This window comes from Esox lucius, chromosome 1 (assembly GCF_011004845.1).
Source record: "Esox lucius isolate fEsoLuc1 chromosome 1, fEsoLuc1.pri, whole genome shotgun sequence".
In the NCBI taxonomy this organism is placed as follows: domain Eukaryota; kingdom Metazoa; phylum Chordata; class Actinopteri; order Esociformes; family Esocidae; genus Esox; species Esox lucius.
Window position 1 is genome coordinate 38,221,589 of NC_047569.1, and position 71,108 is coordinate 38,292,696.

General features: G+C 42.4%; 6 protein-coding genes across 8 annotated transcripts in view; 3 read left to right on the forward strand and 3 right to left on the reverse strand.

Moving 5' to 3' along the window:
* Window positions 1-2,952, forward strand: part of si:ch1073-145m9.1 — a 2,981-nt gene extending 29 nt beyond the window's left edge. The window contains exons 1-6 of one of the 2 annotated variants that reach the window (XM_013135507.4): window positions 1-615; window positions 738-833; window positions 1,443-1,555; window positions 2,030-2,153; window positions 2,476-2,648; window positions 2,766-2,952. The exon at window positions 1-615 is cut by the window's left edge and continues 25 nt beyond it. In XM_013135507.4, coding sequence (XP_012990961.3) covers window positions 576-615; window positions 738-833; window positions 1,443-1,555; window positions 2,030-2,153; window positions 2,476-2,648; window positions 2,766-2,822 — 603 coding nt within the window. In that variant the 5' untranslated portion in view covers window positions 1-575 and the 3' untranslated portion in view covers window positions 2,823-2,952. The remainder of the gene's footprint in view (window positions 616-737; window positions 834-1,442; window positions 1,556-2,029; window positions 2,154-2,475; window positions 2,649-2,765) is intronic. The other variant, XM_034291802.1, reaches the window with a different exon arrangement.
* A 4,014-nt stretch (window positions 2,953-6,966) lies between these two features.
* LOC105012937 (amyloid protein-binding protein 2) lies at window positions 6,967-21,273 on the reverse strand. Of its 2 annotated transcripts, XM_010874117.5 has the most exons (14): window positions 21,173-21,273; window positions 20,837-21,030; window positions 18,804-18,892; window positions 17,886-18,037; window positions 16,110-16,233; window positions 15,778-15,946; window positions 15,513-15,602; window positions 14,732-14,799; window positions 12,492-12,597; window positions 11,058-11,182; window positions 9,529-9,614; window positions 9,184-9,374; window positions 8,828-8,993; window positions 6,967-8,737 (listed from the first exon to the last, which is right to left on the reverse strand). In XM_010874117.5, exons 2-14 carry the CDS (start codon window positions 20,972-20,974, stop codon window positions 8,475-8,477), a joined length of 1,767 nt encoding a protein of 588 aa, XP_010872419.1. In that variant the 5' UTR covers window positions 20,975-21,030; window positions 21,173-21,273; the 3' UTR covers window positions 6,967-8,474. The 2 variants fall into 2 exon arrangements, with proteins under 2 accessions (XP_010872419.1, XP_010872409.1); XM_010874107.5 differs by having other exon boundaries at window positions 20,837-21,268.
* A 5,213-nt stretch (window positions 21,274-26,486) lies between these two features.
* On the reverse strand, window positions 26,487-38,115 carry ppm1db (protein phosphatase, Mg2+/Mn2+ dependent, 1Db). Its single transcript, XM_010874079.3, has 6 exons — window positions 37,351-38,115; window positions 33,797-34,025; window positions 29,462-29,586; window positions 27,684-27,865; window positions 27,272-27,496; window positions 26,487-27,153 (listed from the first exon to the last, which is right to left on the reverse strand). The coding sequence occupies exons 1-6, from the start codon at window positions 37,901-37,903 to the stop codon at window positions 26,731-26,733; spliced, it is 1,737 nt and encodes a 578-aa protein (XP_010872381.1). The 5' UTR covers window positions 37,904-38,115; the 3' UTR covers window positions 26,487-26,730.
* A 2,539-nt stretch (window positions 38,116-40,654) lies between these two features.
* On the forward strand, window positions 40,655-49,338 carry LOC105012911 (amine sulfotransferase-like). The gene is made up of 6 exons (XM_029122561.2): window positions 40,655-40,928; window positions 46,179-46,381; window positions 46,918-47,044; window positions 48,031-48,125; window positions 48,277-48,451; window positions 48,850-49,338. The coding sequence occupies exons 1-6, from the start codon at window positions 40,787-40,789 to the stop codon at window positions 48,975-48,977; spliced, it is 870 nt and encodes a 289-aa protein (XP_028978394.1). The 5' UTR covers window positions 40,655-40,786; the 3' UTR covers window positions 48,978-49,338.
* Window positions 49,339-59,822: 10,484 nt separating this feature from the next.
* LOC105012906 (amine sulfotransferase-like) lies at window positions 59,823-70,065 on the forward strand. Its single transcript, XM_034287285.1, has 10 exons — window positions 59,823-60,053; window positions 60,395-60,597; window positions 60,936-61,062; window positions 61,740-61,834; window positions 61,986-62,160; window positions 67,352-67,554; window positions 68,339-68,465; window positions 68,702-68,796; window positions 69,174-69,348; window positions 69,666-70,065. The coding sequence occupies exons 1-10, from the start codon at window positions 59,912-59,914 to the stop codon at window positions 69,791-69,793; spliced, it is 1,470 nt and encodes a 489-aa protein (XP_034143176.1). The 5' UTR covers window positions 59,823-59,911; the 3' UTR covers window positions 69,794-70,065.
* A 779-nt stretch (window positions 70,066-70,844) lies between these two features.
* The window catches only part of LOC117594795 (claudin-19-like), a 5,200-nt gene continuing 4,936 nt past the window's right edge, over window positions 70,845-71,108 (reverse strand). The window contains exon 3 of the mRNA XM_034293760.1: window positions 70,845-71,108. This exon is cut by the window's right edge and continues 850 nt beyond it. The gene's annotated coding sequence lies outside the window, so the exon portion shown is untranslated.

Genomic DNA, 71,108 nt, shown 5'->3' on the forward strand with positions numbered 1-71,108 from the left:
CTGCTTCTAGGTTAGACGAATTGTGCATTCAGAGATCGATCATTTGAGCACTGAGTCTATGATCTGAAGAGGATCCGTCTGTTGACAGGCCAAGCCTCCTACATTGAGACGGAAGTGCATGATTATTTCTGGAGTTCAGCTGTTTCTGAGATCCTGGAAGTACGACGTTTGGCACCACGGTCAAGGTCACGACCAATCGCCCGTGTAACCGTAATGTTTGGTCAAATAACTAAACCTTTTGACCATGTCTGCACGATTTATAAATAGAGTTGGGGCGACATCGTTGTTTGGCTGTAACCGTGATACCGCAATAATGTGTGTTGCTACGTCAGCTCCCTATCGAGAAAAGAGGAAGAGCCATACGTGTTCATGTATAGAAGACCTGTGAATGAGAGTTGCAACTCTCCGGTGGGGATAGTCAAAATAAGTGATTCATTTGCAAGATTTCGATATGTTTTGTCGCTAAAAGGATGCGTCTTTGTTCGGGACGGTGCTGTGCTTCTGTTTGATGTGGAGACATTATCATATTTAAGATTAGGCTACTTTGGTAACCGACTAACAACAAGCGACTCAATATGGGGCATGAGGTTTTTGTTTATTGGCCCAATATCCTTGGTGAGAAAATTTGTTTCGTTGGTCTCGTTTTCTACTTTGGCTAATGTTGTTCCCAAACACTGTGCCATTCTTTACTCGTGCTAATCTGTTAATTACGTTACTTTCTTCATTCTGTTTTATAGGATATATCCGTCTTGTACTTATCTTTACTGCTTGGAATGCCTTCAACAATCCAGCTGTGTTCTTCACCTCCTATTCGATCTCAGTCATTCTAGATGGTAATAACGTGCATTGGCTACTCTTTCACCGCATTTCAAAACAATGTATAAACCGGGTGCTTCAAGTCCTGAATGCTGATTGGCAGACCGCTGTGGCATGTGAGGCCATGACACCACATCACGTTTTATTGGCCTAATTGTGTTGATAACGTTTTATAATAGCAATAAGGCTTCTCTGGGTTTATATACCAGACCTCTTCATATCTTATTGAATATATATTGTGCTTAAACACCTTTATTGATACGTGCCAAAAAGAAAAGCTGCACAAAGTTGTATTTCTATAGATGTTGTTCATCTGTCTCTCAGTTTGTCCAGGTCTTAAATTAAAATAGTCTTTTATAATTTCACCTGTCTATCATTCTGTTCCTTGAATAGTAGCCGATATTCTCTAGGTGTTTTTGTACAATACACAGAAGCAGAGAGTGGGGGCCAGTGAGAACATGTGAACAGAGTCAGAGAGGTTGCCTGGCTTTCAAAACCAATCCTGCCAAACCTCTGCCATGCCTGAGAACATTAGTTATATAATGCAGCAGGTATCAGTTTGAACTGTCAGGGAACAGAGCAGGGACTCACATTAACAAGCTGTACGTCGTCCCTGTGTGGTCCAGGGCTGGATGGCTGGACGGCTCGCCGGTTCAGTCAGACTTCCAGGTTCGGGGCCTGGCTGGACGTGGTGGTGGACAACCTTGGGAGGAGTATGGTGTGGGGCCAGCTCTATGAGGTACGTAGATTTGGTACCTACAACAAACAGACCGTACATGTCCCCTGGACATATGGTGTGGGGCCAGCTCTATGAGGTACGTAGATTTGGTACCTACAACAAACAGACCGTACATGTCCCCTGGACATATGGTGTGGGGCCAGCTCTATGAGGTACGTAGGTTTGGTACCTACAACAAACAGACCGTACATGTCCCCTGGACGTATGGTGTGGGGCCAGCTCTATGAGGTACGTAGGTTTGGTACCTACAACAAACAGGGACCGCACATGTCCCCTGGACGTCTGGTGTGGGGCCAGCTCTATGAGGTACACAGGCAGTCTCTAAGGGCCCCTCCCCTCTTTATTCAAGATTCTAACATTTGAGGGCCCCACTACACGTTAGGTCCCTATATACTGTACTGTGTACAGTAGACAGTTTCAATATGACTTGATTGGGATGCCACCACGCAGTGTGATGTTTTTGTCCTTTTCCAGTGGGGCTGGCTGGTGTCTTCAGTGGAGTGGTGTGTGTTTGTGTGTAACCATAAAGCCCATGGCGCCCAATGGAAGAACAGCTTCACAAACAGTCCTCAGTGGGTAAAGACCATCATGGCTAAAGGTGGGTAATTTACAGACAGCCCTCTGTGGGTACAGACCTTCATGGCTAAAGGTGGGTATACAGTTCTTACCCTATGAGATCCGGAGCCTGCTGGTTTTCCTATAAAACCTCCTCATTAATGTCACCCACCGGGTATCAGGTCTATATCAGTCCCTGATTAAAGGTTTCCGATGAAGAAACAGTGGAATTGGCTTCAAGACAAAGAACTGGGTTTGCGGAATACAGTCTATCTATGACATGTTTTCATATATAAAGTGTGGTATGATTGAAATGTTTTGCTTGGGTTTCAGACAGGTTTTGGAAAATTGTGTCATGTTGCTAGGGTTTCAGACACCTTTGGGGACGTGGGTGATTTGTGGTTTACACGGCCTACCACTTTGGCTGTATGGGTACCAGCAGGGGGTGCTCACCCAGGCTCTCTGTGCCCCCCTCTGGCTGCAGACATTGGGCACTCTGGTCCTGGCTGCAGGAAGGCTTCTGGGCCTCTCAGTAGAGGTAAGACACATCTGTCTGACACACGTTTGTTTTTTTATCCTTGTGGATGGACTTTCCTTGTTTTATTAACTGGGATTTTGCACACATATACACAATATGTTAACACTCTCTCTCCAGATATGGTGCATATGGGCTCACATCAAACACCTGACCAATGAAGAGTTGAAGAGCTAGTGAAAACAAACTACTGAATGACGGCAGGGACTGCACGGCAGTATCTACTCAGTGGTTATTTCCCCAGTGGTCATATTAACTGACATACTTGTCTTTTGTTCTGTGTACAAACACGCCAACAACAACCGCTCTCCACTGTTATGCATTTACTTTTCACACACAGTTCGTGAGCTCTGGGAATATTATGAATATATTCACAGCTTATACATTGCAATGGCGGGTTTCACAAAGGTTTTGGAGCACTTTGATACCTGTTTCCTCAGCACCCATCACTATTTGGTGCTATGTGGAAATGTGTTAAGAAAGGGGTGTGGCTAAAGTTCAAAACTATTAAGAGATAATCAAACCGCAGAAAAACAGAAAAGGTTAAATCACTGAGCCGTGAGACAGGCATGAAGTTAGGGCAAACCCGAATATGTAGATCTATATTTTTTGGAACATCCAAATTACACCATCTTGGAACACCTGTTTAGTTTTCCCCTTTAGAATGAGACCATCCCCAAAGTTGTGTGAGCGATGGTTGATATTTGAAAGTGGATATTACTTTGACCAGTGCAAATGTATGCCAGTTAGCCTATAGAAAAACTGAGAGGGGAAAGTGAATAGGCTACCAAAACGTCTTGGCGGGTCTCTCACAGGGATCTGATGGGGATAACATGTTGATTTCAATGCCAGTGCATAGGTTCAAACTGAGAGGAGTTTGGGGGAAATTATGAATCTGGTCCTATGCTCTGAAATGAAACAATTTCAATGCAAAGACTCCTGGGACAGACCCGCAAAGACACGCCTATCAAGGCTACTCTGACCGCAGCCTCAGGCCAGAGAATAAATAAATTATTGACCTTAAATGTATTGTACAGTTAGTTTTGGAACCAAAATCTATGCTGGGAACAAAACATGAAATAGACTTGAATATTTCTTTTTGCATGTTTACATATAAAACAGTAATTTCAGCGTCTCAGAAAGCTGTTGGGAAAGTGTAGCTGAGAGTGTGCTGATGTTTTTGGCCATAAAGCACTTGATGATACCCATTACAGAAGTCTCTGTACAAGCCAAAATATAAAAATAGTGAAAACACCCCCCAAAAAAACATAGTGTTCAAAGGGTTAACACGTTTAATAACACGGAAGTGAAGGCGCTGAATCCCAGGAGAGATGAGCAGAGTGGGAAAACTGCATGTTGATCAATATTTTTTAATTGCCCAGATATACGTTAACTAGCATCAGACCTACTGTACTTTTCATGCATTTGTTAATAATTACATACAATACATGGATGTGTGTGTGGGTTCCAAGTTAATCTGCAGCCCCCTGATGACCAGTACATACATTCTGTGGCCCCCACCACCATCCACGTTGCCCATCCCTGGTTTATATAGACAAAAACAATTGATAACAAGTGATTAACACAGTTTAATTTATTTGTATTGGAGGCACCGGAGTTCAGTTATCATATGCTGTCCCAATCTTGGTTCATTATCCTATTTACTCCATGTTTATTTGGCTCAGAATTCTGACCTGGAACGACACTCACTGCTATATTCACCGTGCCTGACTGACAGAGCAATGCTAGCCTTAGGCTGACTGACAGAGCAATGCTAGCCTTAGGCTGACTGACAGAGCAATGCTAGCCTTAGGCTGACTGACAGAGCAATGCTAGCCTTAGGCTGACTGACAGAGCAATGCTAGCCTTAGGCTGACTGACAGAGCAATGCTAGCCTTAGGCTGACTGACAGAGCAATGCTAGCCTTAGGCTGACTGACAGAGCAATGCTAGCCTTAGGCTGACTGACAGAGCAATGCTAGCCTTAGGCTGACTGACAGAGCAATGCTAGCCTTAGGCTGACTGACAGAGCAATGCTAGCCTTAGCCTGACTGACAGAGCAATGCTAGCCTTAGCCTGACTGACAGAGCAATGCTAGCCTTAGGCTGACTGACAGAGCAATGCTAGCCTTAGGCTGACTGACAGAGCAATGCTAGCCTTAGGCTGACTGACAGAGCAATGCTAGCCTTAGGCTGACTGACAGAGCAATGCTAGCCTTAGGCTGACTGACAGAGCAATGCTAGCCTTAGCCTGACTGACAGAGCAATGCTAGCCTTAGCCTGACTGACAGAGCAATGCTAGCCTTAGGCTGACTGACAGAGCAATGCTAGCCCGAGTGAAAGCTCTGTTTTTGGCCATCACCTCAAATCCTTGGCAGTACGAAGAGTGGCATGGTGTCAGAATCAGTAACCGGGCTAGCAATACACATTGGGTTCAACTCTATCAAATCCAAATTGCAGTGTTCACGCAGTAGGTTTTTCCAGTGGTCATAAACTCAGGCTGTTATAAAGTATTATATGAAAACCTACACTACCATTGAGATCCCTGCCATAGTTATGCTGCCGCTTTTCAAAATAAAAGGATGTGGGCATGGGATGAATATTGTGAATGGACACACAGCGTGAACATTGCTGTGATGCATTAGAATGAATCCCGGCCTATGTCTTTAAAACATCCCAATTCAACGTAGCATGTTCCTTAGGTTTGAGACAAATGTAAATGTTGAAACATACATTTTTAATGTGTAACAACAAGGTTGTGGCCTAACCAAATCAAAAATTTCCAAGCACATGAATGTCACCAGAGGCATAACGTGAGAAAGCATCAGAGTTGCATTTAGATTTTTTTGTGAACGGGTGAGACATTCACTAACTCACCGTTCCGTGGGAAAAATGCAAATGTAAAAACTGACCAAATTATAAAATGATTTCCACTACTTCAAATATATTCCTAATTCATGAGATTTTTTTTGTCACATTATCATATACAATGTATATATTTTTATATATTCCATATATATCCTATAGTGCATTAAAAAAATATATTGTAAATGTATACATTTTTCTGGTATGTGTCAGTCTAGTGTGTTGAATAATAAGTTATTTACTAGGGCACATCCTTCTATAGGGGTCACTTCCCCTTGCTACATTCTGAAAGTTACATTGTGACGATGACATTCCAAAGGATGTCCGCAGGAGACTGCCTGGGTGCGTTCCATTCCTTTCACCACACAGTTCTAGAACAGAGCCTTGGGAGCAGGTAGGGCTATGCCAACACCAAAGGGCTTAAGGTGATAAAGTGTGTGACGCTTGCCAACAGACTGACAATTAGTGTTTGTAATGTTTAGAGGTCGGCTCTGGGGGAGAAGTTGCCAATAGGGACGTAGCAGTTGGTCATAAAGGGCTAAGGCTTAGACTTCAGCTGGGGAAGTAACAGCACTGTGGCTCTGCAGAGACGCCCAACGCTACTGGCGCGAAACAGGCATCCGACAGCTTGCCGCTTGCGGTGCTTTTAGCACTGAGGCGAGAGCAAAGCCAGAAAAAGAACAACAATATTGATTTCACAGTCGAAGACAAGTGTGACTTCGATATGGCATCTCGCGAATGTGAAAAAACTCTGTGGCATTCATTTGAATTTGGCATTTTGCCGCTTTTCTAGACCGCAGCAGAAGTTCGACGAGGCAGGCAGGGCGAGGACCGAACAAGACAATAATGAACAATAAGGTAGAACTCCCAGTGCCTGTGTCGGGTGTCTAGAGTACACCTACATCCACTTTTTCAAACGCACCGAGTGCAAACTGCTCTCTGACAATGGTCCAATAGCTGACAAAAAAAAAGATTTAAAAGTCCAGTAAGTCCTTTAAAAGGATCACTAATACTTTCCGACAGTGTTACATGTTTATCTTATGAACGTGTTGCACTTGGGCTAACAGTGGGGTTTCCATTTGCCCTCTCTGGTCACATCCATTAGACACGTTGGTTGAAACAGCTGACCTCTGGTCACATCCGTTAGACACGTTGGTTGAAACAGTTGACCTCTGGTCACATCCGGCGGACACGTTGGTTGAAACAGTTGACTTCTGGTCACATCCGTTAGACACGTTGGTTGAAACAGTTGACCTCTGGTCACATCCGGCAGACACGTTGGTTGAAACAGTTGACCTCTGGTCACATCCATTAGACACGTTGGTTGAAACAGTTGACCTCTGGTCACATCCGTTAGACACGTTGGTTGAAACAGTCGACCTCTGGTCACATCAGGCAGACACGTTGGTTGAAACAGTTGACTTCTGGTCACATCCGGTAGACACGTTGGTTGAAACATTTCACAATATAAGTCAAAAACAACCCCTTTATTACATACATAGACACATTATTTTAGGGCTTTTTTTTTTTACTTCATTTTTTGAGGAGAAACAAGGTGGAAACATTAAATCACAAAGGGCAGAGTGGAGGGAGGGACCAAAACCTGACGTATGTGGTTGCATACATTCACTTAGACCATTATGCCCAATCTATATCACCTCTTCAGACCAAGGCCCATAGGAGGTATACCATCTACAGGTGACAGCAAATACATGACACCCTTACATGTCTCCTAAATTATTAATTGCATGTTGTCTTGCACATATTCAAGGCCCACAGTACCAGAGGCAGTGAGACAACCCCACAACATTATCAAACCTCTCCCATAATTGATTGTAGGCAGTGTTTTTTTTATTCAACACTTCATTTGGTTGTTGATATAGGAAACCCTTATTACTTTATTTCAAACACTTAAGTAAAAGCTCTCAGGGCTCTAGAATTGTGTCCATGTCATTAATCTTTATTTAAAAAAAAAAAAAAGTGAGAAATTATGCAAAGTTTAAAAGGCAACAACATGGTGAGTTGACCAATTATCTAAAATGAAAAAGTTAAAAAAGATAAGAAAAAGATGCAAGGGTATCCAAATATTTGGCCACATCTGTATAAAGTGAATAATTGTTCCCGACAGGGACACGCCCCAGCCCGACAGGGACACGCCCCAGCCCGACAGGGACACGCCCCAGCCCGACAGGGACACGCCCCAGCCCGACAGGGACACGCCCCAGCAAGCGATGGAGAAAAACAAACGGTCAGAAAGAAAATAAGAACCACAGGGATCTAAGGGATTTTCAAAAGGGCTCAAAATTATTTCCCCTCCTTTTGCAAATTCCAAATCTCTTCTAAAAGTCAAATAAATATTCAGTCCCTTAGATTGATGTGAAGAGGTTGGAGGAGGAAATCATGCTGTGTCATTAACGTTGTCTACTGCATGTGGGAAGGACTTGCTGGTAGAGGTGACTCGACAGCCGTTATTAGATTTTGTCCCATACATAACTTCTATTTGAAATAAAATGTGTATGAAGTTCCTTGGGAGGGGTTATTTGTGGGTTTGTTGGTCAATCTGAAAATAGGTTGTTCCATGAAAACAGTGCTTTTGATATTGGATGTAGAAATTGTGCAATAATATTGCAATTTAAAAGCCCAGTATATGAAATTAACTGCCTTTTAGTACAGACTACGTGGAGAAATTCCACATTTGATTTATACTTTCGGTTATGTCGGGAATTACAGCTAAACAGCCAACCTTGTGTATTCAACCACTCAACTTCAGATGCGAAAAATCTTTCTCATGAAGTCGAACATGTTTAAATTATCGTAGGACAAAAATCAAAGCAAACATTTGACCAAGATGTCAAGACTTCTCAAAAAGAAAGCACCAACTCGGTGGAACGACCCCAGATCCATCCACCGGTCAGTGTGTCAGTCCTCTGGTTCATCCATCCACCCCCACCCCTCCCCCCCATCAGTCAGCCCAGAAGAGATCGCGGGGGCCCGTGGCTCTGGGCCAGCAGGAAGGCCTGCACCACCTCCCGGGTCTGTTGGGGACTCGTGTTGACATCCTCCAGGGCATCAGCCACGGCAAACTGTCGGTCCCTCAGCCGGTTCCAGTTTGACAGCACGTTGTGGTACTCAAACACCTTCTCATAGTTCCCCACAGAGTTGTAGAGCTTGATCAGACCCCGGTAGTCATACTCAAGACCGCTGTAGCCTTCACCGAAAAGTTTCTTGCCTAAGGTGGGGGGGGTAAACAGGAAGTAAGAACACCGCCGTTCAAGGAAAAGCATGTGTACTAACTAGGCCTTCGAACACAGACACTCACCAATGGCGATGGATCTGAGGTAGAGTCTCTCTGCGTCATCATACTGGTTCATGTCGTAGTTGTATAGGGAGGCCAGGTGGCCGACCGACAGAGCCACTTCGTAGTCCTCCTGGCCCAGGAGCTGCTCCTTGATCTGGATGGCCTTGATGTGCATCTCTTCCGCCTCCTGCAAAACAGTCATTTTAAAACACAGATTCTTTGTTGACGGTCAGCTTTTTGTTGACCGTGGTGGGACACATTAAGGAGACTGTGGGATAATCTATGTTGATGGCAGAACAGGTGTATGTGGTCCATGTGAATGTGGTCCATGGGCGAAGCACTTCTAATGTGTGTGTGTAGGTTTCCCACTCTCGAACCTTGAACTTCCGCATGGACTGGTAGAGACGTCCAAGGTTCCCATAGTGTTTGGCCGTCTGGACGTTGAACTCTCCGAAAGCTTTTTTGGCCAGCTGAAGGGAGGACAGGTGGAGATCATGGGCCTCCTGCAGTAGACGCTCCTCCGTCTCCTTGTTGTGGCAGTCAATGGCGATCTCCTCCAAAATCAGAGCTGAGATAAAACAGAGTGTTGACACACGATTTCCCCTTTAAAAGGAAGTTCTCATCATGGTGTGATGTTGACTAGGGGTCCAAGACCCTAAATCCGCGGCCTGGCTACGACTGTGCCCAGGGGAGTGACTCCGTATAAACAAGGAGGGATATACCTTTGACCCTCTTGGAGGAGGCCAGCAACAGATGGTCCTCCGGGAGAATGTGAGTTATGATGTCAATGGCACGTTCCGCGTGGAATCTGGAGGAGTAAACCAGATGACATTTGAACGCATTCCTCAGGAAGATAAAGACTGAAACAAACATGTCCAAAGTTTAGGTCCTGGGGTTAAGAGATGGAGCTGCTGTGTAACAAGCACAAATGAAGACTAAGGGATAGTACTAACCCTAGAACTCCATAACCTTTTCTGTAACCTAGCAGTACCCTCCTTATGTTACCCATAACCTCAGAGTGGACCAGGCAGTCTGGCCACCAATCTGTAGTGTTTTAGCAGATGCTATGAAGAACCGAGAGTGGAATGTTTGCTTCCAAAACCGATACCCAGACTAGTTTCTATTTAACATTACTTGCAATAAATGCCACTACATTTTTACATTTCATATTCAGAGTATTACACCTAGAGGATATTTGAATAACGTCAATTCCATTAAAAAGTCTGCTGGTTTTAGCTTTGTATCCTAAATGCCTTTCAATAGATGTGTGGGGGTGGCACTGTTATGGAAATTTTGAACTAAGGTGCATTTGAGAAATGTCTGTCTTTCTATTGACTGGTATGTAAATCTGTACTTTGATTGTGACACACGTCTGTATAATATCAGAGGATTATTAGGTATTTCTGCCTAGAAGAAGGATGTATTCTTTGTCGTCCTATACATGTATGAATGAGTTACTAGTTAAAGATGCCGAGAGGGGTCTGGTGTTTGAATAGGAGACATCCTTGACCGGCACAGGTGGATTAGAGGGGTACTCGTAAATCTGTATTACCCTTTAGTGTCTCAGTTGACTATTCAGACATTGTCTCCTCAGGAGTTGAGAAGGATAAGTTGGGGGGACAGCCCGCCCTTTGGGGTAAACCGATGGCAGCATCTTAACACACCCCTTTTCTATGTAATAAATACGGATTGTTCATGTATGGAGTTAGAGACTCCTCAGACGATTATGTGTTTGTAAGCGGTTGACGCGTCTCTCATATGTGCATAATAGTTAATAAAACGGTTAGAATGTACAAAGAGAACTTTGTCTCTGTGTCCCTTACTCAGAGTGTCGATACATGGAATTTCAATGACAGCACCTTCTCGTCACACGAGGTACACCAGGACAGAATGGTGGTTAGCAAGACCCATGAATAGCTGGGAACCCTCAACCCTGAGCTCTGACTCGATGCAAAACACATTACTACACATCAAATCTAGGTCATTATTTGCCTCCATATCTGGCATTTTCCACCTGTATATGGGTTTGATTGTCAGGAGTGCAAAAAAATTACCGTAACCACAGCAGCACTGTTCACGAACGGCACCTAAAAACGCACTCCAGGGCCCACGGTACAATGTGAGAACAGGGTCCCCCTGGGATACAGTCTCAGTCCGATCTGGCGTGTCTAAACGGGAGCGTAACGCTATTACCCAGAGTCACAGGGCCGAGGGCGGGGACAGCTTAGACGGGGGGGGCGTGGCTACTCACAGAGCATTGTCAAACTTCCCCGAGCTGTACTGGTGGACGTAGGAGGAGTAGGCCAGGTCTTCGTGGGCCGTGGCCACGTGGATGTTCTTCCCGCCGAACACAGACTGTCGGATGTCCAGCGCCGTCTGCACATCACAGGGAAACCCGCGTTAGTCTGAGTCCCAAATCACACCGCCCTCCCCGCGCAGCACGTGTTCTTTACGCCCTTAATGGAACCCTAAGGAGGACGCTAACGGGGCCACTGAGGTTGTGGTAACGACACCCCAAATTCAGATTAGATTCAACTTGTCATTGAACAGTACAAGTACAGTACAATGACATGCAGTTAGCATCTAAACCAGAAGTGCAAATAGCAAAAAATGTGTTTACAAGTATAGCAAGTAGATGTATATTATACGTGGAAAACGTGGAATGAAGGCAAATGCAGTACAAATGGCAAATAGAGGAGGGCAGAAAGTATCAGGTTACAAGTGGGATAATAGTTGTTCGTGCAAACGAGGCAAATAAAGGAGTAATGCAGTAGGGTAGCATGAGCAACTGGGATGCAGAGAAGCACGAAGGTCCCCGAGGTAGACCTGTGTGGTCCTCGGAGATGTGGACACCCAGGAATTTGAAACTGGACACACTCCACCTCAGTACCATCAATGATAACTGGGACGTGGCTGCAGCTTTTAGACTTCCTGAAATCCACAATGGATTACTTGGTTTTCTTTGCTTTGAGGGCCAGGTTGTTGTCAGCACACCATGCCACCAGGCGTATGACCTCTCCCCTTTAGGCTGACTCGTCATTGTCACTGATCAGGCCTACTACTGTGGTTTTCATCTGCAAACTTGATAATGGTGTTGGAACTGTGTACAGGAATGCTGTCGTGGGTAAAAAGGGAGTACAGGAGAGCACTCAGCACACAGCCTTGTGGAACACCAGTGTTCAGTATCAGGGTGGAGGAGGTGAAGTTGTCTAACCTGACAGACTGGGGTCTGTTGGTTAGGAAGTCCAGAGTCCAGTTGCAGAGACAGAGGCTGATCCCCAGGTCATAGAGTTTGTTGACCAGCCTAGAGGGGATGACCGTGTTGAATGCTGAGCTGAAGTCTATGAATAGCATTCTCACATAAGTGTTGGTTTTGTCCAGGTGGGTCAAGGCAGTGTTAAGCGGTGGAGATGGCGTCCTCTGTAGACCCATTTGACCAGTAGGCAAACTGGTAGGGACCCAGTGTTAGGTTGAGGCAGGACTTAAGGTGGGCCAGAACTAGTCTTTCAAAAGCAGTCTTTCCCTGGTTTTCCAGAAACACCAAATCGAAATTCCCAGCTTATTGGCTCGCTATTCCAAAATTCTGGTATTTTGGGAGAACAATTACATTAGGGGAAACACTGGGAAATGTTGTTTCAACCCAGGATAAAGGTAGGTTTTGTTAAAGATAGTGTGACCAACTAACCTGGTAGATGGCCACTGACTGGCAGATGTTATCTACGTTGAGTAAGTAGAATCCATAATCCAGCAGAGTGTCTGAGTATTTTGGATGCTTATGTCCAAAATGCTCCCTGAAATAGAGAGATCCAGGCAGGTGAATAATGAAAGAAATGGTCAGAATTTGTGACAGCACCCATTTATTATAGCATTATGAACTACACAATACACTCCATAACTATTTATTACCCTTTTGTAAACTATACTTTAACTGTTGATTATACTGCCATGTATGACAGTATTCTGTTTATTGCACTTTTATAAACTACAATCTACAGTCTGTAACCAGTTTAATACACCGCCCCCAGCCACGAAAATTGATTGCTCCTACAAAGCTAATCACATTGACAGGCAGACAGCCAGTAAAGCCGCATTTCCACCAAAAATAGCCGGAACTTTTAGTCCCAGGAGCCCACTTTAAGGGACTAAAGGGTTCCTTCAGCCCATGTTGTGTGTGTTTCTACCACGGTCTAAAGACCTGGGAAGATTAGGCAAATTAGTCCTCTGACATACGCTCTCACTCTGACATACGCTCTCACTCTGACATACGCTCTCACTCTGACATACGCTCTCACTCTGACATACGCTCTCACTCTGACATACGCTCTCACTCTGACATACGCTCTCACTCTGACATACGCTCTCACTCTGACATACGCTCTCACTCTGACATACGCTCTCACTCTGACATACGCATGTACCCCATTCGGCACGTTAGGTTTCTGTCTGAATAAAAGACAGTGTCACTGCTACACATGAGAAACAAGTGTAATAAGCTGCCCGGGCACCTAAATTATCCACCCAGCTTTTGTATCACACCCCTAAATACAAAGAAAACAATACGGTTTGGAGACCAATCACGTGCTGAAATTAGGAGCCCCAAAGAAATGTTGAAGGAGCATTTAACTACGTGCACCAAGTTTAGAAATGCTTCAGAAGGCAACATTTGGGTAATCACAGTTGGGAGAGTTGGTAACTTTTTCAATTTCACCTTAGCGTAAAACAAAATTACTTTACACAAATAATGAATTGTTGGAAACAGGAGTAGAAGGCACATACTGAATATCCTGTGTGTGATTGAGATTGGCTGCTGGAATAGTTTAAATGTATACATTTAAACTATTCTAAGGAAAAAGCTTATGGAAAAAGCCTAAGGATTTTTACGATTAACAACAAAAACACACTTGAAACAATATCCTAACAACATTAGTTGGATGATTGACATGCAACAGATTACGCGCCCCAGAATATATACGTAAATATAAAGCTAGGACATAAATTCCCGACCAAAGTAGCAACTTCTATAGTTACCACGAAATAATGCCTATATTAAATGTCTCCTGATATTTATTATAAAACTGTATCAAAATGCTTGGGCTGCGTCTCCTCGTCTGCCTTCGCTCCAGTTCCATCTGTCTTTCTATTTCTTCTCCATTATATGTTCTTCCGTTTTCGTAAGCAAAATAACCTCCTTTAATAACTACTTTAACCTTAGCTTGCTGAGGACATTTAAAAATGGCAGTTGAAAACTGTGAGTAGCCTCTACACTACTACTTGACCAATCAGAAATGTTCAGCACTGCAAGCCCACCCCAAAAGTTTTGGTACTCAGGGAAAGTCCTACCCCCCAAGCAGGGACTGTTTTGGGGGTAAAATGTAGTTCCTGGTTCCTGCATAGAAACGCAGTGAGTTCCTCAGAAGGTTCCTAGTTCCTGGTTAAAGTTCCTGCTGTGGAAACACGGATTTTGTGATCCATTGGCTGGTAAAGAACACCACAGCCAACACCCAAACCAGTCAAAAGGTGTTGCCAGCCAAGCATCCCTCAGAACCCATGAGCCGTCTTTGGAAATGTTACAAAAGGTAAACTTAGAAAACCGCCAAAGACATTAATCACTTAAAACGTATATGATGTGTACCGCAATCGATTGGGCTTTGCCAATTTTGTGACTTCGCTGTGACAGAACTTTTTAAAGTAGATAATCTTTATTTTACGAAGTACGATCAAATCATACTTTGTGGGGGACTGACGCTGCACTCACGCTAGCTCGACCCCGCTCTCATCGCGTGAGGGAGTTGTGTCCACAGAGAAACAGTTCCAGAATTACTTCAAGCGATTAAAAGGAACTCACACATCTTAGATATTCATCTTCACTCCCCTTTAATAAGTGTTACGGTAAAAAAAAAAAATATGAAAATGAGAGCCTCTCACCGGGCCAGAAAGACAGCATGTTTAATCAGCTGTTCAGCTTTCCTGAACTCTCTCTTCACCACGCAGGCCTGTTGAACACACAGAGCCAAACATCATGAGTCACCATTCACACCCACCAAATCCCAACCCATTCCCAAAATATGCCCTATATATTATAGTGCACTACTTTTGATCAGGGCCTAGTGTGCCATTTGAGTCACAGACACACTTACTTCCTGTGTTCTACATATAAATAACCGAAAGGTCACAATTGAAAAATTGTGCCGTTGAGCAAGGTGGATATTTTCCCTATACTGCCATCATTTATTATACATGTTATCTGTATAAGAAAGTCTGCTAAATGATGAGAATCACATGAATAATCTTAATAATAAATAATGTAAAAAATACACCAAAAAACAGTGGGGGGGGGGGTCACATGGGCGTTTGCTGGACATGTAATCGACGGCGCAGAATCTGTGGCATAAGTGAACGGTCAGCTGAAAGTTGCTGGTCAGAGTGAGTTAAGCCAAGCGACTTGCCATCACCAAACAACGACGCTGAACAGCACCTTGAAATAACTCTGTGGGCCGTGTCACCAATGTGCTAGTGGACGGGGCTCAGCGCCGACCGGCTAAAAAACACGAAAGGACACCACTGGGGGGGGGGACCAACAACCCGGTCCGATGAATCCTGGTTCGGCAGGATTTGGCATAAGTGGAACGGGAAGGCTGGCACTGTGTCCACAAGCAGACTCCCAGAGGGAACAGTGTGCCACTGAGGACCCCAACAGGGCCGTTACCTTGGAGGCTTGACGGAGGACGTCCACCACCACCCTGACTGGCAGGCCCTCTGTGATCTCCTTCATGGCTTCTATGCACCACCTGTAGGCCTGACACACACACACACACACACGACCAAACTAGTCAAACGGTTCGGCAAGCCATTAATCCCTCAGCTCGCGGTTTCATCAACGATATGAATGGTCTGTTTATTTTACAGATACCGTGTAACGGACAGACTGATTCGCGGCCGACTGAAATTATGTGAATGACAGGAAGGCCCACCTCATCGTAGTGACTCTTGGCGAAGAGCAAGGCACACAGCTCTCCGTAGAGGGCCGCTTTGTTGGCCCGGTGGCCATGTTTGGCTAGTTTGTCCATGTAGGCCTGGGCCAGCTTGAAGGTCTCCTCTCCCAGGTGGTATTTACAGTTCCCATTACGGACGTGGAGCAGCCTGGGGAACCAGAAATCACGTGGAACAGGTTAAAAAAAAAAATAGAACAGTGAGAGGGAGGTCGGCAGCGGTTAGCCCAATTCTGACGTTATTGCCATCTGTTAGTCTTTTGAGTTGAACAGTGTGAAAGGCAGTCGTCCAGACAGACGGGACAAGAACCGACCTGACGCAGCACTCCACAGCACGGTACCACTGCAGCACCTCGTCGTGGAGCGTGCACAGCTGCAGGCAGGACAGGAACACCTTCTCTGCATCGCTGTACCAGCCCGCATCAGACAGGAAGCCACCTGGTGGACAGAACACACTATAACAACAAATCACTATAACAACAAATCATCTTTTTGGTGGGGGTTTTCCCTCCCCTTGTCTGCTGGGTGTAGATCCACATAACCGTTGGGAGAAAAAAACATCCCTACAACATTTACTGCATTATTTCTAATCCCTCCCCTTTTTGTCTTTTTGCTATATCATCTCGAAAGATTGGTAAGAACTACTTTGCATGACTGTATCCCCCCCCCCGGCACAAACGGCACAGAAAGGTTATATTTTAAGTTGTATTATATTGTAGAAAAAAATGGAGTACACCCATATTGTAGAAAAAATGGAGTACACCCATATTGTAGAAAAAATGGAGTACACCCATAGCTATAATATCTGGTGTTGCCCCCATGGCTGATCACCACTAAATGACTACATGAGGTTGTGTCTTGTGATTGTCTAGGAGTCTCTTACATCGACTGGGAGGAATGTTTGTAAACATCTTTACAGTACAGCTTCAATTCAAGTCAAGTTTTATGGATTTCTTTACGGAACAACTTGCATCAAGTCCCCCACAGCGTTTCGATACGAATGAGATCTGGGCTTTGACTCGTCCATTCCATGAACCTCCATTTCTAATGTTTAAGCCATTCTATTGTGGCTTTGCTTGTGTGTTTTGGATCATTGTCCTGTTGTACGATCCTTTTCTGTTTCAGCTTCAGCTTTTTGACAAATTACCTCACATTCTGCTCACAAATCCTTATAATATCGAATTCATGGTTGGCTCAGTGAAGGCAAGTTGGCCAGAGTCAGAAAAGCAGCCCCAAACCATATTGCCTCTGCCTCCAAGCTTTACGGTTGGGATGAGGTTTTTCTGATCAAAAGAAGTGTTTTGCTTTCACCTAACTTGGCATCTGGTATGCAGACAAACAACTCCACCTTTGACTCATCTGTTCAGTGTGGTCCCTTTTCAAAAGCTGACTTAACACACTTTGAAATTGATTGCGTGGCCTGTAGATCCCTTGATGTCACCAAGGGGTTCTTAGAGACTTCTATAAGCACATTCCAGTCAGCTCTTGGGCTGAATTTGGTGGGACTGCGTCCTATATAGATTGCCAATGGTGTGGAATTTTCACATTTCTTGATCGGTCAGGCAGTGAAATAATGTTCTACCAAATGCTTGGAAACAGCTTTGTAGCCCCTCAGACTTCTATGAATCTTCGCAGAGTCTCAGGTATTTTGCACCCACACACCCATAGGGTTAAGACCAAAACAGACCATGTTTCTAATATTTTTGGAAGGCTGGACACTCTCTAATTACTATCCAATGTTTTTCTAAAATTTCACCGCTGTTTGGGTTGACCTAATTCAAATTTTAGCCATTCCTTGCGACGATAAAACGGAGGGGTCTACTCACTTTCGCATGAATGGTTACAGTAATTTGATTTGTTGAATTGGGTTACCTGTCCGAATGAATGTGGTGGGAATTTAGCTCAAACATCCAGGTGTCCAAATACGTATAAAAAAAGACAACTTTCCAAAGGGTGCACCAACATATTTACAAAAATATTGCCATAGTGTCCTCATGCAGGGCCTCAAGGGCTCCGGACAAAGGTCTAGGGCACCATTATGGGGATTAGGGAGCCATTTGGGACACAAGCCATAAGACCTTCAAACACACCTAAAACAAAGCCAAACTGGACGGCCTTCTCTTTGACGTGGGCACTGGACTCCGCGATGTAGGAGCAGCGCCGGCCGAAGGAGTTGGCCAACACCGAGGACACCTTCACGCCATGGTCCATCAACGCCTGGAAACAATGGTGCAGCAGATGTCTGCAGGCAGACAGGGGTTGGAGGGTAAGACAGGGGTTGGAGGGTAAGACAGGGGTTGGAGGGACACAAACAATGTCCTCCATTGTTGCAAAGCACATGAACTTCATTTTGTATTTATTTTTTTAAACAGTCAATTTCCTCAAGATAGGGCCCGGGTACAAGGAACAAAAGGGACCAGGTCTTCATTGTAAATGGGTATTTGTTTGTACTCGACTCGTCTGTTAAATTAAAAAGGGACGAATGAAAAATGCCACTTCAGTGGTTAAACCATGGCACATTTTGAAAGGAGGACTGCCAATTGTCTGAAAGGCCAGGGGACACTGTGGCAAAACAACAAATGGTTGGCAGGCTCCCATTGTGAACTATGAAGGCATACCCACGGCCATGTGACCTAGCAGTCTCAGGGGGTGAGCGAGTGACATACACAGTCTCAATTGAACACTGACTATCTGGCCAAACCGTGAACCCCTCACTCCCAGCCAACACATGTCTCTGGTCAACTTTACTCCATATCATGATGTCATCCTGGCTGTAACCAAGTCAGCCTACTTCATCAATAAGAGGGTGTCATCTATTTCCTAGCACAGTATTATTCGATTTCTCTTTTTTTCACTGGAGTAATATTTACTGGGAATAGGATAATAACTGGGCTGAAGAACTTTCTTGAGGCCTTCCATGAAGCACCTGGCAGACAGCACATGGGCGATGAAACGTTGCGGCTGTGGTTCACAGTTTCCAACCCACGCCACAGCCCAACGTGACCTACCGTTTGTCAGAGGCTCGCAGGACCTTGGCAAAGACCTCCAGTTCACAGAACTCCCCTCCCAGCTGGCAGAGTCGCCCCTGTTGGTAGAGCTGATTGAGGGGGAGACAGAGAGAGACAGACAGAGACAGAGAGACAGACAGAGAGAGAGAGAGAAACGCGGGGGGGGGGGCAATGTGAGAGAGGACTCGCAGAAGAACACAATGAAGAATGTTGTTGTTTCCATGGTAATACAATGGTGTCAGACAGGGGGGCATGAGCAGTCTTGTCCCTCCCACAGAGTGCAGCTTGGGACTAAGGTGGGCCCGCTGGTACCATGACTTTCTGCACCGTTTATTCAACCGGACCTATAGGCTCTTGTTCAGTTAAAGAACTTCCGAGGTAATCATTAGCGTGGGCAGAAGGAGTTGCATTTAGGCTACACTGTCAAAGAACTCTCTCAGTCAGGTACAACAATGTTCGTGTGACACTGAATTTCTTGGTTACCTGCCTGTCACCCTGAGGCATTAAACTACCAGGACTGACCCTCTCCTCTTCCTGGCTAGCGCCCAAAATGGCACTTAATTCTGCAATAGAGCACCACTTTGAGCCCCACAGTACCCAGTCAAAAGTAGTTCAAGTAAAAGGTAAGCAGAAGCCATTTGGGACACAGGTCTGGGTTGACGAACCATTTGAGGTGTTCCCCCGGTACTGGTTTCCCCAACAGTCACCCATTGTCCCAGCCTCAGACAAAAATATCACTGTTTTTAAATTCACTGCCAAAGTTTAAATTCCAGAGAAATTGTGACACCAGCCTTTCTGCTGTGTTAGTATATACTCTTTGTTTTTTTTATCATTGTTGTGTGTCAAAGTTACTCAACTCCAAGTGGTGGTTCGCCTGACACAAAGTGGGCTAAGGCTGATCATGAACTAAAAAGCAAAGCGTTGTATCGAATCACTATTGAAACCTGGTGCAAAGTCAAAAAAACACCTACAAAGTGAATGGCGAAACAGGTTGTCACTGCACAACTACTAAGTCTCAAGTCTGCCGTCGTGTGATGACAGACCTTCCTCTCATCACGATGATTGCTTAGATCAGCACACAATGACCCACTTGTCCCTTGAATGCACGCTCGCTGTGACTACTAGGCTCAGACCAGGTCACACCAAATGGCACCTTTTTCCTTTTGCAGTGCGCTATATTCTGGTCAAACCGCACTGCTTTGTCAACAGTGTAGAGTTGTTTACAACGGAGCTACGGCCAGTCGCGGCAAACAAATCAATAATTATTCACCAGTTGCATGCGTTACGCAACCATCGCTTAGCTCAAGCCGGCGGGTGGGGGGGGCGCAACATGCAGAGCAACATGCTTGAAAGGCCACGTCCCCTGGTGGGAAGTGCACTCGATTAAGAATACTCTAATTTAGGACAGGGGCAGCAGCTTCAACAGGCTCCCCGAGCCACAGTCACACAGAGGTACAAACAAAGCGAATCGCTGATGTCTGGCATGTCATCAAAAATATGCTTAGCTGAAAGCTGGTACCCTCAGTGCCTCCAAACATTACCACACACGCGCGTACGCATGCACCCGCACCACTACTGTCACTCTCCGTAGGCAGCCTCACTGGTAAAACTTAGTCACAAAAGTCCATCTTGTAGATGCTTTACACAGACTACAAGTAACATTTCACCCGCTACTCTCCCTAATCCTGAATCTAACCTTGTCTTTACATTAATAGAATTTGAAATACTTCCCCAGTAAAACTGGACCTATAGGGCTCCCCTTTTAGGCTCATTACTGGCACAGGGTAAATGTGCAAAAACTACAAACCCTATATAAATCTCAATCTTCCAACGCTATTTATTTGGACAAATTGGACAGCTTGAAATTAGTCTGTTATTGGCAAGCAAACCACTATAGCTGAAGAACCAACTAGCTGAGCAAAGTAGCACGTACAGCACTGTAAGTACTGTACTAGCAACCTAGCTAACTATGGCTAACTAAACAAGTTACCAATTGTCTGGTTAAAGTTTAGCCAAACAATGACAGTCCTTACCTTGTAGTATACATCAAACTGTATATTTTCAGGAAGGGAACGTATGTCCCCTCGCGATCGGCTGTAGTTGTCAACAACCGCAGATATAGCGGTGTTGTACAGGGTTTCAGGGATCCATTCTAGCTCCACCGCCGCCATATTGTTTGGATTCTTCAGCAGCAGACCCCCTCCAACTCACTTCCTACTGCCCTTCTCTACAGCAAACAGGGGTAAAAACACTTTCTCTGCTATTCCTCATATACCCCTTTTCTTCCAGCTCGCAATATATATGCATATATATATTTATAAAGATTTAGCGGAATTATACAAATAAACACGGACTGTCATAATAATTACCATGGTTGGTCCCTCAACCCCAATCTGTAGGACAGCTCGACTATTATACAGCTCAATACTCACTGAGCGCTAGTACTGAGCTCCGCATCCTTTTTCCTACACCCCCCCCCCTTCTTTTAAATCGGAGTTGACGCAATTACGCCCGCACGTTTTTGGAACGTGTTCGTGGCGCCAACGTTTGGCTGGTACAAGTAGTTACACAAGAAAAATAAACGTTTTTGAATTCTCCTTTGTTTTAATGAAATCCCACTTGTGGTTTGGAAAACATGTCAAGATAGATACAGAACTTTTATTAGACTGTTGCCCACTATTGGATAAAAAATGCAACAATAAATGTAATCAGAATCGTCATTTCCAAGAACAGAATTTATCCTAGAGAAATTATTTGGAATGCAAATAGTCCATAAATAGTCTGGAATAAGGATTTGTTACTTACATAAAGATTTTGTATTTCAAATAAAGTAAAAGAAACCTATTTCAAAATATTACAAAAATGTACCCTTGTAACGTTTTTGTCCAAATTTATGAATTTAGAATATACCAGAAATATACACTCACCTAAGGGATTATTAGGAACACCATACTAATACTGTGTTTGACCCCCTTTCGCCTTCAGAACTGCCTTAATTCTACATGGCATTGATTCAACAAGGTGCTGAAAGCATTCTTTAGAAATGTTGGCCCATATTGATAGGATAGCATCTTGCAGTTGATGGAGATTTGTGGGATGCACATCCAGGGCACGAAGCTCCCGTTCCACCACATCCCAAAGATGATCTATTGGGTTGAGATCTGGTGACTGTGGGGGCCATTTCAGTACAGTGAACTCATTGTCATGTTCAAGAAACCAATTTGAAATGATTCGAGCTTTGTGACATGGTGCATTATCCTGCTGGAAGTAGCCATCAGAGGATGGGTACATGGTGTTCATAAAGGGATAGACATGGTCAGAAACAATGCTCAGGTAGGCCGTGGCATTTAAACGATGCCCAATTGGCACTAAGGGGCCTAAAGTGTGCCAAGAAAACATCCCCCACACCATTACATCACCACCACCAGCCTGCACAGTGGTAACAAGGCAAGCCATGTTCTCATTCTGTTTATGCCAAATTCTGACTCTTCCATCTGAATGTCTCAACAGAAATCAAGACTCATCAGACCAGGCAACATTCTTCCAGTCTTCAGCTGTCTAATTTTGGTGAGCTTGTGCAAATTGTAGCCTCTTTTTCTTATTTGTAGTGGAGATGAGTGGTACCCGGTGGGGTCTTCTGCTGTTGTAGCCCATCCGCCTCAAGGTTGTGCGTGTTGTGGCTTCACAAATGCTTTGCTGCATACCTCGGTTGTAACGAGTGGTTATTTCAGTCAAAGTTGCTCTTCTATCAGCTTGAATCAGTTGGCCCATTCTCCTCTGACCTCTAGCATCAACAAGGCATTTTCGCCCACAGGACTGCCGCATACTGGATGTTTTTCCCTTTTCACACCATTCTTTGTAAACCCTAGAAATGGTTGTGCGTGAAAATCCCAGTAACTAAGAAGATTGTGAAATACTCAGACCGGCCCGTCTGGCACCAACAACCATGCCACGCTCAAAATTGCTTAAATCACCTTTCTTTCCCATTCTGACATTCAGTTTGGAGTTCAGGAGATTGTCTTGACCAGTACCACACCCCTAAATGCATTGAAGCAACTGCCATGTGATTGGTTGATTAGATAATTGCATTAATGAGATATTGAACAGGTGTTCCTAATAATCCTTTAGGTGAGTGTATAAGGAAGGAGAAAATATTAGACATATCTGACTTTGTAAAGTTGTTTTGGAATTAACTAAGTACCCACATTTTATCTCATTTAAAAAGCCTGCTGTATTTACATTTAAAGATGTTACGTGAGCAGATAACACAATAAAAGCATTATTATTCATATGGAAACAAAGCTGTTGATTCCATCATTATGTTTTTTTATACTATCAGGGAAATATTTGAAATCTGTATGCAAATGGAATGTTTTTCAATTGAACATCTATTACTGAATATCTATTAGAATGGATCCTTTTGGAATAAACTTTATTTAAAAGACATGTTATTTACAAGTTCAAGTTGTTCAAGAAAGGCAGTGAATATGGGGCCATTTGCACGGCTGCCAACGTTATATGTACATCCTACATTTACCCACTGGTCCTGGGTAAAATAGTGCTTTGACCGGTATTGTCTTGCATGCTATGCTTATAAAAGTGTTTAGGTGATATTAGTGTTGATATGTAATACAAGTTGGAGGCCATTTTATGATCACAAAAATCAGCTAGATTATGTGCTTACTTGAACCCTGCCAAAAAAAAATGAAGACACCACTGAGAAAACAGTTTTATTTCATATATTTTCCATTCAAAACAAGTGGTGTTTTTTCTCTCACATTTACACTGTACACATGCACTAGTTGCTGTCAGTAAAACTATGTCAGTGCCAAGCAAGACAGGATGCCATAACACAACAGAATGAACATATAAAATGAATCTCTTAACCTTGGAAAACAGATGTGCACCCTATTCAAATAGGCTGCCATTTGGGACACCACAATAAAAAAACTAAAAATATTACACACAAAACAATCCCTACCAAAGTAACAGAAAATCCATTCGCGTAGAATTTACCCCACACCATTATCACTTCACCTCAAAAAGTTCATTTTTTAAACCAAAGAAAACAGAGTAAAAAAAAAAAAAAAAAGACAAATATAGGCCTGCTAGAAATTAAAAACAAACAAAAAACTACAAATTGTCCAGTTAAAATTGCACTTTGGTCTAGAAAAATAAAAACGGCATACAGATTTACTGAAGATAATTAATAATTTAACAATAACTTTTAAAATAAAAATGTGGCAGTTGGCAGACCTATCTTATCTATAAACACGAGTACTGTCAAGTCAGATGCTCTGTCATTCACAGCAGCAGCAAGTGAGGAAACAGGAAAAATCATGCTTTGTCTGTTCATACACACATGAAGAAAGCAAGATCTGTCTTACTCAAAGAGAACTGTCATGAAATTCGAATCGTTCAGAGCCTCTCTAGACTTTTTAACCCAAGTGTTCATCTTTGATTCAAACCCCTTTATAAAAATATATATATAAAAAAACAACAACAAATTAATATTGACAACTGACTAGTTGACTACGACCATTTTCTCAGACCACTGCATCAAAGAGCCTTTTTGCTCACCTGGAGGTTTACAAAATAACACAAGACAGGGTGTGCACAAACTCAGGCTTGACGACTGACAGATGCACTACTTAGCAGGTTCAGTGGGTTAAGCCAGCTAGCACAGACAAAAAAAAAATCTGACAAGAAGAAAAACAACAAAGTTGACAGACAGCTTGTCCTGGGCCTTATCTAATCTGTTCAACGATCCAAAACAAATGTCAAAGTATAGCATCCTTAATGAAAAGATAATCGATAATATACGTAGTATACTCCTCTGACACACAATGCACGTGAAGAGGCATAGGACAAAGGGGGTGGAGAGGCCTCTGGTCCAAATGCAAAACACTAATACAGAGTCTAGAGGAAAATGTCAGTGCCGAGGACCAGAGCCAATGAGGAGCCTGTATGGCTCGGTCTCTGGCTCAGCTGGTTGATAAAGCCTTGACCTGAGTGAACAACCTATTCCAGATGATCTATCCTGCCCAGTCTTCTACTCAAACCTCCACCTGTGTACCTACCTGACTGTCGTTCAGTTCAAACTGCACGCCTGGTCAGAAGTCGTTTTCTGTGATAGAGGTGCAATTGGGGTCAGGGACAAAGTGGTGGCGCTAATCAACACAACCACTTCCTGTTCTCTAACATGGGAGTAGGAGGAGTCTTTGAATTATTTCATTGGATAGTCTTCCTGATCAGTTGATTATGGACACAACCATTGTTTGGTTGCGTTGTTGGGACTAGATCAAAAACAATGGGAAAGCCACAGGCTAAAACAATGTTTCCATGTTATGCAAAGCACTGCAACTACAGGTGATGGCCACAAGGTGTCATCTGGTCTCACCCAACTAGCAGAATAAGTACAAATCCTCCCTGACCCACTACACAAGGTTTATCTTCAATCAACAAGTACTTAGTTAATTTCAACTGATGTGAGATGAAAGAAAAAAAATGATAGTACATAATATTAAACACAAACCATTTCAACACAGTTTAAACCCAGGATCCAATTGGTATAGTAAGCAATAGTGATACATTGATTAATTTGAGTTAATATCAAGTTTAGGAGAATGGTTAGTAAATATAAAGATTTTTTTGGACAAAATGTGAATTTAGGAGTTGGCTCAAAATGGATATTATCCAAAGTCTAAAATACCTTTTATGGTGTTGATAATAGTAAACAAATGAAACAATGTAAAACATTCCTTTACTTAAAGTCCTAAAATAATCTACAGAACCCACATGAAGAGTTGCACAATAATTATAATTTGTGGATTTTCTGTCCAAGAAACACTGAGCTCTGCAAAATGATATCCTTCCTTCACCATAGCATAGTGAGATATCTTACAATTTACAACAAGACCAGGAAAATGTGTTTCATCAGCTGCTGTATTCAATTTCAAAGTACAGCGACTGCCACGCTCAAGCGTCTTGGTTACTTAGGGAAAATAACTTTTCATCGAAGATATAAAAACAGGGGTTAAAAAAATACAATGGAATAACAGGACACAAACTCAAGGAAAAGAGGGAGGAAAAAATGCAAACAAAGAAAAATGCTGACGTGACGAGTACGCTCTCTGTTGGAAATTCATTGTGCAAGGAAATCATATGCCCACGCGCGAATCGACTGGCATGGATATTTGGCATGACGGCTTGATTTCAGTGATGACCTCGCCTACAAAATTTAGTAGTTGTGCCAAAGACTGAGCCATGGCACCGGATAACCACTGTCCAGGTATGTGTGGGACCTGTCCAAAGGTGACCAAAAACTAACAACCCCCCCACCCACTGACCACACACACACACGTTTGTATGGCTATCCTCATGGGGACCATAAAATAGAAATTGCATGCTCCCTTGCCCTAATCTTAAGCCTAAACCTAATCCTTACCCTTAACCTAACCCTAATCTAACCCTAACCTTAACCTCAATAAAGTAACATTTATGCCTAAACTTTACCTAGCTGTAATGCCTAACCTTAACCAACAACACCTGTAAATTAAAGAAACCCCAATTCTAACTCTAAAATCAATTGTAAATTTGACCCAAAACCTAAACCCTGAGCCGGAAATTGACTTTTGCCTCATGGGGACCGGCAAAAGGTCCCCATGAGTCAGATTTCTTCTGGTTTTACTATAATCATTGGGACATTTGGTCCCCACGGGTATAGTTAGACCTAAAACACACACAAACACACACTCGGTGGGATCCTGAAAGTGATTGGTCTTTAGTCTCTAGTCTGTACAAAGCCTGCGGAACAAGAGGCAGAACGTCCTTCGGTGTCTCATTTAGTCTTAAGTCCCCATTTGTATGAATGACATGGAGGTTCTGTGTGTCTGCGGAGTGTCGTGTGTGTGTGTGTCCGTTTGTCTCAACACACACATACAGTGGTCTTCCCATGTTGCTGTTGGAGGAGTGCAGGGGACACATTGGTCGGCGGCGCCGCCGGGTTTTGGTCCTTCCCCTGAGCGTTAGCCACCCCCGCCGTTGGCATTCTCTCGCCATTCTTTCGCCGGTTCCTCTTTGCCGGCAGGATGGGGTTCGGCGACTTTTCGTTCAGCGTCCGTTTGCTGCCGGACGTCCTGGTGGCGACATCGCTAATGTCCTGCCCTGGGGCGGGGTCGCTGTCCGCCGGGGAAAACCCAGTGCGGGAGTCGTCGTCGGACTCGGAGAGGGGCGCGCCGAAGGGATCCGATAGGGCCAGGGCGTACAGGCTGCTCCCCAAGAGGCCGTTCCGCCGCTCCAGCGTCGGGAGGAGCTCACACACAGCAGACGTCACAACCATGTCCGGAGCCTGCCAAGAGGCAGAGGGGGTGGGGGGGGGAGGGAGGGAAGAAAGAGCAGGTTGAGCCTATCCATCCCAACCTGATGGTTTATTTAACACTCAACACCCCCCCCCCAAGCCTCTCTACCTTGATGAGGGGCGTATTGGAGCGAGAGCTGGAAGCCGGGCCGCAGCGCTGCCCCTCGGCCAGGTTGAGCAGCACCTCCTCGTGGTGCAGGGGCTCCTGCGGGACTCCCGGATCCTGCAGGGCAATCACGATGGCCGAGGTGTTGTCCGCGCGGAGCATTCGCTGGCGCCACCTCAGGAGGGCATGGCTCACCAGCTGGCGGGCGCTGGACACGCCGCACGGAGCCTGAAGGGGACAGACCGGGCGCGTCGCTGTCACAATAGTCTCAAGTGAGATTTGAACGGTGCTACCTCAAAGGGAACAGGGTGAATATGGGCCCTGGAACAAAGCAGGGTAACGCGTAGGGAAAAAGGGCGCATGAAGCTTGCCACGTAGGGAAAAACACGGTGCCGTTTGGCCCACAGCAACTCACCATGGCCTCGTCGTTGTCCTGGCACATGGAGACGGCGTCTTGCGGGGGCACCATGTTCCATAGGCCGTCACTGCCGAGAATGACGTAGCGGTGTTTGCGCGGGTCGAGGGTCAGAACGCAGGTGTCCGGCTCCGGGGACACCACAAACTCCCCGCTGTAGAAGTCGTAGCTCCACAGGTCCCCTGTGCGGACGGAGGAAAGCAGCGGCGGTTGGTGCACCACCACCGTATTTGCAGTAGCTGGACCATATGTGTGGGTTATTTACGTTTGGCAAAATCAAAACAGTAAGAGGTGAGCATCCCTTATGGAAAGAATCACACCAGCGAAACGTATTCTAAAAAAAACATGGGAATTCACAGTAGGTCAATGTCAGACTCTGTTGTCAGACTTTATTTATAACTCCAGTTCTACATCCACACATGAAGGTGCTGCCCCCGCGGTTGGCAAACATTTAGAGACGGGAAACAATTAAACAACAACAGAAGCACTCGTGCAACTACATATAAGGGGCAGTGAGCATATGAGATAATATACAACTGGTGAAAATGCGAGACACATTGACTTAGAGTACATATGTACAGTATGAGTATATCTAGAGGAGTTTGAGTGCAGTATGATGTATCTGTTTAGTTGACAGTTTGAGGTGTGTTGATGTGGTTAGCATATTCATGGCTAGGGGTGTGCAGTGCTCCACTTAAAACCTCCCAGGGCAACCAGTAAATTCTACTTGCGTGGCTTGAGGCACAGCCGTGGGTTGAACTTCAAATCGAAATGTTGTGTTTGAGTGTAATATATCCAAACAAAAAACTAAAATACTAAAAATATACCCTTCTGAGACACCTAGACCAAAGTCCAAATGTAGACCGGTTGGAAAGCTTTGCTTCCTTAATGGGAGTCATAGGTTGGCGGACAGATGAAATGACCCGCTCCTATCCAGAAGATGTGCATCAATTTTCAGACAAGAAGTTCCGATTGGTTTCTTTTAACAGACTGACTGGTGTTAGCCAATTACTACGCTGCACAGGCGCAACTGACCTCTGACTAAAATTCATCTTTTCCCAGTTTGCTCACCATTCCAAATGGGCCAGTGACACCCCGGACTCAAGCAGCCCGAGACAACCAGGAGTAAATTTAACCATGTTGCAACAGCCAAGGAAAACACTTCAGCAGGCCAAGACAGAGAAAAACATGTTTCCCAATCCAAGCAGCACAAATAGCAGATTCATCCTATTCATTCAGATCCCGGGTAAACGGGTGGGTTTGTTTCTATGCTAATGCAGCTCCTTTGTCTGTTGAGATTAGCTACATGTTTCAGGCTGGAGATGAATCCAACTGCGGATTATATAGGCATTGTGGGTTTTTAAGGCAAATTCCCATGTTTTCAAAGATCCTGCCAGAAACTGCCATTAGAAGGACCAATGCTTACAGCTCGCAATCCGACATGGAAATTTAAGTGCTGCGTTGTCTTATAATGTCAGCCCACTATAGTTTCTGTCTTTCCTTTCCAAAACACAAAAACCATGCAGACTCTGCTAACTCTTCTCTTACCTCTCTCAGAATGACCTTCTCTGACCTAACCAGTCAGGCTTCGAAGTCGGGTCACTCGACTCAGTCACATGCTCACGTAAGTATCTCCTGAATGTTTATGCGGATTACCCTCAACTAATTGGGTCCACTAAATGGCTAGCAAAAAAAATTGTTACACAGAGCTTTGGCCATCAGGCAGGCGGGGAACAGGGCCCCCCATTGTCAGGTATTGGACAGTGCCGTGTATTTACCTAGAGCCCGTGCCACTGCCAAGAAAGGGATCTGGTCTATGACAGTGCTTCTCCGGACTGGGCCGTTGTGGGTCAGCCTGGGTCGCTTCCATACGACCCGGTTCACACCAGACTTCTTTATCACACTGGAGGTATGAGGGAATGACAGAAAGGAGTTATTGCAAAAGGTGGATTGGACAGGCTGTATGAAGTGTTAGTCGCAGGGATGGTTTGGCCTGTATCAAAGGGGTTAATCAACTAGTAGAAGCTACGATTTAGCTTGTATCCTAAGTGTTAATAAACTGGTAGTAGCCATGATTCAGCCTGTATCATAAGAGTTAAAAAAAAACTAGCTGTAGGAATGATTTCCTAGTGTTAATTATCACAATGTAAAATTGCAAAGTTTGGGGGATCTCATCACCTACGGTACATAAAATCAATAAAAGATTCTGAGAATCTGGAGTAATCTCTGTACGCAAGGGACATAGAGGAAAACCAATATCAATGGCTATGTTCTTAGACAGCAATGCATTAAAAACAGACATGATTCTGTAGTTGACATCACTGCAGGGGCTCGGAAACACTTTCCGAAAAACGATTGCCTGTGAAAAGTTCAAACTTTACCATGCAAAGAGGAAACCATACATAAAAAACATCCCGAAAAGCCAGCCCCTTCTCTGGGCCCAAGCTCATCTTAGATGGACTAAGGTGAAGTGGAAAACTGTCCTGTGGTCTGAGTAGTCAACATTTTAGCTTCTTTTCAGGAATCATGGACACTGTGTAAACTGCTGCAATGATAATGACTAATCTGACAATAGTCAAAAGTTACAACAGTCAAAAGTTATTGAAAATAGGTGCCAAAGCCCAGTTGATCTGTGTGAACAGTGGTGACTTCTCAAATTGCACCCCAATTCCTATGTAATGCACAGCTTTTCACAGAAGAAAAAACAAATTTGGTGGTGGGGGTGGGGGGTTCCTTCTGAGTAGTTATGTAGAAATAGGATGAACAGAACAGTCTTGGAATCATATGTAAACTTCAGATAGATAAACAGGTCAACAAAATGCAAACAGTGGGGGACAGAAGGACTTTGTCATTGGCACACAGTCAAAAACTGAATGATGTATGCACTGTAACAGGCCCACACTGGTTACTGGTAAGTTTGATATGGATATATTTGGCGGTTTTCAATTTCATTAGTCATTAGAAATGGTCCTTTTCAGATTTAGAACTAAAAGTGCTAAAAAAAGTGACCTCACATTAATTCAAGCTTGTAGCAAACAGAAATCTTGGAGGCATTCAAAATCTATTCCAACAGTAATTCAGTGGATTGGTGTATAAAAGTATTTGGACAATTACACATCTGTTGATTTTTTTTTTGGCCTCTGTATTCCAGCACAGAATGTGAATTGACACAGTAAAAAAAATTGGCTCCAAGTGCAAGTCTGTCAGCTTTAATTTCAGGGTATTGTCATCCATGTTGAAATGAGCCATTTAGAAATTACAGCACACTGCATACACAGTCCCCCAACCGTGCCAAAAGTATTTGGACCAATTATCATTACACACAATAAAGTCGTCATGGTTCGTGCTTGGTCTTACATTCATCACATTGAACGTTTGCCTGAAGTCTACGATCCATCCAAATGCATCACAAGACGCTGGTTATCTTCCCTGGTGATTCCCTGCCAGGCCTGCACTGCAGCCATACTCTGATCATGCTGGTTTTGGGGCCTTTAGTCTAGTCTTCAACAGGTCTACACCAATCTTGGATTCAGGTTGGCTGGCTGGCTTGGCCAATTGTGCTGCATGAAGAGCTCTCCAATGAGTTTTGAGCAGTTTGGTTGTATCGGAGTAGATAAGATGTTTCTGTACGAGGTCAGAATTTCTCCTGCTTCTGCCACCCAGAGTTGTGTCATCAATGAAGACAAGTGAGCCAGTTCCAGCAGCAGCCACACATGTTCAAGCTATAGCACCATTGACCACTCCTCTTGTGCACTAAGAGGCAGGTGCTTGGTGTAAACAAGCACCTGCCTAATAGCAAACAGCTCTAAAGCCAACTATGTACATACAAAATTTGCTGTAATTCCAAATGGTCTGACATGGATGAAAATACCCTCAAAATGAAAACTGTCTGCATTTTAATACTGTAGTGCTTGAGTACAGAGCAAAAAAATATATATCACTGTTGAAATATTTTTGGAGTTCACTGTACAAAAATGGTCTATAAACAGGCAAATGTTGCTACGGGGCAATGGGGAGATACACAATCTTTCCCCCACACATTTCCGAGACATTTCCAATGTTTTGGTTGAATTCCCCTGACCTCTTTACTTCATCGTTGCTTGTTCTGTTCTGTGCTTGTTTATACAGAAAGTGTCCGCCCTGCTGGTTTAGTAATCAAGTCAGTTGTGGGGTGTTTCTGTTGTTTCCAAACCAAACATACAGCTAGGCATGGATGCACAATTCCTTATCTGTGAGCTTGAGAGTGAATCAATTGTATTTACGAAGCACACTGCTGACAATCAGGAGCAAGTCAAGGCACTTTACACATACAAATAAACATCACACAAAAAAATACATTCTGCATAACTTTCAAAATCCAGATATAACATGAATAGAATAAAAGACAAAAATGAATTGATATTGTAAAACAGTGGCGTTTAAGAGGCCTAATGCAGAGTTGACAATACGGTTATCACCCAAAGCGGATAAGAGTTTGACTCTTCATTGGGTAGAAGAGAGAGGGAGACATGTCCTTTGGTTTGAGCCCACGTGTCTTGCCATAGGGGCTGTGGTTTTGGAAGCAGAGTGAAATGGGGGTATTTGGTTTTGGTCGGGGGCCCTAGTATACAATAGGGCTGCATGATATATCGTTTCAGCAGTGACATTGTGATGTGCGAATCCACAATAGTCACATCGCAGAACGTGCGATTTAGTAAAGTAAACATATATCAGTCTACAATAGCCTATATATTTTTTGCCAAATGGAAAACCAGCATTATATCTGTCTGATATAAGGTAATTTACTTTGATAAATGGGTTATTGGATACGCAGTTTATTATTATTATTTTAAACACGGTTCGTTGCTGCACTTAGTTGACATGCAGGCTCTGCTTGTACGTGACGAAATGATGAGCGAGGAACAGGCAAAAAAGACCGAAATGGAGAATTTAGTTGCAAAAAGAAATGCATCGACAGTTACATGGAAATATTTTGGCTACAGACAGAATGATGTTGATCAAAAACAGGTACTTTGTCGAGAGTGCCTTGCAATTGTTGCCACACCACGACCAATTTGTTCAATCATTTAAGGCGGCACCACAAGTCCAGAGCATTTCAATGCCGTCAAAAGCAAAAATCTCTATCTGCTGCATTTGCTAGTATTACACCATACGAAAAAGGTTCCAAACGGCAAAGAGAAATCACAGATTCAATAACATTTCACGTCACCAAAGACATGGTACCAGTTAACACGGTTACCAAAGAGGGTTTTAAAACATTATCCGGTCGCTTGACAAGCGGTATGTAATGCCATCACGCAACTATTTTTCTCAAGTTGCCATCCCAGAGTTGTACGAGAAATGCAAGGCACAAGTTGAAACAGAGCTGTCACAAGTGGAATATTATACAGCAACAACGGACTTGTGGTCCAGCCGGACAATGGAGCCCTACATAAGTCTGACCGTACACTTTATTAACGAGGACTTCCACCTGAAAAGTCGCTGTTTGCAAATTGCATTTTCCCAGAGGATCATACAAGTGAGAACATCGCAACAGGGATGAGAGAAACTTTAGCTGATTGGGGCCTAGATGACAGTCGTCTAGTCTGTATTTACAACAGACAATGCCGCGAACATGGTGAAGGCTGCACCTGAACAAGTGGACCAGATTGCAGTGCTTTAGCCACACACTGCATCTTGCAGTTATGCCCAATTTCACATTCTATTTTACTACTGTTGCTATTGATATTCTATTAATGTTACATATTATTACCTAGCAACCTGTTCTGAAATATAACAATTTTCATGAGTTTCATATATTTTAATTGTAGAGGATGGGGCTGGGGAAGAATGAAGGATACATACTGTCAGGTTGATAGCCAAAGCTCTTTCTGAAGACATCCTGTATTTTTTCATATCATAATATATATCGCAGAAAAACAAAACATCACAATATTAGTTATTGCCAAAATCGTGCAACCCTAGTATACAATCAGTTGTCCTCTCTCAGAGGGAAAAAAACGTAAGAAGTTCAAAAATAAAACAATCACTGGCTAGCTACTCAACTAAAGCTAGCACACACAAACACAAGATTGGGTTCTGGGGCCTGCCAGGATGGGCCTGGTTGTCTTTACCTTCCCCCGAGCCCTTCGATGCGCTCCCTCTCCTTGGGTAGCTCCGGCTTGTGGTCCTGTGTGACCTCCACGGCCCGGATGAACTGGTCGGTCGGGTCGTCCTGGACCCCCAGCACTATGGCCGAGTCGCCCACGTGGGCCACGTACATGCGGTCCCCGCGAATGACCACCACACTGGCCGTGGTCCCCGACGTGCTGGGCAGCCCGGTTAGGGTCTTGGGCCACTCAGCTACAGAGAGACAGGGGGACAGAGGGACAGGGAGGACTTGTAAACAAAGGAAAAACCAAGTAGCCTCTGGAGGCGTACACCAGCTACGTCACTGAAATCAGCCGCTGTAATAATGTGGCCTCGTGTGTCACCATAAGCCCAGCTGGTTAGGACTCACAGTTTAAGAAATAAAGGCTTTGCCATCTTCACAGACAGCAGACAGACAGGCATTCACCAACAGACTGACCACTAGGCCAGTCAGACAGACAGGCAAGCAGAAAGACTGACAGGAGATATACCATAGGCAGGCAGAGAAACAGGCAGACAGGCCATAAGCAGACCCACAGACAGGCCATAAGGAGGCAGACAGGTCATAAGGAGAGACAGACAGACAGTCCATAAGGAGACAGTGAACAGAGAGACAGTCATTGACACCACAGTGAGAGACAGTCCAACAGTGGACAGAAACAAGTAGGCAGAGAGACCATAGTGAGGCAGAAAGACAGGCCAGTAAACCAACCGATGGCCAATAAGATCAAAGAAACACCCTAGATAATCAGGGTGAAAGAGACAAAGAGAGCTGCTTTTCTGGATTACAAACAAACACCATCGATCTCACTATCAACACAGAGCCAGGCAGGCAGACCTTTAATCAAGACCTGTGACAAGTCAAGGAATGGCAGTGAGCCAAGCAGTGCATTGTGTTGGACTGTGCTTCCCAAACCAGGTCAGAGATCGTGGCCGTTTATCAATCTACGTTTATGTCCATACTTGTGTTCTTGTGAACTCGTTTGACGTCATCTTTCATGGCCCAAGTACGGTTCCAATCCAAAGAAAGCAAGTTACCAAGAAAACCTTAAATGCCCAGATGTGTACTTGATCCGCCTTTTTTATCGAGGATGCATGGGTTGATGACTTCAGCGAGAACGCATCTGATATCCCAGAATTCATTTCAAGATGTCAGGAGAGCAGGAAAAGCATACGGTATTGCGCAATAGCCAAGTACACATGCATCTAGGTAGACCCTACTCTCAAGGACACTTGGCAAGAACGTTCTTCTGAAGGACACAAGTACGTTCTTAACGTACTTGGAATTGATAACCGGCCAATGTCCCGTAGGCTTCACCTCCAACCCTAACAATTCGCTGATTGATGAGTTGACCAATTGCAGCAGCACTCAAACAAGTTCAAATAATCCAGGTCATTACCCGACCACGCTGGCGCCATTGAACCCATCCTATAGCATCATCTTTTGCTTGAGCCTATGGAACAACACTTGCATATTTTGCATATTTTGAATTAGGCTAGCACCACACCTAGCCTAGGGCTAGCTGGCCCTGCTCCAGAGCATGGTTAGCACCGTCTTTTCGGGGCTAACCACAGAAACACAGTGCCAAAATAACCAGTGTGAAATGGGGTCAATAAAACCATTAAACCTTTATTGTCCAATCACAAAACTTTTATCGTTTCATTATACCTGCCAAATCTTAGCGAAGTAGTTATTGTAGCTTTCTTTAGAAGTAAATCTTGCAAATAAGTCGAAAGAATGAAGGTTGACTTCTCTTTATTTGCTTAGATTTAACAAATTTGTCCAAGCAAATACCGACAGGGTGGGCATCTTGATCAACCGATGTCAAGTCAATAATTAGATCACGGCTGCGTAACATTGACCATTTATTAATGATGTAGGCTGCGGTAACATTATTCACATGCCAGATAGAACGTAACATTTGTAACTTATCATAGACTGTAAAATGGTATTGTGTCGTATTTGTCCGCTGGTCGAGGGTTTAGGAATACAAGTGGGAATCCTTAGGCTAGGATTAAACCTTTGCCCAGGGTTGACAAACTATTGTGAACATAGGCTAAGCTAACCCAGGGCCAGTCTTAGCCTGGGGCTAAGATAGCCCAGGGCTTAGAACAATGTATGAAAAGACCTTAGGCCGTGACTTGATAAGGGCCAGGACCGGGAGCCTTGACATGGGGAAGATAATACAATTTAAAGGGGCAATAGGTTTTTCCAGTACTACTAGCATAAAAATAAGCAAAATGACCGGTAGACATCTGCAGTCAATGTTTTAAGTTAATGTTTCAAACTAGTGTTTCAAATTGATCCTAGTGCCTGAGATATTGCCCAATTTAACTTTCTGGCCGATCCGTCTTTCTGTTTACAATGACTTGTAATCTCCTCGAACTCGACTTTGACACTCGTAGTACTATCCTTTCAACCTTAAACCAGGCAGGACTAGCTGGTAGTATTCCGGTCTCGTTCGGTAAGGGAAGACGTGATACTGTTTGGAGGTAGGGTTTTAGACACTGCCACTTTAAAATGTTCAGCAGAGAATATTTACAAGACTATGATTTGGCAGTACACTTTTTTTTTATTTGGCATGCAAATTGGCTGTGAATACATTCTACTTGGCATCAAGAAGCAATGTGTGTTAACTGCCATGCGCAGGTACAGGATTGTAACACCAGGGTTGTTCCTGGTAATTGATATAGCGACCATTTAGTTACTTATCAGACGCTAACCACTGGACTACCTAATGATAGCTCATACATGGAACAGGATGCCATTTCAAACACAGCCATAGATTACAAACATCTGCAGCAAATGTTAATTCAAGCACTAATAAAAACACGAACGAATGGAGCACTTTAATTTCGAGATCAGGCTGGAACCAAAATGTGCACAACGCGGTTGTTGGCCGGGAAAATACCATGCCGTTCGCTCCTTCAGTTGTGTATCCTGACTTTCCAAGGCAGTCGAAGAATCCAGAGCGGATCGCCGTCGAACGCCCTAAATACAACAGCCCTCATGTCTTGGTAGCTGATTGGCCAAAATACTTGTTCATCATTAATGGATACCAAAAAGAGCGGGGGACGCATGGAGTTACTAAATAGACGTTCGAATGCATCTTGCTGTCTTATCTGAAGCCAACAACAGTGTCCGGCCTGTCTGCTAGAGCAACACTAAAAAAGGTGTTATACCATCTAGGTGAAGATTAAATTATTTCCAAACACTAAGGTGAACCAGTGACATAACTATCCAGGGAGCTCCTCGCGTCCGATTTATGTGTGCCTTCTATTGGGGGTGGGGGGTTACACTGGGATGTATCTCTCCCGATCTCTCTGCTGCACTCATGCCTGACAGATGGCTAGCAGCAGTGGTAGGTTAATTTAGCCTGCCAAGCCAGATAACCCCAAACAACACACTGGGCGCGCGGTGGCCATGTAAGTCTGTTCGTGTGCTCGTTAGCAGGTTGCTAAACGCGATTTATTCTCTCGCAATAACACATACACAGCCAGATACCCAGCGTGACACATTGATGATTATTTTACTTACGCAGCTTTTTCCACATGGCATGGTGGCAGGCAACGAATCCTTTCCGAATAGCTGCACATACTTCCCCGTCATCCTTGGACCAAAATCCCCGTTGTTTCTTTATGAATTCCCACAAATAGTCCCGTGCGAATTGCGCTGCCTCGCGGCCTCCGTGCCCATCGAACACAGCGAAGAAAGCGACCGATTGGTGGGCATGGTTCTCGCTTTCGGTCGTAGCCGGTGAACTCTCCACGGTGGACACCGCCGGTGCAGCCGCTGCACAACTTTGGTCCCCATTTTGTACATTTTCTGTCCATGCAACTGTAGTGGGTGCAGGGACAGACAGATGGTCGTTCAATACGTTATGTGCAGTCCGATCTTGCTGTTCGTGTTCAGGCTTTTCGGGTACATTGTCGAACGTTGTGTTGTCTCCTTTAGTCTCGTCCTGTTCGTCCGAGTTTAGCTCATCTTCCCCCGGCACGGGCTCCACTACAACCTCGGTAACATCCTCCATGTATTTCCTACCTCCCTGGTCGGAGAAAATACTCACTCGCATCAAAAATGCGTTTTCCATGGCAAAAGAGACTTCTTGCTTCAGATGCTGGTTGTTTGTAGTACCTAAAAGGCTTCAAAAGTATTTCAAGTTAAGTTTATGGCTGCTAACGATCGATCACCCGCTTTAGGTCTTTGTTTATGTTCAAGCGCTTGTAGGCATGCCCAGAAACGTCTTGACGTCAGAGATACAGCAACTGTGGGAGTTCTGCATTCCAGTGCGCCACCTCCTGGATAAGTCGCGCCAGTGTTCCTTAATACATGTTTTATTGCTTAGTGGTTTGTCCCAAATACGTCAAAATGTGATCATGGCGTGCTGGAACACAGTTGGCAAATAACACGGCATACATTCCCTCCTCCTCGAGTTATTATATAGGAAGTAATAGCCATTATGTTATGATTTTTTTCTAATACAATTAGAAGATAAGGAAAATCATGTTCAGCCAGCCAGGACGAAAAGCTCGACATCTGACATCATTGTAATTATTGTATTCAAATTGTTATTTAAATCTTTCAAAAACGAATTCGTGAAAAGGGGATACACTTCAGGATTTTATAGTAAATATGGTGCCCAGGGGTGTCAGACCTGGGGAAACAGGGTATTATAGGGCCCTAACGTGTAGAGGGGCCATATGTACAGGACCCAGAAATATGTGCTAAACCCCTTTTGGTGCCTTTGGTTTGGGTGGACGCTACATTGTGAATGCGTATGTACATTAACATGAAACTATAATACCAGTAGTGCTGGAAGAAGAGTTCTAACTCCAGATCTTTTATGAATAGCCCCGGATCTCAAATGGAACAGAAATAATAATAATAAAAAATAGCCCCTGATCTATTCATCTATAATTCCGATTGCGCATTTGGAAAACCTAGACGTGTTGCCCGCAAGCGTGTACATCGAAATGTTCTGCGTGTACATTCAAAACATGCAGAACATCACCATAGCTATTATACTACATCACTGTAGTTGTTATACTACATCACTGTAGTTGTTATACTACATCACTGTAGTTGTTATACTACATCACTGTAGTTGTTATACTACATCACTGTAGTTGTTATACTACATCACTGTAGTTGTTATACTACATCACTGTAGTTGTTATACTACATCACTGTAGCTGTTATTATATATGATCCTGGCTCTTATACTGTATCACCCTAGCTGTTATAGTATATCACTGTAGTTGTTATACTATATCACTCCAGCTGTTATTATATATGATCCTGGTTCTTATCCTATATCACCCTAGCTGTTATACTATATCACCCTTGCTGTTATTCTATATCGCTATAGCTGTAATACTATGTCACCCTAGCTGTTATTCTATATCATGTGTGTATTCTCTACGCTACTCAAATGGTACTCATGTAAAGCAGTCTTTCTAATTAAAGTTTTTAACTTATTACTTTATGTGTAATAAATCGCTGTGTGTGCTGTGCTTATTTAATAAAAAAAGCTCCAATATATAGATTTTTCCATTGTATATTTTGAATCCTACTTCAGCCACTGAAATACTCAGTCTGATCATGTGGTTGCTGGAAAATACATTTGAAGATTTACATACACAGCCCTAATTGGCTGATAGGATGGTCTATATCAACGTTGCAACATCAAAATGTAGACCCAAATTTTCATCCCACTTGAACAGGCCAACATTTCATCAATAAATCTTGAAGACATAAAGGGAATTATCAAAATGTCTAAAATTCCTGAGTGTATTTGACTGTTCATGGCCTTTAAAAAAGTTTGACTAAATGACCAAAAAACTAATAAGACCAAGCCACCAACAGTGTGGCAGAAGAAGCAAAACAAAATGTACGTCGTATTAACCAGCCAACATTAACACTCTTAGCTAGTGTGTGTCTGAATGGTCACTCCAGCCTGCTGATTGGTTGAAACTAGGAGTGTCCGATCCGCGCCGTTCAAAGCCCGGGTGACTGTGCTCGGTCTCCCCTGTCTGGGGAAGGCGGTCTGACGTCCGTGCAACGCCGCCTCGCCGTGCCACAAGCCCCGGAAGGCATAAACCTCTAGGGGGCGCCACTCGGGCCCGGAGAGTCGGACGGACGCGGTTCGAAGGCTGCCCAACTCGGCTGGGCCTCCCCTGTCTGCAGACGCGGGTCCCGTGTCCGTGCGACGCTGCATCCAGATTTTAGCAAAAAGCCATGTTAGGGTTTCAAGCTGAAGGAAAACCCCAAAACGGGGGGCTTCAAAGGGGCATAGCTCCGGGACTGCAAGTCCCATTTGGGAAATTATTTATCTGCCCTTCTACGTACCCCAACAGTTGTATCCATTTCGGGGGGTGTTTTCTCAAGAATTTCCCCCTAAAACGCAGCGCCGTCTGTCATGGTGCGGTGAGGAGCAGCGCCACTGTGCCATAATTTCTCAAGTTCCCATATTCTCACGAACACATCCCGGACTGTCACATGTTTTCAATCCTTCACACCAGGTCCCAATTTGAATCGTTTGTATGTGTATATATGTTTCCCCTCTGCTCCCCATATTGTGGCTCATTGTTCTTGTCATGTTTGGATGTCGTGTGTGTTGCTGTAGTTGTAAGTACTTGTGCTATTTCATATTGTTGTTTTTGCTGCTTTAGTCAGCCCTTTGCTTTTGTGTGTTTGTGCTCGGTGTTTATTTCTTGTCTATTAAAGTATCCACACCGACTGCACCTGCCTGCACCTGGTTCCTTGTTCAAGCAACACTGCACTACACCACCTGTTGTGACACCGTCACACCATTGACAGACTGCCAAATCAGGTCGGGCAGCGATCTTATAGGACTGTGGGGAAAGGTTGCTCTGGGTAAGGTTTCAAAAGTCCAAATGTGTTGCATTCCAACTTCATTTGGTTTTTTGAGGTGTTTGCCAATACTACTGTAGAGCAAACCAACATTATTGTCATGGAGAAGCTTAACGATGACCTGGAAAGGCACAAGGGCTATGTATTTTCAAAAGAATTTTCCAGCGCTGAGTACATTGATACTCTGCAGACATTTGAGATCCGGGACAGTGATATCTTTTTAGTTACTTACCCGAAGTCAGGTGAGTAACAGCTTTAAGAAATCCTAACACTGAAAAAACATTTACATTTTGGTAATTTAGCATATGCTCTAATCCAGAGTGACTTACAGTAAGTGCATATATTTGAAAGAGTTCAGTGAAACAGCCACACAGTTTTGTAGTAAGTGGATTCTAATCAATGAATTTGTGATTGTCAAATGAAAGTTTCCAACAGGAAAATATTGGATGCATTACAAGCCTTTTAAGTTCAGGAACCTTTTGAAATGGTCCAGGTATCATAGTCTTTGCGGTCATTGACCTAAACATGTTTGTTTATCAGTGAGTACAGAAGTCCTACTACTAGAACCTATAAAAAATATAATGAGCAATATTAGGATCAAAAGTTTTATGGGATGAAAGGTTAACAATTTAGGTCAGGGAGTTAGTGAACCATGTTTTTCCAGAGTTGTGGTATGAATAGCCACACAATGGCTGAGGTATGTACAGGTGCAACTAAAACAATTAGGATATTGTGGAAACTTTTTCTTCTGTAGTTCAAATCAAAAAGTGACAACTTCATATATTCTAGATTCATTACACATAAAGTGAAACATTTCAAGCCTCTTTTGTTTCAGTCTTGATGATTGCGGCTTACAGATCATGTAAATAAAAAAATAAAAAATAAATATTACAATAAAACATTACAATACAGAAATGTCAACCTGAGACAGCCCCACCTGTTGTCAACAAAGAACTGCAACAGAATTGTCATTCTCCTCTGACCTCTAGCATCAACAAGGCATTTTCGCCCACAGGACTGCAGCATGCTGGATGTTTTTCCCTTTTCACACTATTCTTTGTAAACCCTAGAAATGGTTGTGCGTGAAAATCCCAGTTACTGAGCAGGTTGTGAAATACTCAGACCGGCCCGTCTGGCACCAACAACCATGCCACGCTCAAAATTGCTTAAATCACCTTTCTTTCCCATTCTGACATTCAGTTTGGAGTTCAGGAGATTGTCTTGACCAGGACCACACCCCTAAATGCATTGAAGCAACTGCCATGTGATTGGTTGATTAAATAATGGCATTAATGAGAAATTGAACAGGTGTTCCTAATAATCCTTTAGATGAGTGTATATATTTTTTTTACAAATATAATTTTACTGTTTATTAATGGCTTCGCTAAAATCAGGTCGACAATATTAGCACTGTCTGACATCGTGCGCAGTTTCAGCCGCATACAACCGTAGCTTAGCCTACTACTGTATATGAATGAATTAACTATCCAAAAAATATATATTAAACTATGTAAAACTGAAACAAGGATTGTAGCCTATAATTGTGTGAAATGTATGATGCAAATCGGCTGGCAATTTCGCCAAACAAATATCAAGAAATATTGCAGCAGTTGGTCTTTCGAATACACTTGAGAAATCCGCGATAGGACTGAGCGCGAAATAGCTTCAGTGTGTTCTTATAGTACAGACCGCTGTCAGTCAAAAGGAGATGCAGTTTGACAGATTGTCAGATCCTCCAATCATCACGCGGAAGCCCGGAGTTCGGGCCAGCCCACTCCTCATTCACCCCCAGAGACTCTGAGCGTCTGTGGGCGGGACATAATCGCAGCATTTATCCAATCACCGTCTACTTTCGGAGCACTGAAAAAAACTGTTCTAAGCAGCCCCATTGAAGTCAATGGACGCTCGGCTTCAACAGGGAAATGTACTGTGACACTGCGGGATTCTATGAGAAGAAAATCGAGTCAGCCGACCTGTAGCTGATTCTTTTTTTTTACATTATAGGGGAAGCCAAGCTTATCTTGCAGTCTTTAAGAAATCTCCACTGGTATGAAATGTACAAAGAGGTGATAGCCAAGAAAATGGAGGAGACATAATTTATTGGCCATACAGGAAGATGAGACAACTGATGTCTCCTGTAAATCACAAATGGTGGTTGTGTTGGGAGGTGTTGTGGCCTCTCTAATAGCACCAAGGGTGTGCTGGACCCACTGAAGCTGGGAGAAAAGCTGATAGCTCAGATGGTGCGGCTGTAATGAGTGCAAACGTCCGAGGGGTGTAGACGCTAATGAAAAAGACATACCGACATGCCCAGTTTTTTCACTGCTATGCTCACCAGCTGAACCTGACCTTGCAGCAACTTTGTTCGGCAAGGATGAGCATCCTGAAGGTGTTTTTTGCAGATGTAACTGGTTTTGCCACCTTTTTCTCTGGCGCTCCAAAACGTGTTGCGGCACTTGCTGAGGCAACACAGAGACGCATTCCAAGGCCACCCTGGCCATAGGCGCCGATTTATGTTTTCCTCCGTGGGTGCTCATATATAGGCGCACGCCATTTATATATACATATATACACACACACCTATATATACCTATATATACACACCTATATATACATATATAAACGCACTACGCACACCTATTCATTTACTTATTAATAAAGCCGTAAAGTAGATCTTTCAAAATTTACCACTAACCCAAATACAGGATTGGAGATGAAAAGTTTAACTGACACGTAGGCCTAACTGCGATCAGTGCGTGGGAAATTAATGTTTTGCGCTATTATCTAAATATCGATACAAAAAAACGACAGTTTCTGGGAGTTTCTCCCTAATTTCTGCTACGAGTTTTTGATAGTGGCATTTTTTCATCTGAGAAACGCTGTGATTGGTGGATAGGGAGCACCCGGAGCAGGCGACTGGTTATGTCGCTTTCACTAACATCGACATAACCAATCACAGTGTGACAGACGCTTTACATATCACCAACGGCAAGTTTAATTTTAAATGAATGTAGCCTACTGGCGGACTGGCGGTCTGGCACAGGTGGGTGCTCGTGCTCGCTATTTTCGTGGGTGCTCGCTAAGAGGGAGTTTTGTAACTTTTTCTGGTATTATCCTATATTTTGAAATGGTTTGTGCCCCACACATTTTTTACAAATAAAAACGCCACTGGCAGTGCCACAGGCAGATTGACTCCATGCCAAGCCGCATTGATGCAGTAAGTCGTGCAAAAGGACCCCCAACCAAGTATTGAGTTAATAAATTAACTTATTTTACAGGACAACCTTTGCAGGTGTTTTGAGTTAATCAACGGATTAGGGGTCTTCTCGGGTCGACATTTCTGTATTATAATATTTTAATTCTAATATTTGGAGATACTGGATTTTTTATTTCCAAGAGCTCTAAGCCGCATCAAAATTGGAACAAACAAGAAACCAGGCAAGCTTAGTTCAGCCGGGCCCACAATAAAAAGTGGTGATCATTATTGCACTTGAACCCAAGTCTACCATGTAAGAGGCTGTGTCTTTAACCACTATAACACAGAGCAAAGAGCTCCCAAGAGTTGGTATAGTGTTTCAACATTAGATCATTTTGTCATGCATGAACATCATGCAGAGTTTGAATATGTCGCTACATACTATTAAGCTTTGTTTAAAACTGACTAACGTTTCTTATTAGGTTCATCACCACCAGAAATAGCATCTCTGAACTGTATGGCTTTTGTTTAAACAGCTTATAAGCCATTCATGAATGACATTGATACAATAACTATCAATATAGGTGATGATAAGTGACTTTTTCACCAAGTGAAAAGAAAAGAGAATTGTGTAGCCAGCAAGGTTTTTGTCTATCCTGAACAAATCCTAATATATAATAAAAAAATCCACCAGAAATAATCGCAATATAACAGTAACCAGTTTTATTTTTTACGCTTCCCATAACGTAGCTACTGAAGGTGGTAGCCAGCAAAGTTTTTGTCAATCCTCTTTTGCTACTGGCTGTTTTAACAGCTAATTAGCCATTCATAAATGACATTGATACAGTATAGGTGACAATAACTGAATTTTTCTTCAAGTGAAGAGTCGACAGAATCGTGTCAAATTTGTCTATCCTGATGAAATCCTAATATCCATCAGAACTGCTTTAATTGAGTCTTCCTGTAACATAGCTACTGAAGGTTTTAGCCAGCGAAGTGTGTTTTGACTGTGACAGGAGTCGAATGCAGGACCTGTTGTTATGTAGTCTGTTTCTCTAACCACTACACTATTTAACAAGAGGCAGTCAGTCAGTCAGGCCCTCACTCACTCAGTCAGTAAGAGACATTCGCTCTTCTAGGCCGGCTCCACTTACACAGTCCAGCAAAAAGGCTTGAAATGTTTCACTTTGTGTAGTGAATATAGAATATATGAAGGTGTCCCTTTTTTATTTGAATTGCAGAAAGAAATGAACTTTTCCATGATATTCAAATGTTTTGACATGCACCTGTAGATGATAGGACTCATCCAAGTTGTCAATGCAACCAGTACTGATGTTGTGTTAAAACAATAGAACATATCGCTATAAAAAAAAACAAAAATGTAGATCTTTATAGTTTGTTTATGTACATTTTAGAGGCATAGAATATCAAGAAGAAAATTACAAACCATATTTATAATTACTTAAATTTTTTATTTGATAAAATGCATAATATTTGAATGCACAATATTTGACATACTGCATGCCTTATGTACACTGCAGGGTATATCATTGAAATCTGCATTTGACACTGAACCTTAAGATCTTACTCTCCACCCTCTCTGATCTGGGCATCTCAGGCTCTAGTCTCTCTTGGTTTGCGTCCTACCCGGCAGGCTGCTCCTACCAGGTGACTAGGGCTGGTCAGTGTCTTCCCTGCAGCCACTTACTGCTGTTGTTCCCCAGGGCTCAGTTCTTGTCACTCTTCTCTCTACACACCCAGTCAAGTTGCTCTGACATTTCATTACTCTGTGGATTACGCTCACCCTCCCAGAGAGCAAAGAGCATTGGTGTGACAACACCTTGTCGTTCTTCGCAAACATCAAGGCGCTGGCTCGCTCCTGCGGGTTCATGCTGTAGAGCGGGGCTGGCCAACCCTGTTCCCGGAGAGCGTCAGTAGAATACAAACGTATCTCACTCAGGAAGAGGCAGGGTATTGGTCATCCCACGTCTCCAAAATGATTCAAATATCTTGTAAGGATAAAATCTGTTTTTCGGTTGACTGAACCCTTCCCTTCCAGTGACAATGGAAAACCATTGCAAGGTGCCTTTACTTCGCAAATTTCAATGGCAGAACTGATATACTAATACAATATCCAAATATACTGCAGTCATTTTGCACTACAACATCCAGATGATGAACAGAATTGATTGTGTCACTAAGCCTTGAACAGTTTCTCCAAAGGCTGTTATTGTCACCCACGTGTTTCATGGAGTACAACATTTATCTCTGTTAAAACACACTTTTCAATTTGTAGGAACCATCTGGGCACAGCAGATCATCACCTCCATCTGTGAAAAAGACATGGTTGATGTCTACCACAACAATTTTGAGAAGATGCCATGGCTGGAGAATAACCGCTTAAAAGCAGACTACTCCTCGCGCCCCGACCCGCGGCTGTTTGCCACCCACCTCACCCCTGACCTCATGCCCCCAGGCCTGAAAACCAGGAAGGCAAAGGTAGGTAGATGACAGGGGGGAGAACGCCAGAGTCCAGATTTGTAGTGTAGATGCTTATTATCTAGCTTTTGTCTTTGTAACTACCAACTAGCTTTCTAAATAGTTTAAATTATGAACTTAACATTTTTAAGTTCATAATTTATTCCCCAACTACTCGAGTTTGACACCCTAAAGTGTATTTCCATCCCAAATGGCACCCTATTCCCTATTTAGTTCACTACTTTAGACCAGGGCCCTATGGAGAGATGACAACCTATTCCCTATATAGTGCACTACTTTATACCAGGCCCCTATGGAGAGATGACACCCTATTCCCTATAAAGTGCACTACTTTAGACCAGGGCCCTATGGAGAGATGACACCCTATTCCCTATATAGTGCACTACTTTAGACCAGGGCCCTATGGAGAGATGAAACCCTATTCCCTATATAGTGCACTACTTTAGACCAGGGCCCTATGGAGAGATGAAACCCTATTCCCTATATAGTACACTTTGTAAATGTATGATGAATGTTTGTCTGTTCTTCATTGTCAGATCATCTACGTGAGGCGCAACCCGAAGGACAACGTGGTCTCCTACTATCATTGGTATCTTAACTGGGCTGCGTTTAAGAACCCAAAGAACTTGCAGGAATTCCTGGATTGGTGGTTAGCAGGAAATGGTAGGGTGAAGACAACAGCCTTCCTTGGGTCGTCATACAACACCAAGAAAACCAATAGCAACATGGCCTGTTACCTCTAATCAATACTGTTATTTTTAAGACACTGCCTGCCAATCTTTCTTTCCCAAAAAGCACACTATTCTCCACATAGTACCCAATAGGCCTTGGTCAACACTTATGCACTACTTGGGTGCTAATTAGGATGTATTCACTATGTGACCCTGCTATTACCACACATTTACATTGTTACTACAAGACCCGTAGCTGTTACTGCAAGACCCTAACTATTACTACAAGACCCGTAGCTGTTACTGCAAGACCCCGAGCTGTTACTGCAAGACCCTAACTATTACTACAAGACCCTTAGCTGTTACTGCAAGACCCCTAACTGTTACGGCAAGATCTTAGCTGTTACTGCAATATCCTTGATGTTACTGCAAAACCCCTAGCTGTTACTACAAGACCCCTAGCTATTACTGCAAGATCCTAGTTGTTGCTACAGGACCCCTAGCTGTTACTGCAATATCCTTGATGTTACTGCAAGACCCTAGCTGTTACGGCAAGATTTTAGCTGTTACTGCAATATCCTTGATGTTACTGCAAGACCCTAGCTGTTACGGCAAGATCTTAGCTGTTACTGCAATATCCTTGATGTTACTGCAAAACCCCTAGCTGTTACTACAAGACCCCTAGCTGTTACTACAAGGCCTGTGATGTTACTACAAGATCTGTGATGTAACTACAAGACCCCTAGCTGTTACTGCAAGATCCTAGCTATTACTGCAAGACCCTAGCTGTTACTACAAGATCTGTGATGTTGCTACAGGATCCATAGCTGTTACTGAAAGATTCTTGATGTTACTGCAAGACCCTAGCTGTAACTGCAGGACCCTAACTGATACAAACTGTTACTGCATGACCCGAGCTGTTATAATGTATAACTCTAGCTGTTATACTGCATAATCCTAGCTGTTATAACCTTACAGTTGGTAGTGCGTCCTGGTTCAACCACATCAAAGAATGGCATCGCAAGAGAGACCAGTACAACATCTTGTTCCTGACCTACGAGGACATGATCCTGGTAAGATATTATTACAGACTAAATTTACAGGGTATTGTTCCAAAATGGAACCTCATACAGACAAAGTTGTGCACTAGATAAAGACTGGAGGCACTGTCAGAGTCATGAAAGGTGGTTAATCAATTGGTTTGTCATGTTCCCATTATTTCAGGATCTGAAAACAGCCGTGACAAAGATCTGCCACTTCCTGGAGAGGGACCTGAGTGAAGCAGAAATCGACAAGATAGTGGAAAAATCGACATTTAAGAACATGAAACATGACCCCAAGGCGAACTATGAGTTCATACCGGAGGACAAGCTCAAGAAGGGCCAGTTTCTACGCAAGGGCAAGTGTTGTTGTCCAAAATGTCTCTAATCAAGCATCAGTTAACATTTTGAACATTTTGAATCCTGCATGATGATTGGCCGATAGCTGTGGTATACGTTAGGAAAAAGATATGAGGGGGTTGGTATATTGCAGAAACACCACAGCTAAGAGGTGTTCTTAAGCACAACACATTGTGAAGTTAAAAGGGCCTCTATTCTGTGGGCTGTCATTACCAAAATATAGCAGAATGTTTCGGAGTACCCACCCATTATAAATGATCATTTACAGGTGATTATGATTTTCTTTCACTTTTCAAATTAGCATTCCTAAAAGCACCTATAGTTGCCTTTGGAATACTTGAAGTTATCCTGATATGTCTTCTTTAAAACTCTGAATGTGTTGGTTCTGATATTCCAGGTAAAGTTGGGGACTGGAAGAACATGTTCACTGTGGCCCAGAGTGAGAGTTTTGACCAGATCTTTGAGGAGCAGATGAAGGATGTACCTCTAAAGTTCATCTGGGACATAGATCAGCCATTGTACTGATTGGAGCCACAGCAAACTTTAGCTTTAGTTGTCTTTCACACATTCACTAGTTCTAGCAGTGGAGCGATGATTGCCACGGCAACACAAGACTGCTGCCATAAGGCCAGATGATACAGCCACCAATCAAATGCAGACCTTATAAACATATGTAAATTATCTCTTGATAAATGAGAAAACCTTTTGTTGATTGTAGGTAGATATAATGGTTTATAAAATGCTAAGAAACTAATACAAAACTGTTATTAAAGTACGTATTTTTACAGAGAGGTTCACTGAAAACCTGGTCCTGTACAATTGAATATAATGAAATAATGAATATTTTCACTGTACTGGGCCTTTAATAAAAAAAATCAACGCTGAATCAATGTCTGCAAGATCTGCTAACGATCAATGTTTCTAAATAACAGAAATGAATAAAATCAAAGTAAGAGAACTATCGCAGTTTCTCTTGTGGCAAGACCTAAAAGTTGGTCGAAAGTAGTACTCTTATAATATATATTAATGCTGTCAAACGATTAAGTAATTAATTGCATAAACATCTGTAGTTAATCACGATTAATCACATATGTTGTCCTAAAGAAACAGTCTGTTTAAAAATGAGTGCATTATGTTAAAGACATGTTTTATTGTAAACTATGGACATTGCTAGATTTGAAATAAAATGAGTGCAGGAGCTCTTTTTCTAAGTTGGTCCTTTCGAAAACAGGGTATGTCAGGGCCCTTAAATGTCTCCCTTCAAATTATCACAATGACTGGTAGAATCAGAGACAAAGTTGCTTGTCTCTGATCCAACAGTTCTACCATCTCCTACCATTGTGCTCTTGATCTAGGCACCAAGTACAATAATGGCTATTCTAGGATACTGTATATAACACATATCAGCCCCCCTGTCTGGAAAGCTGCAGGCTTGTTATATAGCACTCAATCGCACCTATGCTTTTCGAGGTTTTGGCCTTAGATTTTTAGGCTAAAATGTGGTTAGAATGGGGTTCAGGTGAGGGCCTGGAAACAGTTAGAGTTTCTAATAGGTGTTTGACCACAACCAAATACACATATGTTAATTAAATTATTCCCCAATCCAACCAAATGCAAAAAAGTAGATTACATAAATAGGCAAAGGCATAAGGGAGACAAGGTAGCTAGAGATGTTTATCCACAAACATTAAATAGGGCTATTACAGGAGAGATCTGTAATTTCTATGCACAGCAGGGTAGTGGTTGATTCCACTATTATAATATATTTGAACGAAAATGCGACTGGTTAAGATGGGGAACCTATCCAGATGTTCATAGATTTCCGTGATTTGAAAAAGGTTGAGAAAATCTGTACTTTCTGGATAAAGGAAAAAAGCAACCAGTACAATTGTAATAATTAATAAATGCATGTGGGCTGAGTCTAGATTGTATTTAAACATGGACAAGGAAAGGCACAACATGGGGGAGGTGTCAGCACAGTGGCAGCTGAAATCGTCAGGCATTGTCTCTATCTGCAACACAACCGGGAGGACTCTGGACAGGGACAGCAACGGGTCCCCCAAGCCAGGTACTCCGCAGATGTGGGCCAGGACCTCATCCTCTCCTAAGTTCAAAACGGGAGGAGACTGGGAAAATTCAGAGAATGCATTGCTCATATCAACAAAGATTTATAGTGCAGAAGGAGAACTTAGTGGAGAAAGAGAACTGACCCTATTGCCCCAGCACAATAATATAGCAGAGTAAGACCTTGGGACTGAGACAGGGTGGTCCGGTGACACTGTGGCCCTATCTGGGGGAGGCCCTGGACAGGGCCCAACAGGTAGGAAATCAATCCACCCACATTGCCAAGCATCAAACAAAGGGACACCCACCAACCGCAACCACCCTGAATGAGGGCAGAGTATTGCCAGCATAGTACAGCCCAATTGCACAAGTGCGCAACAGAGAGACAACAACAAACCAGAGACTCCGCCCCCGAGAGGCATTGGAGGGCGATGAGAGCCCACCTGGCAAGACAGCCATGGTGGACAGTATCAAGCCATTCTGGTCACCTTCACGCCCCTGGGCCAGGCTACACCTAATCATAGACCGTGTTGTAGAGATGAGTCTTTAGTAGACACTTGAAAGTTTGCACTGAGTTTGCATTTCTAACCTTAATTGGCAAATAATTCCACGGTAGTGGAGCTCAATGAGAAAAGGCCCTGCCTCCAGCTGTTTGTTTAGAGATTCTAAGTACAATTAAAAGGCCTTCATCTTGCGATTGTAGATTATGTGTAGGCTGGATCATTTCAGTGATGTAAGTAGGAGCAAGTCCATGTAGTGATTTATATGTTAACAATAAAACCTTAAAATCAGCCCTAACCCTAACAGGCTGCCAGTGTAAAGAGGCTAGTACAAGAGTAATTTTTTTGTTCTAGTTAGGATTCTAGCAGCCATGTGCAGCACTAATTGAACTTTATTTATTGATTTGTCAGGGTAACCAGAAAGTAGAGCATTGCAGTAATCTAGTCTAGAAGTAACAAAAGCATGGATTTGTTTTTCTTCATACGTTTTTGATAAAAAGTTTCAGATTTTTTCAATGTTTCGAAGATGGAATTAAGCAACTCTTGAGACATATTTTATATGTTCATCAAAGGAGAGGTCAGGGTCAAGGGTAATGCAGAGGTTTCTTACAGTTTTTTGGCATACGAACATGCAGCTGTCGAGGTTCACAGTGAGATCTGCTAACAAAGCTCTTTGTTTCTTGGGTCCTAAAATGAGCATTTATGTCTGTCATCCACTTCCTAATATCTGAAACGCATGGTTCCAAAGTAGCAAATTTTGGGGCTTCTCCATGCTTCATTAAAATATATAACTGTGTATCATCAGCATAACAGTGAAAGCCCAATATGGGTTTCCAGTCTCTGGAGAAGGGAGTGATCAATAGTATTAAAAGCAGCACTAAGATCAAGAAGCAACAGAACGGATGCGGAACCTTTGTCTGAGGCCATTAGAAGGTAATTTGTTACCTTCAGTGCAGTCTCAGTACTATGATGGGGTCTGAAACCGGACTGGAGCATTTCATAAATGTTATTTGTCTTCAGGAAGGCATTCAGTTGTTGGGAAACACAGATTTTTGAGAGGAACGGGAGGTTTGATATTGGCCTGTAATTGTTTAATATGTCGGGATCCAGATAATAATTTTTTAGAAGATGCTTAATGTCCGCTATTTTTAGTGAGTTTGGTACACATCCGAAGGAAAGGAAGCAATTTATTATGTTCAACATTGGCAGACCTAGCACAGGAAATAGCTCCTACGTAATTTTGTTGGAATCGGGTCTAGCCGACAATTTGTTGGTTTAGAACTCATTACAAATTTAGTGAATGTGTCGAGCGATACGGTATCAAAAAATTCAAGTGTCCCCATTGACACCTGGTCAGGGAAGTTCAGGACATTCTCTGGACAACAGAGATTTTGGGAACTATAACTATTTAAGGAGGAGTCAGTTATTTGTTTTCTACTTTTCATCAAAGTAGTTAATGTATTCATTACAGCTAAAGTTGCTTTTTTTTTTTACTTTGCAACTGTATCAAAGATAAATTTTTCAGTATTGTAGTGTACTGTCTATCCAGGCTAGTCTGAATACTTCCAACTTGGTGGAGCGCCACTTTCGTGCTTGCTTGAGTGCTTGCTTGAGTGCTCTAGTATTGTCTGTGTACCAGGGAGCAAGTTTCTTGTTGCACATTTCTTTAGTTTTTAGTGGTGCAACCGTATCTAAACTATTTCGCAGAGTTGTGTTTAGATCCTCGATTTGATCGTTTGCGGATTTATTTACTCTGTCTTTGATGAGCGAAGAATATCAAGGACTCTATTTGTAGTCCGAGAATTTATAGTATGGCTTTTGAAACTCGGGGGATAGGATCACTAGTATAGCCAGGAGGAGAAGCCTCACTTTGGGCAGTGAATTCATCAGGTTTTAGCCACGTTTCACACAAGCCAATAACATCTAATTTATGATCAGAGATTAATTAATTCACTGCAACTGCCTTTGGAGCGAGGGATCTAACATTTAGGAGTCCCATTTTGAGATGCAAGGTGATACAGTCATTTTTGTTTGTGACCGAGGTGGAGGAAAGCTCTATCTTAATAAGGTTGCTATTTTTAGCACTACCTTGTTAAACTTGACCATGACACTCCCACCACCATGCTTGACTATAGGCAAGACACACTTGTCTTTGTACTTCTCACCTGGTTGCCGCCATACACGCTTGACACCATCTGAACCAAATAAGTTTATCTTGGTCTCATCAGACCACAGGGCTTTCTTGTGCATCATCTTTAGAAGAGGCTTCCTTCTGGGACGACAGCCATGCAGACCAATTTGATGCAGTGTGCGGCGCATGGTCTGAGCACTGACAAGCTGACCGCCCACCCCTTCAACCTCTGCAGCAATGCTGGCAGCACTCATACATCTATTTCCCAAAGACAACCTCTGGATATGACGCTGAGCACGTGCACTCAACTTCTTCGGTCGACCATGGATAGGCTTGTTCTGAGTGTAACCTGTCCTGTTAAACCGCTGTATGTTCTTGGCCACCGTGCTGCAGCTCAGTTTCAGGGTCATGTCAATCTTCTTATAGCCTAGGCCATCTTTATGTAGAGCGACACTTCATTTAGGGGTGTACTCACTATTGTTGCCAGCGGTTTAGACATTAATGGCTGTGTGTTGAGTTATTTTGAGAGGATAGAAACTTTACACTGTTATACAAGCTGTGCACACACTACTTTACATTGTAGCAAAGTGTCATTTCTTCAGTGTTGTCACATGAAAAGATATAATCAAATATTTACAAAAATGTGTGGGGTGTACTCATTTCTGTGAGGTACTGTATTTGATGAAATGGATAGCCTTCATAAGATACCTCTACTGCACCGATTTCATTGGCATTTGAACCATGAAGGGCGAAAACATTAGCTAAAATGATTTACTAATAAACCAAAATATTTATTTATTTTACAGAGACTCTTAGGGGTCATAGAGAAAATCAACTTATGGAACAAAATACATACATATTTAATGCAAATCTGTTCCCTCAAATTTTTTATCCATTCATTCAACATTTTATTCCTTTGCGTCTCCCCTGCACATTCCAGCAGTTGCTTGTTATGGAGTTAATCATATTCTATTTTAATCTTGGCTTAAATTACAAAGACATTCTTTGGGTTTTGAGTATTAAACACCAGATAGTTATCAATCTAAAAACATTGAAACATTTCCTGCAACAACATGCCCTCGTAAAAACTTGGCAAATAAAAAATCTTTGCAGACACTGTACAGTTTTTTAGGTCTATAAATTCTGATTCTTGGAATAGTGTTTGAGGAAGGCCCAATTTAAAAAGCTGAAAGGAACATATCCACGTCAATAGAAAGCGTATCATCAAGCAAAGTACTGTCATCTTCTAAAAAGCAAATCCCACTTGAATATCTTCATCTATAGATATTGATCGTACAGAGGAGGTGAGGTTGCCCATTTTCACAACCTGGAGTCTGTTCGACAGGAAGTCCAGGATTCAGTTGCAAAGGGAGGTGTTAAGTCCCAGGGTCCTGAACTTAGGAACAGGCTTAGCGGGCACAATAGTGTTGAATGCTGAGCTGTAGTCCACAAACAGCATCCTCATGTACAGTGAGGGAAAAAATTTGAACCACTGCTGATTTTGTATGTTTGCCCACTGACAAAGAAATTATCAGTCTATAATTTTAATGAACAGTGAAAGACGGAAAAAAATCCTGAAAAACATAAGTAAAAAATGTTATAAATTGATTTGCATTTTAATTAGTGAAATAAGTATTTGACCCCTCTGCAAAACTTGTGTTTTGGGTCATTGTAATGCTGGAATACCCATCCACGACTCATTTTCAATGCCCTGGCTGAGGGAAGGAAGTTCTCACCCAAGATTTGACGGTACATGGCCCCGTCCATCGTCCCTTTGATGCAGGGAAGTTGTCCTGTCCCCTTAGAAAAACACCCCCAAAGCATAATGTTTCCACCTCCATGTTTGACGGTGGGGATGGTGTTCTTGGGGTCATAGGCAGCAGTGCTCCTCCTCCAAACACGTTGAGTTGAGCTTGATTTTGGTCTCATCTGACCACAACACTTTCACCCAGTTCTCCTCTGAATCATTCAGATGATCATTGGCAAACTTCAGACGGGCCTGTACATGTGCTTTCTTGAGCAGGGGGACCTTGCGGGTGCTACAGGATTTCAGTCCTTCACGGCGTAGTGTGTTACCATTTGTATACTTGGTGACTATGGTCTCAGCTGCCTTGAGATCATTGACAAGATCCTACCGTGTAGTTCTGGGCTGATTCCTCACCGTTCTCATGATCATTGCAACTCCACGAGGTGAGATCTTGGTAACACTTTATTTGAAGGGGTGTGCAGAAGAGTGACATGACACTGTCATGATACTGTCATAACCATGACATAACACATGAAGGAATCATTTTGAACGTTTATGAATGTTGTCATTAGGTGTCATTCGGTTGTTTATTAAATTTTTTATGCAAGATTGACATTGTTTGAGATGTCTTTGTTATGACAACTTGACATTAACTGAGACAACGTAACCTGCCAATGTCTTTGTTAGGACAACTTGACAGTAACCAAGACAAAATATCCTGTCATAAACATGGGCCTAATTATCAAACTTGAAAAATCTATTTAGCCAGGATTCTATCTGCCATAAAAGGAACGTTGCTGATCCTGAGACTGGTGCTCATACTCAGCATATTGAGCATGCATGGCAGAAATACAATTTGGAAATATGGAGTCATAAAGGTAATCGCACTCACTGAATCACTGAAGATTCACCTCAAAATTATAGTGGCACCACTGGTTAGCCATATGCCATTATAATGGTGTCTTGGGCAGACTTTACCATGATGTGAAAAAACAAGTCAAGTTAATATAAAAGTTTTTTGCAGGAACATAGTTTGTACTGTAATTTAGTTAATGTTGATGCAGGACATCCATTCGTGTAACTAGTGGTTTGCATGAACAATAGGCTAAGTAATATACATTATTCAAGAGATAATATACATAATCCAATTTGTTAATATGATTACATTGCGGTAACCATTATTTAAAGGTAGACTGGCTTACTTGCGTCTTGAAATAGGTGTGACACATACAAAATGTATGGTCGCATTTGGGGTTGATAATTTTGAAGGGAGACTTATATTGAAGGACACTTACTACGGGTGGCCTATAGGGGGCAGTTTGACGTGGTCGTGTTGCGTTGGGACTGTTAGCGATCAAAACACCTGCCCGTTCTAGTAACTCTTCAAGGAAAAGCCATGTCGTTCTCATCATTTATCCTGTTTTCCTGGTCGTTAAAGTACAAAAGTACAATGGACCTTTCGATACAGTTTGATAACTTGCCTGTTAATTAAAGTGTATGTAGAGGGTTGGAAAAGAGTGGTAATTGGATAACTATGATAGAGACCCATGTATATGTAAAATGCTGTGAAGGTGCTGCATTCCTTTGGAAAAAACACATTTGTTACTGTACTGTACGGAATTGTTTTTTTCGAAAACAACACTCCTGACAATATCCCTAGGATTAATGTAATTTAATTTTGTAACTGTATTGTTTAGGAACTTTGCAATTGTTGCACTGTAAGGGTTAGCGATTAGCTAGTTCCTTTGTTCCTTGTTGTTAGCTGGCTTTGGTTGGTTATTAGCTGGCTCCAGTTAGCTGTATGCTAGCTCCAGTCAAGTGTTTGTCAGTTCAGGGAAGCACTTTGCTAACTTGCTCAGCCATGTACTTTATAAATCATGTTTTCAATGTGATTATATTATGAATAGTTTATATTACTTAGGCTATTGTTCATGCCAAGAACTATGTACTGTACATGAATGGATGTCCTGTATCAACCTTAACAAATTACAGTACTGTGTTCTTGCAAAAAACGACATGAGTTTATGTCCTGTGTCAACATGAACAAATGATACTACATTCTGTTTGTTAATGCATTTGTAAACCATTAATAAAGTAAGAGTTATCATTAACCGTTGGTTCATGTCTTGTTTATCATTGTTCATCAATGTTCGTTGAAGGTAACTACTGCATTGGTTAATGGTTGTTCATGTACCCTTATCGGAAAGTTACTTAAGTAGGATGGTTGAAAGTGAAAAATATTAATGACACATGAATGCATTTGACAGTGTTATAACATCTCCAATTTGTACTACTTTACTTGAAGTCAAGAAAAATATTCATGACACAATTATAATGGTCTCATGACAACCAATGTTAAAACCAACCACATATGACAGTTGTATTTAATGCTAACACATATAGCTAAATAGTTTCTTCAAGTTTGATAATCAGGCCTTATTATCAAACTTGAAGAAACATTAGTCAGAAACATTACATGTTTATGACAGGTAATGTTTCTGACTAACTGTGCCACAGCATGGTTTGGCGTTCGCTCCGTAGTCGACTGGAAGGCCCTGCAACGGTGGTGGAAACCGCCCAGCACATCACTGGTGCCCAGCTCCCTGCCATCGTAGACCTCCAGCACAAGCGATGTCTGCACAGGGTGTGTGGCATCATCAGGGACCCTTCACATCCATACCACAAACTGTTTGCCCTCCTTCCATCAGGCAGCTGATACAGGTCTCTTCAGTCTTTCATCAACAGGCTCAGGAACACTTTCTTTCCATCTGATGTAACACTTCTGAATTCCGTGAACCATTACTAACCATATCCACCCTTTGTACTACTGGACTCTGACACTGCCTTGCAAAGTCTGAAGTTTTCAGTTGTTACAGGTATGTCTACCTTGGGAACCTCATTGCTGCTATCCCTGTATTTCAGTTGCACATGCTACCTTACTCCTTCAATTTCATTGTACTGTACTTTTTCAATTACAATAACATTTAATCTAATCTAATGTTGTCGTGGTTAATGTCAAGTTATCATAACAAAGACATTGACAGGATATTTTGTCTTAGTTAATGTCAAGTTGTCGTAACAAAGACATCCCAAACAATGTCAACCTTGCATTAAAAATGACACAATCAACCAAATGACACCTAATGACAACATTCATAAATGTTCATAATGATTCTTACATGTGTCATGTCATGACTATGACAGTATCATGACAATGTCATGTCACTCTTATGCACACCCCTTCAAATAAGGTGTTACCGAGATCTTTGTGTTTCTTCCATTTGCGAATAAGCATGCTGCTTGGGGATGGTCTTGTTGCCCATTCCAGCCTTGTGTAGGTCTACAATCTTGTCCCTGTCATCCTTGGACAGCTCTTTGGTCTTGGCCATGGTGGAGAGTTTGGAATCTGATTGACTGATTGCTTCTGTGGACAGGTGTCATTTATACTCCCTTTAAGAGTGTGCTCCTAATCTCAGCTCATTACCTGTATAAAAGACACCTGGGAGCCAGAAATCTCTGAGAGGGTATCAAATCCTTATTTCACTCGTTAAAATGCAAATAAATCTATTAAAAAAATTATAGTTTTTCTGGATTTTTGTTGTTGTTATTCTGTCTCTCACTGTTCAAATAAACCTACCATTAAAATTATAGACTGATTATATCTGAAAAATAAATTCCCCTCACTGTATGTGTAGCCTTTTTCCAGATAGGAGAGAGCGGTGGCATTGTCCGTACAGTAGATATATTTGATTGGTATGCAAATTGAAAGGGGTCCAAGGTGTCAGGAAGGGTGGAGTAGATGTGGGTTCTGACCAGTCGCTCTAAGCACTTCATGAAGATGGAGGTCAGTGCTACAGGGCGGTAGTCATTCAGGCAGGTGATGGAGGTTTTTTTCGGTACAGGGACCATGGCAGAATCACAGCAAGTGCTCCGGTAAGTAGAGAAAAATTATATTTTTAGCGATGAACGAACTTCCAAAAGTCTGATAGGAAATGGGCATGAAAAACTTAACACAACACAGATGTGCTGACTAGGATAGATAGGGAGTGATGCCTGTTACTGAAGGGCCCCATACATTCTGTCCATACCTCTTGCTTGGAATTGCCCATGTGACTGACAGAGGCTATATGGATAGGTCCATTGACCATAGGTTGGAACATACCATACAAGGGTCTGTTGTAGGATAAACCTTTCTTATTGGAGGGTATTGGAATGTGTAATGGTTGTTGATGACCAGTGGCCACGTCCTATGTATCCTGGCATAAAAGACTGTGTTGCCTCTGTAATTATGGGAGAGAGAGAAAATAAGAGAAAAATGGAAGGTCAACATCATAGAGTCAGGCTGAATAAAGATGTCTCTCCCCTGAATTCCGGTTGCCTTTATTTTGTTCATGGATCAAACTTGGACAGAATATAACACCTAGTTGAGCAACAGTATGGCAAGAACAAATCAAAAAACGATAAAAACAATACATACAGGAATAAGCAAAAAACTACATAGTGAATGTGGAGCTATTGTCTGTTCGACCTTTCTCTACTGTGCACAGGAAGACAAAGAGGTACCAATGCATTTTCTCATATGTGACTAACTCAATATTGCGAGAGAGAATTAGACAGCTGTGCTACAGTTAGTAAACAAAAGAGAAGTAAAGTGTTCTTCCCATCCTTGTGGTTGGAACAAATTAGTGATGGAAAGTACTACTTTCATATGAGACCAAGGCAGCAACAGTGTGGCAGAAGAAGCAAACCAAAACATATTAACCTGCCAACATTAACACTCTCAGCTAGTGTAGGCAGGTGCACTGTCTGAATGGTCACTCCAGCCTGCTGATTGGCTGAAACTAGGAGGCTGCCAAAGCAGGTTGGGCAGTGACCCTTATAGGACTGTGAGGAAAGTGGATTACTTTTTTTATACATTACCACAGGTTTGAAAAGTCCAAACGTGCTTCATTCCAACTTCATTTGGTTGTTTGCAGTGTTTGTCAATACAAGTGTAGAGCAAACCAACATTATTGTCATGGAGAAGCTTAACGATGACCTGGTCAAGCACAAGGACTATGTATATGCAAAATACTTTTCCTCCGCTGAGCTTATTGACTCTCTGCAGACATTTGAGATCAGGGACAGTGACATTTTTCTAGTCACTTATCCAAAGTCAGGTGAGTGACAACTTGGCTGACACATCATTACACTGGACAATAGGAATGTTTTGAATGGAATGCTGGTTAAGATGGGGAACCTTTCCAGATATGAGTGACACATTTGAGAAATCCTTAAAGTTGTTAACTGACCTTTGCCGATGAACTAATTAATTGATTAGAATGAACATGCTCTCTTTTAAAAGTATAATTGGAAGGCAGCTGTGATGTTCCAAAAAGGAAGACCCAAACGAAGGCGGAGATAAACCCGAGTTATTTTAATGAGCACAGCTCTTGGATCAAAATAAAGACATAAAAATGTCTCTCCTTTAATACACACCTTTCATAATGTCGACTTGTAGGAACCATCTGGACACAGCAGATCATCACGTCTATCTGTGGTCAAGAGATGTTGGATGTCTACAAAAACAATTGTGAGAAGATGCCATGGCTGGAGCGTAAAGGTGAAGGACGCGACTATTCCTTGCGCCCCAGCCCGCGGCTGTTTACCTCCCACCTCACCCCAGCACTCATGCCCCCAGGCCTGAAAACCAGGAAGGCAAAGGTAGGGAGATGACAGGGTGGAGAACCTGAAGCTGGGAGGTCAAACACATTTTCCCCCAGAGTCCACATTCATTCTTCAACCAGGTCTTGAAGTCCATGTGGAACATAGGTGACCTTTTTGTAGATGTAGATGCTTACTGTGACTCTAGCTTTGGTTTTTATAATTATTAACTAACTTTCTAAATATATTTGATATTTATCTTTTGGTTATTTTTAAGTTCATAGTTTAGTTTCAATAGTTTTTCCTTGAGTTACATCCTGAGTTTGACACCCTAAATTTCCTAGAGAGTGCACTGCCTTTGGTCAGGGTGTTTTTCTGAATGATTTTCTCTTTGTCAGATCATCTATGTGATGCGCAATCCGAAGGACAACGTGGTCTCCTACTATCACTGGAGTTTTAACTGGGCCGCGGTTAACAACCCAAAGAGCTTTGAGGACTTCCTGGATCGGTGGTTAGAAGGGAATGGTAATGTGAAGACAACCGCTTTTCTTGGCGTGTCAGACAACACCAAGAAAACCAATAGCAACATGGCCTGTTTACCTCTAATCAATGCTGTGATTTTTAAGACACTACCTGCCTATCTTTCTTTCCTGAAAAGCACACTATTCTCCACATAGTACCCAATGGGCCTTGGTCAACAGTTATGCACTACTTAGTGAATAGGGCACTATTTGGGATGCATGCACTATGTGAACCTGCTTTTACCACACACTGTCACTACAATACCCTAACTGTCACTGGAAGACACCTAGCTGATACTGGAAGACCCGCAGCTGTTACTACAAGGCCCTAACTGTTACTACAAGACCTTAACTGTCACTGCAAGACCCTAGTTGTTACTGGAAGACACCTAGCTGGTACTGGAAGACCCCCAGCTGTTACTACAAGGCCCTAGCTATTACTGCAAGACCCTAGCTGTTATAGTCTATGAAAGTAGCTGTCATAGTGTATGAGCCTATCTGATATACTGTGACCCAAAATGTTATACTGCATGACCCTGTTATAATGTGACCCTGGTTGTTATAATGTATAACTCTAGCTGTAATACTGCATTATCCTAGCTGTTATAATGTGACCCTAGCTGTTATAATGTATAACTCTAGCTGTTATACTGCATAATCGTAGCCGTTATAACCCTGCAGTTTGTGGTGCGTCCTGGTTTAACCACATCAAAAAGTGGCATGGCAAGAGAGACCAGTACAACATCCTGTTCCTGACCTACGAGGACATGATCCTGGTAAGATATTATTACAGACTAAATTTACAGGGTATTGTTCCAAAATGGAACCTCATACAGACAAAGTTGTGCACTAGATAAAGAATGGAGACACTGTCAGAGTCATAAAAGGTGGTTATTCAATTGGTTTGTCATGTTCCCATTATTTCAGGATCTGAAAACAGCCGTGACAAAGATCTGCCGCTTCCTGGAGAGGGACCTGAGTGAAGCAGAAATCGACAAGATAGTGGAAAAATCGACATTTAAGAACATGAAGCATGACCCCAAGGCGAACTATGATTTCCTACCGGAGGACAGGCTCAAGAAGGGCCAGTTTCTACGCAAGGGCAAGTGTTGTTGTCCAAAATGTCTCTAATCAAGCATCAGTTAATTAATTTTAACATAGTTAATTACTTTATAGATGAGGAGCTGATCCTAGAGTAGTACTGCTACTCTGAACAGATAGTAAATAAATGGCATTATGAACCAGGTTCTTATGTACAACGCACTGCCAAAGTTAGATGGCCTCTATTGTGTGGGCTGTCATTATTAAAATACAACAGTATTTAGGGTCAAATATTTATAGGGGATTATCATTTTTAAAATTAATATTCCTCTACAAAAGCATCTGTAGTGACCTTTGCAATACCTGAATTTCTACTTTCTTTAAAACTCTGAATGTGTGGGTTCTGCTGTTCTAGGAAAAGTTGGGGACTGGAAGAACATGTTCACCGTGGCCCAGAATGAGAGTTTTGACCAGATCTTTGAGGGGCAGATGAAGGATGTACCTCTAAAGTTCATCTGGGACATAGATCAGCTATTGTACTGATTGGAGCCACAGCTAGCTTTAGCTTTAGTTGTCTTTCACACATTCACCAGTTCTTGCAGTGGAGAGATGATTGCCACGGCAACACAAGACTGCTGCGATACAACCAGATGATACGGCCACCAATCAAATGCAGAGTGTTGATAAATGAGAAAACCTTTTGTCAATTATAGACAGATATAAGTCCAATGCAGGAATGGTTAATGAAAAGCTAAGAAATGAAATCAAACCTATTGTTAAAGTACTTATTACAGAGAGGTTCACTGAAAACCTGGTCCTGTACAACAGAAAACAAAGGTTTTACTGTGCTGGGCTTTTTATAAAATAAAAATAAAAATCAACACTGCATCAGTTTCTGCAAGATCTCCTAACAATTAAGATTTCTAAATAACAGAAACGAGTAACATCACAGCGAGAGAACCATCGCAGTTTATCTCGTTGCAAGACCCGACAGTTGTTCTACACAGACGCCCTACTTGCCAAATGGCACCCTGGTTCCTATCTGCAGCACGGTTGACCAGGGCTTTGGTTGTAGGTAGTTCTCTTATAGTACATACATAGTTTATAGGGAACTGGGAGCCATTTGGACCAAACCAAGTGTTTAGATATTTGTCAATTTACTTTTATTATACGTCTCTAGACCATAGGTCTTCAACCCTTTCCTGGAGACCCCCCCCCCCCCCCCCAGCAATCTCACAGTTTAGTTTTTGCCCTGAACTAGTTCACCTGATTCAACAGGTAAGGGCTAGTTAATTAGTTAATAAGTTGATGCAGGTGTGCTAGCTCTGGGATACATCTAATAGATGGAATGGCTGTGGGGTCCCCAGGAGAAGGTCGAAGACCTGTGCTCTAGACCCATGAATGGGGACTTCTAACAGGGTTGGCTGGTGTGTTGAGATTATGGGAGGATAGGCCAGTAGTAAATGTAGGGTATAATGTGTCAGAATGTGTCAGTGATTTATGGAGGGCGGGACTTCCAGATTGATGTGACAGGTGGGAGGGACATCCGGTTTGTAGGGTGGGACTTCCGGTGTGACGAATGGACTTCCTGTTCCTTGTGACATATTGACTTCCTTTTAAAGTGGAAGCAGTTCTGGGTGAGAAAGTACAGAAAGGGAAGAAAATTTGTCTTGTGAAATGGCTTGGTTGGCCTGAAAAATTCAACAGCTGGATACCCTCGGAAACGAGTGCTTGACCTAGAAACTGGATAAAATTCCAAGATTTTCCGTACTTTTCAGTATTTTCATGTACAATGCAATCAGCATGGGTGACGATGGCTTCTACATAACATTGCCCAGTAACTAATCGAAACATATCTATCCAAACAATTTGAGTTCAAGCTATACCACAAAATTTGCCAAAGGTATAGATGTGAAAGGTGATTGGGAAGTATCTTTGATTGAATTCTAATACCCACATACGTGGAAGACCTTTACATGGGGTGAAAACGCATTTGAACTACATGAATTTGAACTAAAAAACTGTTGCATCTCAGGTTCATGCACACTTGTCTGACAATAGCCTCTATGAAGAATTCCAATCTGGCTTCCACCCCTGCCATAGCACTGAAACAGCACTGGTAAAAACCACAAATGATCTTCTCATGGCAGCTGACTCTATTAACCATTCTCATCCTCCTTGATCTGAGTGTGGCCTTTGACACCATCTCTCATAACATCCTCCTTGACAGACTAGTCTCTATTGGTATAACTGACTGACGGATTGGTAATCCTATCTCTCTGGCCGCACTCAATTCATCCAACTCAGAACATTCAAATCACATCCATCTCCTGCCATTACCGGTGTTCCCCAGGGTTCTGTCCTGTGGCCCCTTCTGTTTATCATCTATCTACTTCCTCTTGGTCATATCTTTTGTAAATTAAATATCCATTTCCACTGTTATGCAGATGACACCCAACTATACCTGTCAACTAAACCTAACTCAACACTGCCACACACACACCTCCCTCACTGATTGCTTTTCGGAAATCAAATCCTGTTTTTTCTGCAACTTCAGAACTCGGCCACTCGTATCCTCACCAGAACATCTTCTATTAATCACATCACTCCTGTTCTTCAGCAGTTACATTGGATCCCTGTAAAATACCGCATTGATTTTAAGATTCTGCTCCTCACCTTGAAGACCATTCACAACCTTGCTCCTCTGTACCTCACTGACCTCCTTCATCTCAACATACCCACCCGTACTCTCAGGTCTTCTTCTATTCACCTCACTGTACCTCCTGCCCGTTTGACCACTATGAGGTTTAGAGCCTTCAGCCGCTCTGCCCCTCACCTCTGGAATTCTCTTCTAGCAGACATCCGTAACATCAACTTGCTTTACATTTTCAAAACCTGTCTGAAAACTCATCTTTTCACACTGGCATATCCAACAAGATCACTCTGCATCTGCTTATAGCAATGTTCATCATCACGATTCATCTGCTTTTAGCATTGCTCTGTTTGTTTCTATCTTTATTGTGATTTGTGTCTTGTATGGTGATCTTGAGTGCTTAGAAAGGCGCCTAAAAATAAAATGTATTATTATTATTTATTATTAAAATTGTGTTAGAACTATATAGGCTAGAGTGATTAAAATTCTGGATAAAACTTAACTATTTATGTCAGATGATTGTTGATGTTTGACAACCAAATATATTGGTACTTCCTGTCCGGTAGAAACGCAGTTCTAGTTAGTTATCACGGCTCAGCCGTGACATCAAGTGATTTAATTTGATCTACTAAAGACAAACTCATCCACTTACATATAAACACTGGCTATTGTCACCATATCGCCATTAATCTCTTCAACATTTAACAAACACAAGACCATGATACAGCAATCAAAAATAGTTTTTCACCAGTTGGTCATTACGAGAATGCAGCACATCTTACCCAGAAGTCACAGAATCCATCCACACCAACACATACCGGTATTCTCAAATACAAGTTTGTAACAGTAGTTGCAAGAAGAAAACAATCTCGCATTGATCCCTGTTGTACAATTTCAAAAGACACCTTTAGGAATGTTTTGATTACCTGAAATAACATATCTTGACCTGTCAACGATTCACCGTTGTTCATGCAAATTTATACGCTACCTTCCGGGTAACTTTATAACGTTTTGCCATAAAATGCTATTTAAAGTTAATGCTGACTTAAAACAAAAAAAAATATTACAAAATTCACCATTACACATACATACACATGTACCAAAATACTTGTTTTTATTTTTCACAATATTTTAATAAATATTGTTACCCACACAATCCTGCGCTTGTGGAAAAGCACCATGCTACATGCACATTGTAAAACCCACCGGTTGTATGACATCTGTTGCACCAACTGTCAGAACATAAAATGCCAGGGGGTTTACAGAATTGCTGAACCCTGTCACCCTTTTGTTGAACACCAACCATCTTGCCGGTAACACAACACTTATTTATTGCCGGGGAACCTTTCCAAACATTAAACATAACCCACCTGTTATAACACTAGTCTGGGTTGCTTATCAGTTGTTGTAAAACATCAAACATGGACACATCAATGTAATCATGAATTACTAAGTCACAGAATATGCATACGTCACTCCAGAAGTCCCGCCCTACAAAACGGATGTCCCGCCCACCTGTCACATCAACCTGGAAGTCCAGGTTCATAAATCACCATTCTGAATGTTTTGGATTAGATTAGATTCAACTGTATTGACATTGAACAGTATTGACATTGAACAGTATTGACATTGAACAAATTACAAGTATTTAGATGTATTAAGTATATGTGCATTACATGAGCAATGTGTTGGATACCATTCCGTTCATTCCTTTTTAGTCTTTACAATGAGCCGGTCCTATAGCTCCTGGCAGCTGTCAACCCTGATGTACAGTGGACTCCAGCCCTGTTGGTGGAAGTAACCAGCGCAAACCAGAAAAAGACGAGGAGTTTACTACTCAGATTGTAGTTCATAACAACTGTATAGAATGTATGTTACATGCAAGGAAGTTAGGTTGATAACTCTACTGGAGGGTATTTTACTGTAACATCAGTGAGGTAAACCTAATCTTAACAACCAGGTGAACTTTACCACAGGTTCCAAAGTCCAAACGTGCTACACTCCAACTCCATGTCGTTTTGTTTCAGTATCTTGCCAATATTAATCTACCCCAAACTATTACTGTTATGGAGAGGCTCACAGAAGACCTGGTTAAATACAAGGATTATGTATTTGCAAAGGATTTCACCACAGCTGAGTATATTGACTCTCTGCAGACCTTTGAGATCAGGGAAAGTGACATATTTTTAGTCACTTATCCAAAGTCAGGTGAGTGAACACTTGACTGACAAATCATTACACTGGACAATAGGAATGTTTTGAATGGAAAGCTGGTTAAGATGGGGATCATTTCCAGATGTTGCAGATATAATAGAGTTCCATGATTTGAAAAAGGTTGAGAAACTCTGTACTGTTGAGATAGGAGTAAAGCAACCAGTTCCAATGGTGTATTATGAAACGGGTGGTTCAAATCCTGAGTGGAGATTGGCTGAATGCAGTGGTATATAAGACTGTATGACATTTTTACTCCTGTAATCACATTCTTAAAACAGTTGCCAGGATAGGCAGTTTTCTTCATATTTGAATGGGGATTTTTCATTTTAATAACAATGTCCTCTAAAGCTCTTTGATAAACCCATTTTATCATGTTGACCTGTAGGAACTATCTGGGCACAGCAGATCATCACCTCTATCTGTGAAAAAGACATAGGTGATGTCTACCACAACAACTTGGAGACGATGCCATGGCTGGAGTATACAGAAAAACGCCCTGACTACTCCTTGCGCCCCGACCCGCGGCTGTTTGCCTCCCACCTCACTCCTGCACTCATGCCCCCAGGCCTGAAAACCAGGAAGACAAAGGTAGGGTGGAGAACCTGAAGCTGGGAGGTCAAACACATTTTCCCCCAGAGTCCAGATTCGGTCTTCAACCAGGTCAGGCCATGTGGAACATACGCCCCAAGTATATTTATTTCATTAATTTACCTTTATTTATACAGAGACATTTACTGAGACCAAGGTCTCTTTTATAGCAGAGCCCAGTCTTACAAAAAAAGCACAAATAAAATGGAAAATAAACATCCATTAAGTTAAACAATCACAATAGACAAATGACTTACAGGCACAATAAAATGTTACTTTTGATCAACCTGAATGGCATTTCATGTTTTACCCAATTCCAATTCTGAATAGGCCCGTGGTATCTCCAGAACTATCCAGTCCTGAGAGTGTTTGGCAAACTGCTGTTTTTCCAGCTAATTAACTCTGTTGAATATTCAGGAAGGTTTTGGCATCAATGCCTTTTACAAAAAATCAACCAAAATCTGTCCCTTCTAGATTGTAGTAACCCTGAGGCATGTAACAGTGATGAGTGCGAACATTTGCACCAGTGATAAAATGCAAGGCCGAATGAGAGACTGTATCCAGAGATTTCAGTACAGAACCTGAGGTTTGCCTTAATAGTATATCACCATAATCTAGGACATAAAATCTCATTTCCAAAAAATTTGGAATGCTGTGTAAAATGTAAATATAAACAGAATACAACAGCAAATGGCACCATATTCCCTAGAGGGTGCACTGGCTGTGGCTTGGGCCCAAATGTCTGTAAATGTACAGTTAATGTTTTCCTGTTCTTCTTTGTCAGATCATCTACGTGATGCGTAATCCAAAGGACAATGTGGTCTCCTACTATCACTGGTGTTTTAACTGGGCCGCGTTAAAGAACCCAAAAAGCTTTGAAGACTTCCTGGATCAGTGGTTAGCAGGGAATGGTAGGGTGAAGACAACAGCCTTCCTATGCGGCGTCAATCAACACCAAGAAAACCATTAGCAACATGGCCTGTTTAGCTCTAATCAATGTTGTTATTTTTGAGATACTCACGGATAGTCTGTATGTCTCAATTGGCAACCTATTCCTTACATAGTACCCAACAGGCTCTGGTCAAAACTCCACTACATTTGGAATAGGTAGCCATTTGGGATGCTTGACCCTGTTATGACCCTGCAGTTGGTGGTGCGTCCTGGTTCAACCACATCAAAGACTGGCATGGCAAGAGAGACCAGTACAACATCCTGTTCCTGACCTATGAGGACATGATCCTGATAAGATATCATAATAGACTAATTTTACAGGGATACATCCAAAATGAAACCCTAAAAGGTCTCCGATCAACACAATTGCACCATGTATCGGATATCACGTAGTCTAGTGGTTAGAGTCTGAATAGTATTCGAAATGTTGCTGGATCAACTGCAAAGTGAGAAATCTGTTGTTTTGTCCCTTGTGACCAAGGCAGGTAATCCTAATTCATTTTTGGTCATTCCTGTCCATACAACTTTGTTTTCAGTTTATAGAAAAATATGTGTTCTCATTTAACAAAATATATTTGTATAAATATAAATACGTAACAGAGTACCATTTTCAATCTAGTAAATAATTAAATTACACTAATAGTTTTTGATTCTTACATATTTTTTAGGATCTGAAGACAGCTGTGATGAAGATCTGCTGTTTTCTAGAGAAAGACCTGAATGAAGCAGATATCAACAAGATAGTAGAAAGGGCCAGCTTTAAGAACATGAAGCATGACCCCAAGGCCAACTATGAGTTCTTACCGGAGGACATACTGAAGAAGGGCCAGTTCCTACGCAAAGGTCAAGGCCTTTGTTTTTGAGATAATCATTAGAACTTGGCAAGGACAAGGGATCATGTTTAAATCATCATTCCTACTCTGACATGATTTCTGAATACGGACCTGAGATATGGGAAATAGATAACCCAAACACACTGTATCTGAATCCCATAAAAGCAGTTTATAATATTGCTTCTGCTCCTGCTGTTGTAGGAAAAGTGATTATAATTTTTGTTTCAAATCATTAATCTTTTCAAATTAATATTCTTCTCCAAAAGCACCTGTAGTAACCTTTGGAATACCTAAAGTTCTCCTGCTATGTCTTTAAATATGTTCTAGGTAAAGTTGGGGACTGGAAGAACATGTTCACCGTGGCCCAGAATGAGAGTTTTGACCAGATCTTTGAGGAGCAGATGAAGGATGTACCTCTGAAATTCATCTGGGACATAGATCAGCCATCATACTGATTGGAGTCTCAACTAGCTGGCTTCCTATTCCACGCCTTCAGGAGATTCTGAATAACAGTAGTCAGGGTGGACACAATTCAATGTGATAATTTAATTTTAAAAAGCTATTAAGAATAGCCAATTAAAAAAATCGAACAATAAACTCATTCTCATACATTGTTCATTAAGTAATGTTCTATGATTCAATGATTCTGGAGATAGCTAGCTAACCAGAAAATGCAACCTAACAAAATGGAAACCATATGATATACCAGATATATCCTCAAGCAATTTTCAAAACTACATTTCTAAGCCAACCTTGCAATTACCACCGTCAGGTTCAGTCTTAAAGACAGACGAATTGCCATCTTGAATTGACATCTTGAATTAGGCATTTTCCTGAACAACAAGCAATAAGCTGCTGAATTGTGCATTAAATTCACTACCGCGTGAATCCTCATAAACACTTGCGTCCTATAAAGATCAATCAATCAATCAAATGTATTTATAAAGCCCTTTTTACAACAGCAGTTGTCACAAAGTGCTTTACAGAGACACCCGGCCTTAAACCCCAAGGAGCAAACAATAGTAGTGTTGAATTTCAGCGGCTAGGAAAAACTCCCTAAGAAGGTCGAATTTTCGGAAGAAACCTAGATAGGACCCAGGCTCAGAGGGGTGACCAGTCCTCTTCTGGCTGTGCCAGGTGAGATATTAAGAGTCCAATTGGAATAATAAATACATTTCTCTGGGCTAAATCCAGACTCTATTTGATTTTAGACTAGGTCAGAAGTAGGTGGACAAGGACAGGGACAGCAACGGGCCCCCCAAACCAGGTAATCCGCAGGTGTGGACCAGGACCTCATCTCCTCCTAAAATTTAAAACTGGAGGAGACTGAGAAAATTTAGTAGTACATCCCTCATATCCCCCAGCACAATAATATAGCAGCGTAACACCTTGGAACTGAGACAGGGGGGTCCGGTGACACTGTGGCCCAACCCAGGGGAGGCCCCGGACAGGGCCCAACAGGCAGGAAATCAATCCAACCACAAGATATTTTCCCTTCGCTTCTTACTCAATTAATTTATCTATAAATATAAAAAGGACAATTTGACTTTAATCCATATTGGCTAAATATAAACACATCATTTTGTAGAGCTAATTGAAGCAAAGATGTTTACACTTTCACTTTTGAAATTCATATTTGGCAAAAGTCATGGCGAGTTACAGATCTTATCATTTATAGCATTATTTTGAAGCCATAACTTTTATGGAATAAATGAAGGGTGAAATGCGAGACAAAAACAGTAACACGTCTTGGTTTGTGGGGATTTCTTT

Excerpts from the sequence above, each read along its gene's own strand:
- LOC105012937 (XM_010874117.5), bottom strand. The coding sequence starts at position 20,974 with ATGGCGGCGGTGGAGCTAGAATGGATCCCTGAAACCCTGTACAACACC. Across the intron at positions 15,947-16,109 it reads GCTGTGGAGTGCTGCGTCAG|GCTGCTCCACGTCCGTAATG; the intron begins GTCGGTTCTTGT and ends CTGGTTCCCCAG. Across the intron at positions 15,603-15,777 it reads CCAAGAGTCACTACGATGAG|GCCTACAGGTGGTGCATAGA; the intron begins GTGGGCCTTCCT and ends TGTGTGTGTCAG.
- ppm1db (XM_010874079.3), bottom strand. The coding sequence starts at position 37,903 with ATGGAAAACGCATTTTTGATGCGAGTGAGTATTTTCTCCGACCAGGGA. Across the intron at positions 29,587-33,796 it reads ATCGAAGGGCTCGGGGGAAG|TGTGATAAAGAAGTCTGGTG; the intron begins GTAAAGACAACC and ends TCATACCTCCAG. Across the intron at positions 27,866-29,461 it reads GGCAGTGGCACGGGCTCTAG|GGGACCTGTGGAGCTACGAC; the intron begins GTAAATACACGG and ends CCGTCCGCACAG.
- LOC105012911 (XM_029122561.2), top strand. The coding sequence starts at position 40,787 with ATGGAGAAGCTTAACGATGACCTGGAAAGGCACAAGGGCTATGTATTT. Across the intron at positions 40,929-46,178 it reads AGTTACTTACCCGAAGTCAG|GAACCATCTGGGCACAGCAG; the intron begins GTGAGTAACAGC and ends TTCAATTTGTAG. Across the intron at positions 46,382-46,917 it reads TGAAAACCAGGAAGGCAAAG|ATCATCTACGTGAGGCGCAA; the intron begins GTAGGTAGATGA and ends CTTCATTGTCAG.
- LOC105012906 (XM_034287285.1), top strand. The coding sequence starts at position 59,912 with ATGGAGAAGCTTAACGATGACCTGGTCAAGCACAAGGACTATGTATAT. Across the intron at positions 60,598-60,935 it reads TGAAAACCAGGAAGGCAAAG|ATCATCTATGTGATGCGCAA; the intron begins GTAGGGAGATGA and ends TCTCTTTGTCAG. Across the intron at positions 68,797-69,173 it reads CCTATGAGGACATGATCCTG|GATCTGAAGACAGCTGTGAT; the intron begins ATAAGATATCAT and ends CATATTTTTTAG.